Source organism: Rosa chinensis, chromosome 1 (genome assembly GCF_002994745.2).
Source record: "Rosa chinensis cultivar Old Blush chromosome 1, RchiOBHm-V2, whole genome shotgun sequence".
NCBI classification, from domain to species: Eukaryota; Viridiplantae; Streptophyta; class Magnoliopsida; order Rosales; family Rosaceae; genus Rosa; species Rosa chinensis.
Window position 1 is genome coordinate 64,289,878 of NC_037088.1, and position 55,562 is coordinate 64,345,439.

The window sequence follows — 55,562 nt, forward strand, 5'->3', positions numbered from 1 at the left end:
GTGTGGTTTTGGACTTGCAAATTTGTAGAAGGCTCAAAGTTGAAAATTATGCCTTTGTCCATTCCCATGTTGGTTAGAGTGAAGGTTTGGCCCAAAACAATGATATTTGGTCTACAAAAATGATGACATAAGGTGGTCCTTATATGCTCTGCTAGGTCCTTAGGATTTTTTGTATCCTTAATCTTCATTTCGAAAACCCTAGCTTAGCCCCATTACAACCTGTTTTAAGTGCTGACTTGATCCTTGAGATGGGCAGTTTTTGGTTAGTGGAGTCAGTTACGCAGTCGAGCTTATGGTTTAGGTCCATTTGTGCACTTAGTCATTTCATGAGGTCTTTAAAAATTCTTCACAAAATGTGTTTATTGATGAAATATGCAAGCTGTTTGTTGCCTTACAATTTGTTCTCTTGCATATACTTGAGTGTGAAGCTTTTAAGCCATTTCTGAGAGAAAAATCGAGAGTATGCCCTGTGAGTTTGGATTGGACTTGTTCGAAACATGCTATCATTCACTGTATAACTTAAGTTCTCCATATCTTGCTTAGTCATATGAATGTCACAGGTTTATTAACCATGGAATTATCTTTGTGATTTTGATTAAGTGTTTAACGTGAAAGCCATGAGTTTGGAGTTTCTGAGACAACAGTTAGGAGCAATAGAGTCATTTACTTGCTTTTTGTCAAGTCTTTGTTCTGTTTTGGATTTTTTTTTGTTTTGTTTTGCTAAGGGACTAGCAAAAGCTAAGTGTGGGGGAATTTGATAGGAGCATTTTAATGTGATATTTTAATAGTTAATTCCTCACATTTTGCTTAGTTAATTCCTTAACTGAATCGATTTTTAATTCAATTTCTATTTTTAGGTACATTGGAGTAAATGAAGGTGAAATGAGTGTTAGGTCCATAATTACCTGGAAATGATGGAGAAAAATGGAAATGTACTAAAAGATCAATTTTACACATATTCCTACTCCGGCTAGGAGAAACCAAGCCAAGCAAAGAAGAAGGAGCGGCCGCCTGACCAAATGAACTTCAATTGAGCTGAAACCTTCCAGATCCATTCTAGACACCCAAATTATCATTTCTTATGAAGAGTGCCAGAGAAAAATATGAGTGGAAGGCCTTCAAACAATCAGCCCAATTTTCTACAGAAGCAAAACCGGAAAACTGGACCTGTAAGAGGTCCAGCAGCATTTCCGGCCCAACCACATGGATTGAAGCTCTGAAAATTTGTCAGGATGATCTACACTCATAGTGGAACATTTCATATGAAGAAGTCGAAGGCATATAATGAAGTCTTGTTGGAGAAATAATTGAAGGAATAAAGGGGAAGAAACTGACCTGAAAACAGCTCAACACCACATATTCATGTTTCCCACCCACATGAAGAAAGCTAGATGCTTTTCTCTTTTTCCTTGGATATATTTTTCTACAATCTCTTTAATAGATCATCATCACTTCCATGTTGCTGCACCTTCATGCTTTGCTTTCATTTCATCATTTCTCTTTCTTTTCCATATTTTACAAATCACTTTCATACTCCACTTTCATTATTTTTCTTCCACTCATCATTTCACTCTTCTTTTTCTTCCCTATATAAACACCTTCTCCTCTCATTCTAAAACACATTCCTTCATCCATTTCATCTTCTTGTCTCACCATTTCCTCTCCATTTTCCTTAGTCACCATTTCCTATACCAATTCCTTCATCCATTCCATCTTCTTTGTCTCTCCATTTCCTTTCCATTTTCTCTCCATCCTCTAGTGCATTCAACATTTCAAGCAAGGCCAAGGCAGAAGAAGAATTACCGTGAGCATCATCCTCCATCACCATCCTTGAAGCTTGCTTTCGAGATTCAAGAGACCACATCCTCAATTCGTTCATCTCATCTCCATCTCACGGTGTAATCCGATTCTCCTTTGTAACCTTTGCTTTGATTTCGTTGGTTTTGTTCTAGTTGACATATGTGTTTGAATGAATATTAATTTCTGGAATTTTATGATTAATTGAGAATTTTCAGATTCATATTATTGTGATTCGAAGGTTGCTTATGTGGGTTTGTTTAATTAAATTTGCGTTATAGATAACTTTTGTATTTTAATCTTATGTGGTTGCAAACACTTAGGGTTTTGATATGAATGGTGCTAGGTTTAAGAACATGAAATCGACTTTTCGTTTTGTGTAAACTTGAACCAAAGTAGTAAAGGTTTTGGATAAAGATCGAATTTAATTAAAGAGGATTGCAATTAGGTGGACTTTTCCATACTAAGTTGTACACTTGAGTTGATAGCCTTTCTCTTTGTGTAATGCGTTAAACATGACATGATTGACTAGCTTTCTAGGGTTTGATTGCATGTTTAATAGGATTAATCTAGGTGCTTTCGCTTAGGTTAATTAGCATTGAAAAGTAAAAAAATGGGAATTCATTTGCTTTCGAATGATTCACATGATCAACTCCTCTCTCATGACTTAGATGAATAATATTAGGGTTTGAATCAATTTTAATCATATGTTTCGGTTTTTGATCTTTGTTCTCTCACTCCATTTGTATTTTTATGTTTTTGCATTTTAATTATTTTGTTAACTTAGTTTTATTTTCGAAAATCCAAAAACAAAATCCCCCTTTTTTTCGTAAATAATGTTTATAGTTGTGAATATATTTGTGAATACTATACTTTGTTTTAATTTTAATTGTTTAATTGTTTAACAATGACAGGTGTACCCTCAATCCCCGGAATAGAACGATCCCTATTTGCTTATACTACTAACGATATTTCAGGGTTAAATTATGCGCTTGCTTTTAGCGCATCACTACTCGATGACTCTCTATCTCTTTACAAATCACATTTCAGCTAATTATTGTACATACCTCCAATAATATGGAGTATTTACTACATCACCAAGCATAAGTAACACCTACTTTGGGACATCCACAAGACATGGCAAGGCCCAACCGAGACATGCATCGTGTAGCCCTATGTTCAAGCTACGCCACGGTATCCGGAAGTCGCAAATCCGACGTCGGGAAGCCACCTTTCCGCCCTTGCCAAGATGCCACCACAACATAGCTTTCTACATGCTTCTAGGCTTAATAGACTAGAATAGTAACTTTGCTTGTCCCACATCGAAGAACAAGTAAATGAGAAGCATTCCTTCATCTATAAAAGGAATGCCTCCTCCCACAACTCAACACATTCATTACATCTCTTGTAATCTTGTTAGGCCGCAAGGCTCGACACACTAGTATAGCTTTCAAGTGGACGTAGTCTCCCGCTCATGCGGAGGCGAACCACTATACATCTTGTGTCACTCTCTCTTTCACTCTCTTTACTTATCGTTAATAAGATCCCACGGATCCAAGCATTAACAATTATATATGGAGAAATTTAATTAAGGATATTTATGAAATTTTACTATGCCCGAGGGATTGGTGAGGATTGGCGACTCACATCTAGTTGTTTTTGGAATTTGCTAAATAAAGATGGCTTGTGACACTGATTGGAATTATTAAGATAAAAAATGAGAATTGTGTCATGCTCTGGACCTAGTGTTGACGGTAGATTTTAAGCACGTAAATTGAATCTGAAGTGTTAGTGTTACAAAACAAAATGTAAACACAAGCTCCTCATTCTAGGCTTATCCAACCCATTTCTGACTCGATCAAATCTTGGTGCTTCACTGCAAAAGATATTAGAGATTGATGTGTGAGCAAAACCACGCGCTTTGTGAGTAGATTATGTAGTATGTGCCAGTAAAACCATATCATTTTACATATGCTAGAAAATAGTATATCAGATACACAATAATTTTCATGAACTCATCACATCACATCATCCCTTTTTATTGGTTATCATTAAATTTAGTGACCACCACTGGTACCCTAACGGCCTTCTCCATCCCTATATCACTGTGTGAGACATCTTTACCTCGGCATAACCAATCAAGAAGTTCACCATGTTCCATGACTAGTCAAATAATGGATTTAGCACATAACATATATAAACCCCGTTTTGCAAATAAACATGCTTCACTTGAAAATTAAGAGACATTTCATAAATAGCCAAAATCATGCTTTTCCATAATTTTTGTAACAAATAAGAATATTTGAATCATATTTCACAACCCACTCACCTCAACAATACGAATCGTCTTTTAGTATACTGATCATAATCCAAGCCTCCTAAAACGAGTATTTTAGAAATAACCGCTTGATCTAAATCAAACCTCTATGGATAAAAAGAGGGTAACAAGACGAATCTGTAGCTTTTCACAAAACCTAAATTGAAGTTATATATCAAAAATTACGATCCGCCAAAATTTACAGAGAGAAAGCTAAATAGAGAAAATGGAACGGAAGAGATGGGTGGGCTGAATCATGGAGAAAGAGGGCCAATAAGAAGAGACCACGTGTCACATATAAAGTTTCCTCCAAAGGTGGTTGCACCACTTGTCAACTAATTACAAAACCTTGCCTAATCAATTGACTAGTGTCCGATGCCAAGAACAACTCCTTGCTGCACTCTTACGCACCAAATGGCTCAGCGCCACGTCATAAAAAAATTAACTTTGCATCTAAATTTTAAAAATTTCTTAAAAATAATTTGAGAATCCAAAAAAATTCACTAAAAAATACTGCAAACTCGTGGCTACCTCCACTTTCTATTTCCGTCATTGAAAATAAAATTTGAGATCTCATAAAATAACTCAAACATGATATAATTAATGATTAAATAACTTAATAACTACTTTAACATAAATAGTCATCTCTATGTAAGGACATAGTTATCAATAATCTATAATTCGTTGCGGTGATGATATATTATCGCAATGAAAGAACACATTTTTGTTGGGGCGTTTTATGGATTGAAATCATAAAACTTGGAATAGCTCGTGAGAAATAATGATTACATAGAAAATCTGAAAATATCACAAGCAATATGTAATTTATTGTAATCCAATCAAATTTAAGTTTTCAATACTTCAAAAGTATCGTATAATTAATAGGTGTATGTGTATGATAAGTAAGTTGCATTTGTCATTTGTGTCAATGTGTCCAACCAATCCATGGCTTGCTTTCTCTGACTAGCAGCTACTGGACGGCTGCTGCTAGCCTGCTAACAGAAAGTAATGTCACTGCAATTATTTTCATTTCTGCAGCAATCCCATCATGTACAATACCACGTCGGCACGTCTTCATGTCCGACCTATCCACAACTCCAAGTCTCCAACTCACCCCGAATACGACGTCGCTTAAGACCTGGGAGTAACGGCAAGTCGGCAACTTACTGTGTGATTATCCTTTGTAGGAGAAACGATTCCACGTTGCCTTTAAGCCACGTGGCGGAAAATGGGACGTGGTTGGTTTATTTCGTTACTCGTGTCGTTCATATAGAGCCCGACACATGCAGAGGAGGCACAACCTTTTGCTCCCGCCATTCCTTTAAAGCTTCCCCTTCCCCTCCTCTGTTTCTCACACTCTTGTTTCTTTCAACACAAAAAAAGTTCTTTGTTTTAATCAATCAGAAATATCGCAAAGTTTGGATCATGGATACTCATGTAGTACATTCTCGTGTTGGTAAAGATCAAACTCTTTTTTAACTAGCAATTTCTATGTTGGTGTATGTTTTTGTGTTGATGTGTGTGTGTTTATATTGCAGAAGGTGAGGAGGAGGAGCACCATGAGAAGACGTCGGTTTTGAAGAAGGTGAAGGCGAGAGCGAGGAAGTTGAGGGATACTATCACAGGGCAGGGCAATCACGGCCATGAACCCGAAGGCCATCAGACTCCTGATAATGATCAAGATCTGGATGAGGAGGATGACGAAGATGTAGACGACCCAGATGTCCATGGTGCACCAAGTAAGTTTCTTTGACTTTGTTATTCTTCGTTTGACTTCATTTTGTGATTTTGTATAATGTGTTATTTGATGGACTATGTAGAATATGACTCGGCAGTTAAGAAAACTGATGCTCCTGTGCAAGGCGACATTTTGAAGGTGCCTGTGGGGAATTTCGGAGACACTAGAGCGGGGCATGATGAGCATGAACCTGTAGTTCCAAGGGAGAATTCTAATGTCAATGTCAGTGATCCATTGAGATCTAATGTGCCTGAGCTACATGGAACTACAGACCACGGTGCAAGTAAGTTGCTTCAACTCCCTCCGATCTGTTTCTTTTTGGGATATAAATGAAATGTGTGACCATACATATCGAATTTGTTTAAGTGTTTAAGGCTTATTAAGCATACAGACTTATAAAGTGATCTGAACATTTCACCACCAAGTTTAGTACATTTTTAGTTGGTTTAAGATTTTTCTGTCATTGTTGTGTAGTGCACAACTCTACCGCGACTAGGAAGACTGATGCTCCTGTGCAAGGAGGCATTCATTTTGGAGAGACGCACCATGAATATGATCCTGTAGTGCCAAAAGAGAGGTCTAATGTCGGAATAAGTGATCCGATGAGGGACTCTGTGCCTGGGCAAAATCGAACTACTACAGGGCATGAGGATCTTTTGGGAGGAGCAAGGACCAAACTGGCTGCTCCAACAACTGGACCTGTTCTTAAGCATGAAGAGCCAAAGGGATTGGTTGATGTAATTGGAGGAGGTCCTCAGGCGTCGCATAACACCCCTGTTTCTTCTCTTCCTCATCATGGAAATTACAACACTAGTACCACTGATGTTGACCCAGGTAAGACTTTTGTCTCCGGGCAAGGAGAGCATTTAGGTCAGACTAGGGTCAAATTGGGGAATACTGATGTGCTAGGGGAAGGGACTCCCAAATTGGGGAAGACTGATGTACTAGGGGAAGGGACTCATGTGCCACAGAGTACCCCTGTTTCTTCTGGAACTCACAGAAGTGCCATGGACGTCGACCCTAGGCAGACATTTGTTTCCGGCCAGGGAGGGCAGTTAGGTCAGTCCAGGGTCAATTTGGACCGACCTAGCGGACTTGAGGAAGATCCTCATTCACCTAAGGCCAATCCTCAAGCTCACACTCCTTCAAATTACGAGACCGAAGTCACTGATCCCACTAAATCTGGTAATGAACTATCTTATCTCTGTTCAAAATGAAATTGATATTGTTATGTGTTCTTATTTTTTGTAATTAATTTCATTGCAGGTGGTGAGGAAATTGGAGTCACACCAATGCTCCATTCCTTCGATAAGATGAACCTTCAGGATGATGATTGCCAATACTTGAAGAACGGTGACAAACAAAACCCGTCTACCGGAAGCCATGACCAACTCTCTCCTGATAAACCATCGAACCAGGGCAGCAGCTACACTGAAAAAATCTCATATGCCACTTCAGCCATTGCCGACAAGGCAATTGCGGCAAAGAATGTAGTTGCTTCCAAGTTGGGATATGGCGGGAATGAGCCTGATCATGATGACTACTCGAGAGGCTATGTTACTGGTGCTGGGAAGTCTGGTTCATCACCTCGGAACAAAGTACTTGATCCCTCTACTAACCAATTCATACCAGCAGAGACTCCACAAGTCCGAGGAACCATCAAACCGGACGATGTCCCCACAACTGATCAGAAGCCAGTTCAGACGGGCGGAAGCTACACTGAGAGGATTTCATTTGCGGGATCTGCCATTGCTGACAAGGCGATGTCCGCAAAGAATGTTGTTGCTTCCAAGCTGGGATATGGGGCAACTGATCAGGTGCATGACAGGGAAAATGTTACTCGCACTAATGTGCAGTCTGGGACATCGGCAGCGGACGGCAATACGATTACCTCTAATCAAGCCGGACAGAACAAAGGGGTGTCTGTGAAGGACTATTTCGTGGAGAAGCTGAGGCCCGGAGAGGAGGACAAAGCGCTTTCGGAGGTTATAAGTGAGACATTACACAAGCCTAAGCCGGGTGTTAAGCAAGAGACAGGGGACTCTGCTACTGCTAGGCCCAAGGGGAAGGTGACGGAGTCGGCTGAGGTGAGGCAGCGTTTGGGGAATACCGAGGGGAATGAGAATTTTGTGGTGGACAAGATTGAGGATAGTATTGGTTCAATGCTTGGTGGTACTGGTAAGAGTGATGAAGAACGTGGGCAAGGTCTCTCTAGCTCTGCTGCTACCGGGGAGGAAGATCAGCACCGGAGGGTACAAGTATCTGGCAAATGAAGGAGGACTATTACTAAGACTATGGTGAATAATTAGTTGCTGGGAGTTTGTTTTGCGTATGATTTGAAACGCTTGTGTGTAGCGAACTAGCGACTTGACTAGACAAGGTTTTACTCCTGGCGATTATTATGTATGTAATCTATGTTTTAATGTAACTGTTTGTGTTGTTTGATATGTGTGCGAAAGTGGAAAAACGTAACGCATGACTTGAGTCGATGTAATGAAATTTGGGTTGTTCGGTGTTTCAATTCGTTCTCTGCTGTGTTGATTAGGCTTTCGTTCTCAGTTAAGCATGAAGTTTGGGTTTAAGAATGCTACTCAGGAATAGTTGTAGCTAAATTTTCAAGTGCAGGCAGCTGCTTAAACAATTAAAGTAATGACTCGTAATTTTTATCTCAGCTTTCTCACTTCTGAAGTAGGGGTTCGCGGGAAAAGACCACCTCCATTTTTTTATTGATCTCTCTCTTTAGTCAAAGGATTGGCGCAGGAATGGTGGTCAGGTGAAAGATGGATAACTTGTTAGTGTCTTGTTTCTTTAGATAAGAAAACCGATTGTCACCGGGTAAAGCTCGACAGCATATTGTACTGTGAAGGAGGTGAGAAAGGGTTAAACGAGAAATGAAATAAATGAAGTTTTCTCAGACATACGATTACATGGAGCTTGTCAAGTGGTTCTTGTAAAGTATCGACAACTCACTATAATTGACTTTGTGGCTTGTTCGGTGCAGCTCAATATAATATCATCTGTCAACTCTGATGAATAGGAGTTGAAGAGCTGCAAATCAATTCCCAGGCTTGCTGCTGCAGCATAAAATCCACTGAGGGCTCCACTACAGTGGACTGGAAGCTGGTGTCTCCTTCAAAGACCTGTAGAAAGAGAAAGCACAAAATATGTGCAGATTTCAATGTATCTATAAGCGACTTGGAATATTACACATGTATGACTATAGTTTCAGGTATCAAATGATAAATTCAATCAGTAATTACGATTATAACCCATTCTCATTGTGTGGATGGTATAAATGAGTAAAGTTTTCATATCTCCGGCTATTAAATATACTAATGAGTACAGAAAGTGTCCACCAATTCAATCATTTGCCTAATGAAAGTAATACTCAGCAATGTCAGTGATGGGGAAATGGTATCGAACAAAGGCCTCAAATAATCACTCAACAGACACCAGAAATAAGGAGTAGCAAACTCGTAGGGTATGGCAAATACATGCCGCAAATAAACTGATATTATTCATAAACTATAAACTGTTTGACAACGATTACAATACCCAAATTTATAAGGTTCACAATTCTTCGATAATAAGTAGATTAAAACTAAATTGGAAAGAGAATTAAAAATAAATCCCAAATTAGATGCAAAAAAGATGCCCTAAAATTGTCTAGACGATAATTATTGACAATTACATATCCATAATTAATTATCAAATGCATCATTTGATATTGCCACATATGCTCCTGCATCAGTCAGAATGCAGGTACTGAAAGTAATTCTCAGCAATGTCAAATCATTTGTGGCGTTGTTCTCAATGCACAAAGGTAAGCATGAAGAAGCTTCATCAAGAGAAGTTGCTTTCTTTCCAATGTTTCTGCAGTCATACCACACTAAACACACTGCAGGACTGAGTATAATGTCCACTGGTAGCTCTGAATCACGTTCTACGGCTTGTGCACCTTTTTTCTCAATTGCAAGAATTTTTTGATAAGTACTTCTGGAGACTATCATTTCCTTATCTAGATTTTGAGTGTTTATAACAATGACCATCTCAAGGAAAGACATGATGCTCTGCTGAATATAGTCAGCTTCCATTGCAAATGGCATAGAGCCATAGAAGGAATAGATGGGGGGATATTGCTAGCTTCAACTTCATCCGAATCCTTTTTAGATCTCATATTATACTCTTCCTGACAAGGAAAACTGTTCAAAAATTTCTTTGACTTCTGGTCATTCCTATGCTCAATTTGAGCACATATAGAATGAGATCGTTCACCCTGGGATACAACTGGTGTTGATATACATGTATGGACTGGTAAGTTGTGAATCAGTTAAGTGACAAATATTTGAAGCAACTATAAACAATGAAACTAAACATAGACAGGTTAATTAATATTATAATTGGGCAAAACTTGGTACATGGAGCAATCTTATCAACTGCCATAACTGCACAATCACTATTTCCAGCCGTAGAGGCCGTCCAAGGATTCAAGAAAAAGTCAATATCATTGAATTGTGACATAGACTTGAAAAGAAATGAAGCCCTCTCAGCACCCTTTTTCTCTCTTTGCTGTTGTTGTAGGAGAATGGAATTGTGTGTTATTATTGATAATAGGAGCCCTTTAAATAGGGAGTTACAAGGTATCCAAAAAGGTAATAGAATCCGATTACAATTGAATACCTAAAACACATTCCTATTACAATTCTAAACCATAGTTTGTAGAGGCACACATTATGTCGACATCCTTCAACACTCCCCCTTGTGCCGCTCAAACTTGGTGATGACGCTTTGATTGTTGCCTCGTTAAAAACCTTACCATGTAACAAAAACCCTGTGGGACAAAAATAATCCTGGTCGAAGGACAAAAAGAGCACAACACGTCATTCACTCTTCGAGATCGAACATGTAGACATCATGCCTCCCCCTGATGTCAATACCTCCCCCTGATTGCTACAATCATGGGAGTTCAGATAACTTTTTCAATCTGATGCTCTTCACATGTTTCTCGAAGGTGGATTTTGGTAACGACTTAGTAAATAAGTCGGCTGCATTATCCTCTGATCAAATTTGGTTCACTTCAATATTTAGAAATGCTTGTTGTCATTTTGATGGAGGGGAGGAGGAGCACGGAAGGTGGCATTTTGCCTTGTGGGGTCCGATCCCACACTTCCGTCATCTCTTTTTTCTGTAGGGATAGAACAAACTCATATCAATCGTATCTCTCAAATATCGAAATATTGTCTTTATACCAATCTAATGGCGTTGCGTTGGCGCGGGGCTATATCTAGCCAACAAGTTCATAATAATTGAGGTGTCCAGTCTTGTATTGAGCTAAGTACAATAATGCGCCTATTGTACATAAGTAAGCACTTCTGCTATTAACACGTCTTCGTCATCATCCCTGGGACGAAACGGATCCCTTTTAGGGCCAAGACTATGGACGACCATGGTGCATCTTTGACTTTATCAAAAATGTTTATTGACACGGTATACAAGTTCTGAATCTAGACAAAACCGTGTTCTCCCCAGGTCCTTCCTCTCAAACTCGGATTTCAGGTGTTCAGCCGTTTCCCTTAACTCTCAAGGGTTCCAATTATATTTTTCAACATAAACTGCGAAAATTACAAATTCGGAACTTGTCATGGAAATGCGTGGGCATAGTTCATCACATCCCTTCCCAATCAAGTAGTCATTTTAGTGAGCATTTCAACCTCGTTGCAAATACGCTCAGTGGTCTAGAGCCACTTGACTTGGGTAAATAAAGTCCACAAGAACCTTCATTATATTATGTATCTAGATCCCCATAGAGATACGTAGTGACCACATTCGTAAACGGCATGTTCAGTTATTTAGAAACTACCAAACTGACAAGGTAGTAGAGTGCAATGACATCCATTACGAGAGAATATGTATTCTCGTAGTCGATTCCAGGGCGTTGTGAGAAACCTTGCTCCATAAGGTGAGATTACCATCTCTTTTTCTCATCACGCTATCTAACGAAGACCTATTAATGTCAATAGGTTTTATGTTAGGAGGTTTGGCATCTCAGACCCGAAATCCTTCCTCTTCGTTAGTGAATCCAATTCAACCTGGATCGCATCTTTCCATTTAGGCCAATCTTCTCTACGTTGCCATTCTTCAACGGAGTAAGGTTCGATGTCATTGGTCTCAATAATTCCACGTCCTCATGTACACTAGTGTAGTTCGTAGGGATCTGGTTCTAACATTGAGGCGTCCCCCAACGATGTCTCTTGGACATAACCACAATCCAAAATATTCTCATGAGACGGATTTTGAGTATCAATGATCAATGGATCAAGTTGTGCCAAACTCGCTCTCTTCTTAGGGAGAGAATCTATCGAACCTATGGGTCTCCTACTCTCTCTAGCGGAACCCATGGCCTATGACTCCATTATCCCACCTTTGTGGCGTTACCATACCACCATCCATGGTAGTGGTGCAGTACCCATCTTCTCTGGGTGGCACCATGGCCTCTTGTGGGGACATCAATCCTTGCAGGCATGTTTGCAGCAGGTATATGTGATCTCGTCACTTTTAGGGATCAAGATGAGACATAGTGGGGACAGACCATGACAATTCCTGTCGTTCCTGTTGAACATTGACGTTCTAATCTCCCCCTAACGATGGGAATACTGTCTCATCAAAGTGACAATTCGCAAATCCAGCGAAATAGAGATCGCCTGTCAAGGGTTCTACATAGCGGACTTATAGTTGGAGACTCATGTCCAACAAATATATATATATATATATACACATTCGTTGCAATGACTCATGTTGATGCGCTGTGGCGGCGCAATTGGCACATGAACCGCACACTCAAATATGCATAAATACGAAAAATTAGACTCGAACCCAGTCACTAGCTGTAACGCAAATAAAAGTTGAGTGGCTGCTATGAGTCGTAGATGAATTAGCATAGTTGCATGCGATATTGCATAACCCAAGCGGAAATATTGGTGCGCATTACCAATGTCTGGGCTACCATCGTAGTGGTTTAAAGGCGGCTTTTCCGCCAGACCAATTGGGTGTGTACATGGGAATATGATACTTGATATCAATACCCAATGATATGCAATAGTCATCGAAAATTTTCGATATAAATTCTCTAGCATTATCAAGTCAAATTGACTGAATGAGATGATCTGGGTAGTGAGCCCGTAACTATATGTTATGTGCTAGGAGTGTAGTATAAGCAGCACTATGAGTGGATAATGGCACAACACGTGACCAGCGTGTTTGCGTATCAACCAACACCATAAAACATCTATACGGTCCGTAAGTTGGTTGATCAAATCCACAGAATTCCCTTTGATTCTTTGTGAGAATGAAATTATTTCCTCAATCTCCTTTGCATAGGATGGTCTCAATCCTAAATAACAGGCTTTACAGAACGAAACATGGGCCTTATAATCAACCAATGAAGGTTTTGGTTAAGTCACAATAGACTTAAGAAGTAGGGAGAGGAGCTGAATAAGGGTTTATGGCGTCAATGCCATATATTTGCCGCAGGGGGTAGGCGGCGCTGGCCATGTGTGGCCGATCTGTGCACAATCATGGCGCCATGAGGCGCATGTGCAGCTCCTCGAACCAATTCTTGGTTCTTACTTTTCTTCGTTCTGAAAATGGATGTTTGTGTAAAGTCTTTAATACACGGATCATCATGCCAAAGCCTATATGTATCAGAATCTCATAAGTCGTCTCTCATGACATGGTTGGATTCAATAACTTGAATAGTGGTTGCATACAACCTACTAGAGCGACACATAAGTTTCTCTAATACTCGTTTATGTTCGTAGTCATTAGAGGTGATGCAAAGGAACTCTGTCCATTCTCATAATGTGTTTCCACATGAAAACCATTGGCTCTTATATAATAAAGTCTCAATTAAGGTATGTCCAAGACATTAAGGAATCGACACTTTATTAATAGCCAATGATTACATCAAAGTTTCTTAACCAAAGTCTGATCCAAAAATAAAAGTCAAACTTAGACAGATTGTAGTCACTCAATCCGTTCGGTGACTCCAATCAAATATGATCAGGGAAGCAGGAAGAGATATCCGTGGAGCGAGGCTCTCTTAAGTACCACTAATCTCAACTATTTTCCTAGACATCATACTTAATTAGGTGAGCCAAGTGAGAAAGAGTTAAAACAAAATGTCATTTATTGATTTAAGGCATAACTGCCATTACATAATTCTTGGAAAAATAAAAGACTATTCGAAATAAAAATTTGCGGCATTTTGTCTTCATCGCCAGATTTAAAGTCTTTTTGAACTCGATGTCTTGATCATTGTAAGGCAGCTACCATCTTAGGTACATTGCAAACTCAGGCCCATTGATCAGACGCTCCATATCAGAAATAGATACCATGAACAGGATTCTCCCTTGATTGAGGCGCATTGACGCAATGTGCATGGTCCCTAGGACCTGAGGCGTTGGAAGATTATGACCATGACCAACGTTGGCTAGCTTTATGGTTTCCAACCCTTAATCCCTCAAAATCACGACTCTTACGGTGGCGTGATTGTCGCCTTTGGCGACTACCTGCATGAGCATTTCGATCATATGGATCATGATGTCTATGGTGACTTTCTCTAGCCATGGGACGATGCTCTGGATAGCTATCTCGAAGCCTATCAATTTCTCTTCTCACAAGCTCGTTGTCTTACCCTTCAACAATTTCCATAGCTTCAATAAACTTTTGAAAGCTTGTGATCCGTCTTGCATTTATATGAGTTCGAAATAAATCACAGGATCTCATAGCATAGACAGGGAAGGTATTGAGGGTTTTCTCAATCAATTGTTCTTCTGTGATCGTCTTGCCACAGAAGCGCATCATTCCTGTGATGCGGATGGCTTCCAAATAAAATTATATGACTGTATCAAAGTCAGAGAAGCGAAGATCATTCCATTCTGCTTCTAAATTCGGAAGGATGGAGTCACGAACATTGCCATGACGTTCACGAAGCACTTGCCAAAGCTTTATGGTGCTATCCTCATTCATGAACTCAAAATGGAGGTTTCTATCCATATGACACATCATTAGGGCAAGTGCCCTGGAATTGTCAATCTCAGTTTGAGGGTCTGGAGCAGTTCCTTCAGAACAAAGCTCTTGGATTGTGTGCAATAGATCACGGGAAATAAGATGGAGCTCAACATCCTGAGCCCACAATAGCTATCTTTTGCATGCATAATCCAATGGAACAAAATCGAGTATGTTCGAGTTTGACATCCCCAAAAAGGGTGAAACAAGAACGAATTAGTTTCGGAGCTAAACTTCCACGAAAACTAATAATAATAAGATTTCCGAGCTATGCTACCAAGAAATTAATTTCCAAGAATAATTGGATTAGACCAAATAATGATGTTTTAATATGGTCACAATTTGATGCTTACGGACACTCTTAGTCCAAGCATTATGAACACTCTTAGTTCATACGAACGCTCTTAGTTCGTGTATTATGAACATTCTTAGTTCATTGGTTACGAACGCTCTTAGTTCGTTAAGCGTGAATCCCCACAATTCCGCTTATTAAATAATCGAACCCATGTTCGTATTATACAAATCCTGCAGCAAATAAGGAATTTAAAAGACAATAAAGCAGAAACTTTAATTACAAAAGCTTACTTGGTAATTTGAAGTTTTTCTTTAGGATTCTTTATACACGCGCGTGTTGATGCAGGCGTGTAGCTAAATTAGAATTGCCGGAATCTGGTCGGAAATTAGCAGTTGGTGGGCTGCCCTTCTCTCTTCCTTTTTTTTCTTTCTTTTTCTCTTTTTTTTTCTTTCGGGCCCAAGCCTGCTCCTCCCCCCTTTTTTTTTTTTCTTTCCGGGCCCAAGCCTGCTCCTCCCCCTTTCCTTTTTTTTCTTTTTTTTTTCTTTTCTGGCCCACTCCTTCCCCTTCTTCTTCTTCCTTTCGTTTTTTTTCTTCGCTGGCAGAAGGTTTGCAGTTCGGACGCAGGCAGGTAGGGCGCGGGCTGCTGGGCTTGCGGTCAGCTGCAGGAAGAAGGGGTGCAGCAGAAGGTAGGCTACAGCAAGTTGGCCGGAAGTAGCGCTGGCTGCAGGTGCGTGGGCTGTAGGATGCACGGGGGCGCAGGACGACTGAGGGAACAGCAGCAGCAGCGCGCAGGCTGCTTGGGCTGCTTGGGCTGCTAGGCAAGACGCAGTAAAACAAAGCAGGCTGCAGGCTGCAGGCTGGTGTGCAGGCAGCGTGGTGGTGTGCAGGGAGGTTGGCTGGAGGCTGGGCCCGTGCGGCAGGCCGGCAGGAAGCAGTGCGGGCAGCAGGGGCTGCAGTGGGCTGCGGCTAGGCTGCTGGGGTGAGGCTAATGCGTGGAGTTGCAGGGCGAGTATCAGGGGGCTGTGCAGGGAGGCCGGCTGGAGGCTGCGGCAGAATCTGTGAGAGAGAGTTTTTAGGTTTTTTTTTTTTTGGGCTAGGGTTAGAGCGTCGTGCTGATAACATGTTGTAGGAGAATGGAATTGTGTGTATATTATTGATAATATGAGCCCTTTAAATAGGGAGTTACAAGGTACCTAAAAATGTAATAGAATCCGATTACAATTGAATACCTAAAACACATTCCTATTACAATTCTAAACCATAGTTTGTAAAGTCACACATTATGTCGACATCCTTCAATAACTGTCTATTTTTTTTGCTGTGGAAAATTGCCACCAAACAATTTTGTTAAAGCATCTCCAATATGACCGGTATGAATATCAATGCCATCAAAGAGCAACTCCTGAAATTCCTTGCTTTCATCTTTGTTTAATCCATCTACAGAATTTTTTTTTATGTATATGTTCTCCTTTCTTTTGTCAGTGGAAAATTGTCGCATGACAATCTGGTTGAAGCAACTCCAAGATGACCAGTAAGCATAGAAATGGCATCAGAAAGAAACACCTATAATTCCATTTCTTCTATGTTCTCTACAGGATCATAAGAGAACACCAAGTCATAGAACTTTCCATCATCAAATGAATACCAATAGAAACCAATGCTGAGTGGATTCATATCCTCCAACATCTTCTGATAGGAATAATCATGGCAGGTGCTATCTTTCTCAAGAAGATAACGATCCAAGTAAATCCGATCTGATGCATATAGCAGTTGTGGCTTTACGTCAGTAAGCTTTTCCTCAATAACAACATATGATGAACTCATCCTTTCATTATCGTCTAGAACAGGTACATGCAATGATTTGAATGTATCATCAACCAGGGCTAGCTCAGGACTAACAATCAAATTGTTGAAGCTCTTGTCTCCATTAAACATCGAGTCACACGTTTCTGGTTCATTTGCTATTTGTGCTTTAAAGAGGAATTCAAAAATTAGGGATGAGTCCAAATCAAGAATCTGAAATTCCTGAAAAACAACCGGGCTTGCAGACTGGAAACAGGAACCTATGCTTGCCTATTGATGTATGATGTTTCACTGAATCTGGGACATCTCCACCATGCTATCTAATCTGATAACAAAATAAGCCTTCTTTTAAATGATAAAATCACCATTGTAATTTAATCACACATTTAAGAAAGACATTCACACAGAAGTTGAAAGTTCTAGTGTTGTTTGTATCAACAACTTTGAAATCCCAAAGTTAAGTGTACAAGGCAAAATGAATAATTGATTATAACAAAATTCAGATCTAAATAGACACTTGTTAGAGTATTTCAATCTCCGGAACTTCAGAAAGAATCGGGGCATCTTTCTCACAAATGTAAGCATTTTCCTACACATAAGAGACACATAATATAATGTAAGCACAGTATTCTCATGTAGGTGTGGAGCCAAATTGTTTATTTACCAACTTTTTATTTATTATTATTATTATTATTTTTTAATGAATAAGGGATTAGGCGATATTAGCTCCTCAGAGGCAAACGATGTAGAGAATAAGTCTCACCCTCTATCCCAAAGGAGAGGGGTTTGCCACACTCTGGAAACCCACCGCCCATCCCCCTATTTTTATTTTATTAATAACATAAAAAGAAAATACAACCTAAAGAAGGGGGAGACATAAACCTTACCCAAAAAGCTTAGAAAGAAAGACAAAAGGAAGTGAAAAATTGAAGCAGAACCTCAAATTTTCCAAACTTCCAGATAATTAAACAACTTGCAAAACAATGGAAGAAAAAACAAAAATTGCACTATCTGCCAAGAGAAACCATGCATCAGCACCCAGCTTCGTAATGAAACCAATGTCCAAGTAATAGCAACTAGCGTTTGCATTATAAGGACTGTAGAAAATATAGTAGCCAATGTTAAAACAAGCCCAACACCAACCCATGCCAGAAGTTAAACATGGCGAAGGTAAGGTAATCCCAGATCATCCATACGAAGATAAGGAGATATATTAGGCAGAGGAGAAACCTGCCAGATCAGGGATGGAGAAAGTAAGCCCATGTTTGCCATTCTATCAGCCACCGTATTTCCTTCCCGAAGAATATGGGAACAATGAAAGGTCATTGCTCAAATACTTGCTAAGCAAGTAAGCCATGCAATTCGAAGCGGACAAGGTGGAACAAAAGATGAGGATTTGATGCATGCAATTACACTAGTCGAATCACATTCAAGCCAAAGGCATCGCCAACCATACTAGAAGGCATATTCAATCCCAATGATCACACCCATAAGCTCTGAGTAGAAGGCAGATTTGTGTCCCAATCCTTGACAATAACCGCCAATGTAATGACCATGGGTGTCACGAAACACACCACCACAAGCTGCAGGTCCTGGATTACCCTTTGCAAGACCATCAGTATTCAATTTAATCCAAGAAAAAATTGGAGGGTGCCAGAGAACTAACTGAGGCGCTACTCAATTTTTAGGAATAGGCTACCCAACCCAACCAACAACTGAGTGTCAACCATACCATTCGAATAACCTGGCATGTAAGGAGCAGCAAAGCCAAGCCAAGCCTTGAGAGAGCTGAAAATTCGCATGAGAGATGGGCGCTTGTCTTCAAATCTAAGCTTATTGCGAGCTTTCCATATGGCCATAAGAGAATAGAGACAACTAGCAAGCCAAATATTTTTTAGTTGGGGAGAGAAAGACTTGCCAATAATGGAGCTAAATAACCCACCAATCACTACTAGAATTTACCCAATGAGTGACAAACCACTTTTGTCACCCATTCTTAAAATTTCGTCACCCAAAATTATGAGTGACGAAAAAAGTTCGTCACCAATTTCGTCACCTATAGTGCGAGACCTATTCTTTTGAGTGACGAAATGCTAAGTTCGTCACCAAAATAAGTTTAGGTGACGAAATAAGCTTGTCACCCAATCATTCATATTCTGTCACCCATTCCTTTTCAAATCTTATCATTTTTTTTATTTTTGCGCCAAATTTTGTTTTTACCGCCAATTTGAACTTATTGGTGACGAAAATAGTTCGTCACTATTTAAATCATTTTAAAAATTTAGCGCCAAAATTCATTTTAACCTCCAAATGCAATATTCTTAGTGACAAATTAATTTCGTGTCTATTTATAATTTATTAATTTTTAGTTTTGGGATTGGGTGACCAACAGACGTTTTGTGACTAATTTATAGTATAAAGATTAATTTTAAATCAATAGCTATAATTAGCAATACTTTACTATAACAAGCTAGTAATACTTAGCAATGCTAGCATAAATATATTGATATGCTTATATCAGCCAGTACTTTACAAAGAAGTAACTTGAAAAGTTATAGATCAAGTGCTGGATGCATTTGACATCTCCAGGCATAATTTTTACATTGAAAATGTATCCTGCCAATAGCTAATTAATAAGGATATCAAAGACCCAAAAACCTGCCAAAGCCCTAAACAAAGATATCTATATGCATCTGGAAGTATCATGGCTTCATTTGTACATCCAAAATATAAGTTGCAAAAAACTACCTGAGGATATCAAGACCTAAAGCACATCCAAATCCTCATCCTCATCATTCTCCACATCCTCATCATTTTCCTCATCCATATTACCCTCCTTGACACCCTCTTCATCAACATCATGTGTACAAGGTTGTCTCTCACCCTCAAGAGAAACAAGTCGCTCTTCCAATAAAACAATATACCTCATAAGTTGAGCATTTGTTGGGTTAGAAGTGGATCCAGTGACTGAAGGACAAAATGTGTCCTTTTTAAGACCATAACCCACACCTCGAATCGTCTTACCCTTCATAGTCCCAAGCTCTTTAGCCAAGATATCTAATTGCACAGGGATAGGCACTATAACATCCTCAAATGGGGCACCCTCAGAATCAGCCAACTGTTGCTTGGTTTTGATGAACTCTCCAGTCAGCTTTTTCTGCACATAATGAAAAATTTATTAGACATTTAATCTATGATGTTAGTTTTGTTTCAATATACTAAAATTATAACATATAACTCTTACCCCCGTCTTCTCTGCTTCTTCATTGATCCAAACACCACCATTGTTGCCTCTATGTTGATGCATGAGACTCCAGTTCTCAATAAAGGTCACGTTTTTACCCTTCTACATTTGGCCATAATAAAGCAATTCAAAGCCAATATAATGGTATATGAGAAAAAGTGTAGTATGTATATACTCTATAAGAACTGCACAAAAATAGTTCGCCATTTGTACTAAAGCTCCTCATCCTATTTCTATATTGTTTTATATGTCAACAAGATTGAACAAACTAATGGATAAGCTTTCGAAGCAAATGAAACAAATTACTTCGACAAATATATCTGATAATGGAGTTCAGCAACTAAATTTAAACAATACCAGATACTTACCTGTTCTTCAGCTTCCATATGTTTTGTGAAAGGGCGTGAACCACCACAGTGATTATATATTTTCTTGTTCCTATTAATAGTATTGATCCTACAACGGTTCTGCATGTGTGTGTAAAGTACCAATCATTAGAATATCATTTCATTCTTGAAATTCACCTGACATTAGTCTTCTTGACCTTTTAAACCTTTGGTCCTAGCAGAAAATACATTTGAATAACATACACTATGCAATCAACTTCAACAATACAAACCAGCATACATATTAATACCTGATAAGCTTGATCCGTGTACAAATTATCACACAGCCACTCCCAATCACTTATGTCCCTATCACCAAACACTTTCTCAGTGGGGGGGTGAGCCCTTGCATAATCAATGTCATCAGCATATTTTTTGAAGTGCTTGTGCAATTTGCCCTTCTATGATCTGAATGTGTTATTCATCTTGTTTTCAACAAATTTTGTAATGCCAGGTTCTTCCAGATTAACATCAAATTTATGCTAAAATTACAAAAAATCAAGAACAGCTTAGTTTAATAAAATAATTGTAAATGTAACAGTATAATCAATTCCAAATTAAGTAAATTATATCACTCACCAACAACCCCTTTGTGATTTCATCTTTATCTTCCAGTGTAACCTCCTTCCATTTTTTGACATGAAGTGGGGCTAAAGAACGTGTTCGAGACCCAATTTCTGAAACAAACCTGGAATTAGCTTGGACACCATTTGGGAGCTTTTGATCCTCGTTCATCTGAATCAGAATCCTCTCATTAGCAGCAGTGACAATATCATGAGTTCCTATCCCTTTTGTAACGCCACGTGTCTTTTTCCCTTTAGAGGACATGTCATGATCAGCACCTAATGGTATTGTTAAGAAAATAAAGTTTATTCAGAAGATCATACAATGAATCAGACCTATATTCGAATTCATATATCCAAAATATGAATCATGGCTCATAGACAAGCTATGTAGATTTATTTATATTATAAATGTGTTGTTAGTGTTATCACAATCCAAGTAACTTACTTTCACTAGAACGTAATGGTGCACTACTAGCAAAATAACAACACACACGGATTTACTGTAGTTAAAAGCCACGGAAATCCGTGTGTAATAGAAATACTGACAGAAATCCGTGTGAAATGAGCATAATGGGGCCCACAATAATTTATACAATAACAATATCAACGGATATCCGTGTGAATAAACAACAGTCACAGATATCTGTGTAAAAACTAAAACATTTTCACACGGATATCTGTGTGAAAAACAATTCACACGGATTTCTGTATGTATTATAAATTAGTTTATTTTGAAATCATTAATTTTTTATGTTATGTGAATTATGGAGGGACGGATTTCCGTTACAATAAGTATTTGATACAGATTTCTGTGTGAAATGAGTAATACACACGGATTTCCGTGTGAAAATGTTGAAACAGTAATCCGTGTGAAAAAGCCAAAAATGAGACTACACACAGAAATCCGTGTGCATAAACAACAGTCACAGATATCTGTGTAAAAACAAAAACATTTTCACACGGATATCTGTGTGAAAACCAATTCACACGGATTTCTGTATGTATTATAAATTAGTTTATTTTGAAATCATTAATTTTTTATGTTATGTGAATTATGGAGGGACGGATTTCCGTTACAATAAGTATTTGATACAGATTTCTGTGTGAAATGAGTAATACACACAGATTTCCGTGTGCAAATGTTGAAACAGTAATCCGTGTGAAAAAGCCAAAAAGGAGACTACACACAGAAATCCGTGTGCATAAACAATAGTAACTGATGTCTGTGTAAAAACTAAAACATTTTCACACGGATATCTGTGTGAAAATAACAATTAGCTACAAAATTCCGTGTGAAAAAATATAGGTGTATATAAGGTTGACCATTTATTTGATATCGAAATAACGGCTGATTGAGTTAATTTTTTTTACACAATATCTATTAATACACTATAAATAGATGGGTAATGTCAAATTTATTGATTTTCAATTTTGATTTATTGGTTCGCATCAAATTCTTATATGTCTACTAATGTGGTATAACTAGTTTATTAGTTGTCAAGAAAAGTATACATTTAATGAGTAACAATGTGGAGCAAATAGATTTTATCAAAATCGACCGTTGGATGTTGTCATGATTAGAATAAATAGTTATGGTCAAAATATCAGCTATTTTTGTTATCGTTTAGGTCTCGATCTACTATATCAACCCTTAACCCTAAATACCACATAAAACTAATATGCTCATAACCGCTCATTCGCAACTTATTTTTTCGATCTGTCAGCTCTCATACTCTCATGAATATGAGGTATACCAAATAATGTAAAAATTTTGTAAAATTTATGTCCTTGTGGTTTAACTCCCCTTAGGGAAGTATCGATGTATATAAGGTTAACCACTTTATTTGATATTGAAATAATGGCTTTAATTTGAGTTAATTTTTTTACACCATACCTATTAATACGCTATAAATACCCATCTCAAATTTATTAATTTTCAATTTTTATTTTTTGGATTGCACAAAATTCTTATATGTCTACTAATGTGATATAACTAGTTTATTAGTTATAATGAAAAGTATACCTTCCATAAGCAACAATGCGTAGGAAATAGACTTTATCAAAATCGACCGTAGGATGTTATCATGATAAGAATAAATGGTTGTGTTCAAAATTTCAGCTATTTTCGTCGTCGTTTGGGTTTCGATCTAGTAGGTCAACCCTAAACTTTAAATACTACATAAAACTAATATGCTCATAACCGCACACTCCTAACTTTTTTTTTTGATCTGTAAACTCTTATGCTCTCATGGGTAGAAGCTATATCAAGTAATGTAAAAATTTCTGAAATTTTATCTCCTCAAGGGTCGGCTCCCCTTAGGGAAGTAGAAGCCTTTAAAGGGTTGACCAGTTTTTGGTACAGACATCTGTGTGTAATGAGTAATACACACAGATATCTGTGTGAAATGTTAACACAGAAATCCGTGTGAAAAGAACAATGAGCTACAAAATTCCGTGTGAAAAAGGAGACTACACACAGAAATCCGTGTGAATAAACAACAGTAACTGATGTCTGTGTAAAAACTAAAACCTATTCACACGGATATCCGTGTGAAAAGAAAAATTAGCTACAGAATTCCGTGTGAAAAAGTATATGTGTATATAAAGTTCACCACTTATTTGATATTGAAAGAACGGCAGATTGAGTTAATTTTTTTACACCGTACCTATTAATACGCTATAAATAGATGAGTAATGTCAAATTTATCAATTTTTTATTTTTATTTTTTGGATTGCACAAAATTCTTATATGTCTACTAATGTGGTATAACTAGTTTATTAGTTATAATGAAAAATATACCTTCCATAAGCAACAATGCGTAGGAAATAGACTTTATCAAAATCGACCGTAGGATGTTATCATGATAAGAATAAATGGTTGTGTTCAAAATTTCAGCTATTTTCGTCGTCGTTTGGGTTTCGATCTAGTAGGTCAACCCTAAAATTTAAAGACTACATAAAACTAATATGCTCATAACCGCTCACTCGTAACTTATTTTTTTGATCTGTAAACTCTCATGCTCTCATGGCTAGAAGCTATATCAAGTAATGTAAAAATTTCTGAAATTTTATCTCCTCAAGGGTCGGCTCCCCTTAGGGAAGTAGTAGCGTTTAAAGGGTTGACCGGTTTTTGGTACAGACATCTGTGTGAAATAAGTAACACACACAGAAATCCGTGTGAAAAGAACCATTCGCTACAGAATTCTGTGTGAAAAACTCTATTAGCTACAGAATTCCGTTACAACAAGTGTTTATTACAGAATTATCTGTGAAATGAGCAACACACGAATATCTGTGTGAAATGAAAAATTAGCTACTAAATTCTGTGTGAAAAAAATAGAATAGAGACAGAATTCAGTGTAAACAATAATTAACATGACAGTTATATATTACCAAGATAAATACACACGAAAATCAGTGGTAAATATATATGTATTTCACACGGATTTTCGTGGTAAATTTTTTCCCGCTCACTTTTTTGGAACAAATTCAATTTCCCTCCCGTAGTAGTATTACACACGGATTTCCGTGGATTTCTTAAGTACATACACACGGATATCCGTAGCAAATTTAAATGTATTTCACACGGATTTCCGTGTGAAATACTATAAACACACAGATATCTGTGTATAATGCTACTTAAAACCTGAAAATTTTCCACAAAATAACAACACACAGGGATTTACTGTATTTAAAAGCCACAGAAATCCGTGTGAAATAGAAATACTAACAGAAATCCGTGTGAAATACTAACAGATATGTAGCTCACACGGATTTTCGTTGTAAATTTTTTCCCGCTCACTTTTTTGGAATAAATTCAATTTCCCTCCCGTAGTAGTATTACACACGGATTTCCGTGGATTTCTTAAGTACATACACACGGATATCCGTAGCAAAGGTAAATGTATTTCACACGGATTTCCGTGTGCAATACTATAAACACACAGATATCTGTGTATAATGCTACTTAAAACCAGAAAATTTTCCACAAAATAACAACACACATGGATTTACTGTACTTAAAAGCCACAGAAATCCGTGTGAAATAGAAATACCAACAGAAATCCGTGTGAAATACTAACAGATATGTAGCTCACACGGATTTTCGTGGTAAATTTTTTTCCCGCTCACTTTTTTGGAATAAATTCAATTTCCCTCCCGTAGTACTACACACGGATTTCTGTGGATTACTGAGCCATACCCACGGATATCAGTAGCAAGGGTAAATGTATTTCACACGGATATCCGTGGCAATTCCGCTTATAACGAGCATATTGATCCAAATCTGAAGCATATCGATCCCTATTTCTCTCTCTCCTCTCCCCGAGCTGAAAACAGAGCATGGAGTCTCCGGCTCCGTTCTCCCTCCTCCGGCCACCGTTTGACGCCAAACCACATCCTACAGCTTCGTATCTTCCTTGTGCAGCTGCCTGTGGTAGCCTTGAGCGGCGGCACGGCCTGTATCGGCGGCGGTAACCACGTTTCCATTTTCGGCCGTTTTGGTTCAAACCGAGATTTCTCCTATCTCCGGCCACCAAAACTCGAGTTCTTTAGTTTGTTGAACTAGTATCAAGGAGTAGAACATGCAGAAAGAAGGACCGGACCCGAAGCAACCGTTTTTACGTTGAACGGAGCATCTATTGGAAACTGCAGTTTTTCCGGCCAAACCCGACTGTTTTGGTAATTTTCGATCACTTTTACTCATTTTCTGACTTCGTGCTAGTTATAAATGTTTCTCAAAATGATGAAACGAAGCGGAGAAGCCCGGCCCCAACACCATTGGAGGTGGTCGGCGGCGGCTCTGCCCGTAACTCCGGCGACCTTTTTCGGCCAGTTCTGGGGGTCCCAAGAGAAGTTTCTGCTCATTTTTAGATTCTACATGTCGATACGATCATTTTGATATATAGCATGTGAATTTTGGATATCGTATGATTTAGTTGTGAATTTTACAATTTCGATCGATTTTGATAGTTCGATTTGTGATATGTGAAGATCGGACCATCCGTTAGACTTGTAATTTTGATATGATGATCGTAGGACTGTCACAAATGTGGGTCTTGCAGAAACTACCTACCTATATTGATTTTCAATTTGCTTGAGACGTGTTACTCTATGACATTGTCTTGGTTGCCATACAGACGAATACCGGTAATCGAAGACAAAGTTCGGTTATGTCAAGCTCTCATCCAAACTTTTCACATTTCACTTGGAATGTTGCAGCTTGGGCAGACAATGAAATTAGTAGTACTTGCATTGTTGATGATCATGTACTAATTTTTATTCTAATTAGCATTGGTATGAAATGTAAAAAAATATCTTGCTATGAATGTAAAGTTTGAATATTTTCGATTGAGTTGTGGATTTGTTCATTTTATTGTAAATATTTGTAATATATTTAAATTGTAGAAAAATAAAAGTATTTTTTTTGAATAAAAATAAAAGTATTATTATGTTTAGGTTGCAAATTAATTAGCAGAAATTTTTTTTTAACATGCTGTTACTTTTACACACAGAAATCAGTGAGAGTTAGGGTAAAAGGATTTGACACAGAAATCCGTGTGAGATAGGTATGTATTTGACACAGAAATCCGTGTGAGATTGGTACGTATTTGGTACAGAAATCCGTGTGAAATAGAGTTGTTCACACGGATGCATTCCATTACGGTGATCTATATTTACGGAAAGATAGTGGGGCCCACTTCTAATATTCACACGGAAAAAATAATCCGTGTGAGATAGGTATGTATTTGACACAGAAATCCGTGTGAGATAAGTACGTATTTGGCACAGAAATCCGTGTGAAATAGAGTTGTTCACACGGATTGCAGCTAATTCCGGTAATTTATATTTGTGGAATTATAGTGGGGCCCACGTAAGTATTTCACACGGACAACATAATCCGTGGCTGATGAGCATTACCCCCCCCTCCAAACCACACGGTAATACCAATCTGTGCGTGCACCGTGGGTAAAAGCTATCACACACTGAAATCCGTGTGAGATAGTCTTATTACCCACAGATTAAAATCCGTGGGTAATTGTTGTTTTGCTAGTAGTGGTGGTTGTGGTTGCCGCTGCTGTGATGCCTCAAGTTGCTGCAACTGTGGTGGTTGTGGCTGCCTCTTTGCTGGTTGTTGTGGCTGTCTCTTTGCTGGGTCTTGTGGCTGTCTATTTCCTGGCTGTTGTGGCTGCCTCTTCTGTTGTTGCGAGGGATGCTCTAGTTGCAACTCTGTTGTAACATTTTTGGCAGATGGCTTATTCCCAGTCTTCTTCATCAATAATGATTTTGCTTTCAACATCCTGCGACAAATTAATAAATTATCAGATCCTTGCTGTAATAATTCATAATGCAAAACTGAACTGTCATAATAAAGAATGAAGATAATATGTACAAGACAAAAATAGAACAAAAACATAAATTTGACTGAAACTCATAAATAACCTGAAAGTAGAATTTGGCATACAACAATATTCAAAAAGTTTAAACCTTCCCTAAAATCTTAGTCTAAGTCACTATCAACATCACTCTGAACACTGTTTTCCTCATCCTCATAGTGCAATTCCTCTATCAGACCAAAGAAAGGGAAAACAAAAGGAAAGTGTAATTTTGACTTTTGAGAGCTTGAGCTTACAACAACAACAAGAATAGAGACAACACATATCACTAACAAGTTGCCACTCTTAATGCTAAAATGCCACCACAGTACATAACTTGTACTAATTATTGTAACATGAAAGTATATAATGTTCTAAATCAAAAGGAGACTTTTACAATTAATTGCTTAAAAGGCCTATATCTCTTCACCATTAACACCTAATACTTATTAATTGCTTAATTTATGTGGATAGAAATAGAATAGAAGTTATAGAGCACACTCACCTTTTATTCCATCCCTGCAAAAAAAATAAACAAACAACAATTAATATCTTCATCATAAGCTATTTTGGTTACCTACATGTTGTCACTATAACATGCACCATCGGTTCAGTATTCATTAATACATGCATGGAGAGAGAAGTTGATCAACTTACAAGGTAGTGAACAAAGTATCTCCACTCGCTTTTCCTGATCTCTGCCTTCTAAACCTAAAATATGAAAGCTTAAAGTTGTTTGGATTAACAAACTAATAACATTAACAACTGCCCTGAAAAATTAAATCGTTCCATATGTCTTTCTTTTCTTTCTTTCTTTAAAAAAGAAAAAAAAAAGGTCTAGCAAATCAAGACAAGAACAAGAAGCGAATCAGACTAAAAATCTCAAACCCATAAACATAGACTTCTATGAAAGGCACGTTGTGTTGAAAATATATTGAAAACCAGTAAACAAAAACATATAAACAATTGTAATAAAAAAAAAACATATAAACAATGACATTGACCAAATGGATTTGATCACACATAACATACATTGAAATGCAGTTTCCAGCCTTTGATTATATCATGAAAGGTAGACACGCTCCCATGTTTGGCTTTTAAAGTTATTAGTTATTACTTGATGCTTTCAATTAATAATTAATCTGCTTTTTGTCAAATAGGTTATAGACTAAGTTCTAAATACACTGCCATATAAAAACGCTAAAAGAAGAGCTACTACACACAAGAACTACAAATCTATGTACCTGTGGTCCCCGAGCTTTAGACACGATGTAGCCAAAGAACCGGTGAAACCCACACGAAGAACTGGGGAACCTATTTCAAAGACAAATAGAAGCCACATCAAATCCCAAATTGCATTCAAATGTAACCATTTTTGGTTACAGATAGCACCTAGTGAGCCCCAATTCCGCAATAGAGTGTATAGAAAGTCGAACTTCTCCAATAAGCAACATAATTTTAATACCAATAACAACAACCTCACAATAACCTCATCAATCTCAGAACATTCTCTTCAGCATTATTTCAGAACAATGAACAAGTCAAATGTCGAGTTTTACAGCTAATGCTAACTGATTAATCTCTACTCTCTTTCGACCAATTCAGAATATATCATAAACTATGATTTAGCTGAAACAGATTAAACATAACAAACTGAAGGAAAAAAAATGTCTGTAGTTTTGTTAGAAATAATTAACAATCCGAATTGGGTCCAAGAAAAAGAAAGTAAGGGAGAAGAAATGGAGCATACCCAGATGGAATTTGGCCTCCTGTGGAAGTTGAGAGATGATGTAGAGCATGTGTAAAGCCGAAATGAGTTGGAGTTGTGAGTGCATTGTGAGATAGAGGAAATGGATTGGGATTTGGAAGTAGTAGTAACAATTGAAGAAGGGAAAGAAGAGGGTTTGGTGGTGGTGCAATGAGAGACTCGAATCCAAAGCGAAGAGGAGGCCAATCCCCGTCGCTATCCTCGTCTTCGACCACAAACCTCCGTCCACGCGTCACCGGCCGGCGGACCTCCTCGTCGACGTCGTCGTCCTCCAAATCGTTCTTGATCTCCACGCAATCGTCGTCCGAATCGTCCTTAATCTCGACGCAATCAGATTCGTTGTCAGAGACTCGGTGCTTCCGGTAGGCGAATGACTCGATTGCCGCCGGCGTCGGGGTGCTCGACTTCTTGAGGACGCGGGAGGGCTTGAAGGAGGAGGAGTGCTCCTCCCACTCGTCGTCGGAGATTTCGAAATGGTTGAGGCTGCGCTTCATGTCATCAAATTGGGGCTGACAATCAGAATCAGAGAAGCAGTGGATTTGAGTGGAGAGTGAGAGAGAGAGAGAGAGAGAGAAGGAATGAGAGCTCCATTCTAATGCTAATACGACTGAGAGCGAACAAGATTGATTTCTCAATGCCATTAATGAAAACTGAAGACCCAATAACAAATATAAAGAAAATTTCACATTTCACACATAGGAGAGAAATTGAGATTTAGAGTTTATGGGTTGAAAGTCACTAACCTGGAATTCAAGATTTATGACTGAGAGCGTGAGATTGATTTCTGGGTCTCGGTGGCGTGATTGTTCTGGCTGGTTCGAGAGCGTGAGTTTATGCCATTTTACTTTTTTTTTTTCCTTTCATAAGCGAGGAGATTCCAAGGCAATTTATTCTTTTTTTATTGAAACGTCACGTTTCGGCCGGTCCGAATGGCGGTAAACTTCCCTCCCAGGCCCAAAAGTTTTATTCAAGAGGCTTTGGCTCTTTTTCTTTCCCGCGCTTTGGCTTTAGGAGAATGGGACAGTCTCCAAATAAAAAAAACTGATTAGTGTCGAAAACTTTCGTCACTAACTGTAGGCCCTCTGTCACAATAATTGGGGAGCATTGTTGGATTGAAGGACAAAAGTATGGGTGACGGAATTAGAAATTTTGTGACCCATTCTTAAAATAGGTCACAAATTTATGGTTTGTCACCTATAATTTTGTGACTCATTGGGTAAATTCTAGTAGTGAATAGTGCCACTAGTTGGTAAGAAAGTCCCAAAACAGCATGCTAGCCATTGCCAAACACGTTGCGCAAACTAGCAAGTGACAAATAAGTGAGTAGAATCCTCAATATAGCCAAAAGTACAAAGCTGGCAAACAGACACTGTTGGGATACCCCGTTTTTGAAGCTGCACATCAGTAGGTAGTTTATCATAGGAAAAGCGCCATGCTAGTAAAGATAACCGTGGTGGAATGAAAGAATGCCAAACCTTAGAAACTCACTCATCTTTTGAAAATGATTGTCGGACTAGATGGTATCCATCAGAAAAAGAGAAAGAACCTAAGCTTGAAGGCTCCCAAATTAATACATCACTTTCAGGTTCAATTGGTAGTAGAATCTGAAGAATTTCAGCAGCCAAAACCGGAAACGAAATTGAAAATTCACTGGGCAAGGTCCATTGCTGATTGGTAATAAAATTTTCCACCTTACTCATCAAACTTTTGGGAAACTTCAGAGCCTGTAATTTTACAATTAAGGGGGCATTCAACCACTTGTCCATCCATAAATTCACCAACTTTCCATCACCAATAAGCCACTTGGAGTTCTGAAAAATGAAAGGAAGAGCTGCCATTAAACCATGCCAAACTGAGGACCTGAAATACCGATATTTCATATTGCAGCAAATAGAAAACCATTGAGATGCATAGCGACTCCATATTGAACCCGATGTGAGAGTAGACTAACTAAGAGATATCAGAGCTGCAAAGTTAAGAGACTTGAGATCACATAGCCCAAGGCCCCCTTCCTTCTTTGGCACACAAACCTGCTGCCAAGAAACGATGACAAGTTTTCTTTTTGATAAATCTCCAGACCAAATAAAGTTTCGAGCACATGTAGACAAATGTTTCAATAGTGAAGAAGGCCACAAGTACACAGAGAAACTATGAATAAGAAAACTCTGAAATACATCATGAACCAACTGAACACGGCCCGCCATGGACAACAACTTGCCTTGCCAACTAACAGGACGAGATTTAGCCTTATCAGCAATTGCTTGAAGGTGTATTTACCAACTTCATCAGTAGAAATTTAGTTTACCAAGAATACATCCAGCTCTTGTGTTTCAAATTGGAGTACTTCACATTGGAGTGCATCATTATCCCCATCTCTTCTGCCACTATCCTCCTTCAACAGTAGTATAACTTAGACTCATCAGACCAAAACAAAAATGATATAAGGCTATTAAAATCTGGGAATATCACTCTCATACTTTCTGAAATTCAGTCTCTAGAGACTCTGAACCGGCAGTTATCTGATTCTCCAGTCCCTTCTCTTTTTTGAGAGCATCGGCTTTCTCCTGCAAGTCACCACATACCAAAATAAGATCTGAACTAGTCAACACACTACATTCCACAACTAAATAACAAGTACTTTTATAGTACTTAGAGAGGTAATTAACAAAAGTACTTAGCATATGAATTCAGTTTCATAATTCATAAACTCCTATCAGATTCATCATCAAAATTCCTGACAGTTCTGGATCGAAATTACGAGTTTGATAATTGCTAGTACAAACCTATAGCTTATACTGAATTATCAAATCCTTTAAGAAATAGAAGAAGAAGAAAAAAGCATAAACAGTCCTATAATCGTTTTATCCAAAACTCAATTCTGTGGGGAGGACTTCGGAGAAGAACTTGAAGACTTGGAAGAATTACATTTGGCGGTTTAAATTTGTGCCGTTAAATGGTGCCGGTTCTGCTAACATGCACTGGTGTGCGTATTGTTACTAGGGTACACACTGGACTATGGGTCGAACACTCGAACTTACTGTACTGGAATATTCTCTGGTATAAACATTGAAAATACTCAAAAGTTGTACAGGGCACTAAAGATATGAGTTGTTGAATTAATTATTGTTAACCGTGTCTGTCTTTATGTATTGAAGAATTTCAATAGATTTTTAAAAGAGAGTCTCTTTATTTTTAGAATTATATACTTTGATATCTTCTTATTGGCATATCATGTAACTATACCTCAGTGGAAGGTAATAGGGAGTCTTCTTAGTGGTTGGTGTCACAATTTTTGTTGTCCGACCGCCTAATACAAGAGCTCCATGATGAGGGTGATTTTAGTACCAATCGGGTAACATTATTTATTCTGATGATTTGCACCGATTATTAGATCTTGAAAATTAACAAGTGACTACTATATGACTATCTATCTCTATACCAATCACAATTTAGCCTATTATGGAGAATTTAAGGATCTTTAAACAAAGATAGCTTGCACACCGGTTGAAATTATTCAGATTTAACTCGAATATGACATAATTAAAAATCAAATAACTTAATAACTCCTTTAGCATAAATAACCATCTCTATGAAAGGGTGTCATGCAAACATGGTTCTCATAGATTAATTGGTCGTGGTGATGATATATTATTGCAAGGAAAGAACATATTTTTGTTGGGGTGTTTTACGGATGGAAATTGTAAAACTTGGAATAATTGGAATAGCTCATCAGGTGATCATAAAGGATCATTACATGAAAAATATCATAAACAATATGTTATCCAACACTAGTGTCAATACTTCATAGTATCATAAATTTTTGATTATCAAACTACTGTATGGAAGATTTGTCGACAATTTAGTATCATACTAAGAGAATCGTAGAAGTCGTTAGTCTAATGGTGGCGGCAAGGGATCCGACCAAAAGTCCTAATGGGAATGGAAGAAGGGTTACTAATTATCAACAGAAGACAGCCCAATGGTTTGTTTCCTTAAAATATCTGATCACCAGACCAAAGGCAAGATATCATTATAGACCCTTTCTTTAATTTAGGTCTAATTTTTCATTAGATTCGGTATTGTGAATGCGTAATGGAAAAGAGAACCAATATTGATCAGACCAAAAGCAACAGATTATATGATCAAGATCAACTAAAGACCAAATTATCATTAAAAAAATAACTTTATATTTCATCAATCACAAGTTAATTTACATATAGAAAGAGATGAACAAGATTAACGAAGATAAACAAGAACAAACGTTGATTCTTTTTTTTTTCTTTCTTGAAATCAACAACAAATGTTAATCTTTGGATTCTTTACTAGCTATAGGGAAGATTAAAAGCCACCACCAAGATTGATCAATGCTTCAAAAGACGTTCATAGCTTGATTAGTTGTTCTTGGCTTTTTGATCAAACCGGAACACTTGGCAGCAGTTCTCTTCATCTTCATAGCTTCAATATTTCTGACCTCCAGACTATTTCGATAGTTTTTCCTCACTCTGTTCAGCATGCAGTTTGTGTAGAATAGCTGTAAATCTTATGTAATTATGATTCTTATTTATTTAGGTTATCATGTAATTATAGGAATGATTGTTTCCTATTAGGGTTAGACTACTCCTCTTGTCCTTGTATATATACCCCTTTGTGGGATGAATAGAATTATTATTGAAACCCTAAAATCAAAGTATTATTTTCTACTTGGTATCAGAGCAGGTTCAATCCTTTGAACTTGCCTGCATCCTTTGAATCCTGAATCCTGAATCCTGAATCCCAAAGCACACCACAAACCGCTGCGTACCACCACCATTAAAATCAAGCCATCCCTGAATTTTTTGAAATCCTAGAAAAACCAAACCTGAAAAAAAAAAAACAAACAAACCCCAAATTCCTCAATGGCTGGACCTGCAATTGAAGGCGAACATTCAAATCCCGAGAAGACAATGGTGTCATCCTCACCGATCATCCATCACCACTACACCACCCAACAAGACAACTCTGCTTTCCCCACAAGTGTTGTCTTGAATGAATCCAACTACACCATATGGGCTCCTCTTATGAGAATGCGCATTGGAGCACGAGGGAAGGTTGGTTATCTGACCGGAGTAAAGGCTGAACCCGCCATGAATTCTACAGAGTATGAAGCTTGGGCCACGGACAATGAAAAGGTGAAAAGTTGGCTAATTGACTCCATGGAATCCTCTCTCATGAACCGGTATATTCGTCTCCCTACTGCGAAAGATATTTGGGAAGCTGTAGAGAAAACCTTTTATGATGATTCTGATGAAACCCGAATCTTTGAGTTGAACAAAAAGTGTTTTGAAGCAAAGCAGAATGGAAAGCCCATTCCGACCTACTACAATGAGTTAGTGGCAATGTTCCAGGAGATTGATCAAAGGGTGGCCTCTCAACATGATAATGTTGCAGCTGTTGTTCAAGAAACTTCAGCAATGTCCCGGATGCGTGTTCACTTGTTTTTGAGTGGACTTGACCCAGAGTATGATCAGGTGCGTGGAGAAATCCTACGCAAGGAGCCTAAATTCTCCTTGGAGCAGAGCTATGCTTACATTCGCAAGGTGCAATCAGAGAAACAAGCTATGGGGAGTTCGGTACCTACAGAATCTTCTGTTATGGCCGTTCAACGCCGACCAGGTCCTCCTCCAGGCTTCTCAAGTCCTTCTCCACGCCGTCCCCATGACAACGCAAACCCATACGCAAACAAAAAATGTGTTGTCTGTGGGGAAGTAGGTCATACCAAGGAGCGGTGCTATGAAGTGATTGGCTACCCTGATTGGTGGGACTTCACCAGGAAACCGCGAAAGAATCCGGGCAAGGCGGCTATTGCTACTATAGAGGAAGAGCATCTCGACAATGCCTCCGCTAATGTAGCGCAGTCAGGTATGAAGGGTAAGGCTACTTTGAATAATACATGGATAATTGATACAGGTGCATCTGATCATATGACCAATGACCCTAGTCTTGTGAAAAACCTTAGACGTTCCTCTCAAAATATTGTCTCTACTGCTGATGGTACTCCAACTTCGGTCACCGGAGAAGGTTCTATTGTTGTATCTGATACCTTAACCCTTGAATCTGTCCTAGTTGTTCCCTCACTAGCTTATAATCTCCTATCTGTTGGTCAGATTATTTTAGCACTTGCATGTATTGTGACCTTCTATCCATCTTTCTGTGTGTTTCAGGACATTCTGACTCGGCGGATTCTTGGTTATGGTGTTAGAAGGGGAAAATTATACTACCTGGATCTGACAGAGACTGGAGAAAACCAGAAGCATCTTTTGGGGCAAGCTAATCAGATTAATGGGGTAGAGAATGCAAAGGAAGCAGTATGGTTATGGCATCGCCGTTTAGGTCATCTATCTTTTAGTTATCTTAAGAAGCTGCAACCTCATTTGTTTTCGGTTGTCAGTGATTTGGATTTCCATTGTGACATTTGTGAACTGGCCAAGAGCCACCGTATTTCATATTCACCAAGTCTTCATAAAAGTCCTGTTCCTTTTATGAAAATTCACTCTGATGTCTGGGGTCCTGCAAAGATTCCTTCTCTTTCTGGAGCTCGGTATTTTGTAACGTTTATTGATGATTGCACTCGCATGACATGGGTGTCATTACTGAAGAATAAGAGAGATGTATTTGGAATGTTTATCGAATTTCACAAAATGGTGGCAACTCAGTATCAACAATCCATCCGAGTGTTTCAGTCTGACAATGGTGGAGAGTTTGTGAATGGCCCTATGATTGAGTTTTGCCGGTCACATGGAATTCGTCATCAAACCTCCAATTCTTATACTCCTCAACAGAATGGGTTAGCAGAACGGAAGAACAGGCAGTTGATGGAAGTTGTTCGTGCTTCCTTATTTGGCATGAATGTTCCTCGGTCCTATTGGGGAGAAGCAGTAAAATCTGCAGCATATCTTATCAACCGTACTCCTTCACGGGTGATTGAGTTTCAGAATCCTCATCAGAAGCTTCATACATTTTTGACCATTCCTTCTATGCCTAATTTGGAGCCCCGGGTGTTTGGGTGCACAGCCTATGTTCATATTCCCAAGCCTCAACGCAACAAGCTTGATCCCCGTGCCCGTAAGTGTATATTTGTTGGTTATGCTGACTTCCAGAAGGGTTATCGATGTTATGATCCCCTTACTGGCACTTTACATGTCTCTCTTGATGTTGCTTTTCGTGAATCCGAGCCTTATTACTCAGGGGGAGCTTCTCAGTCTTCCCTTCAGGGGGAGAGAGGTTGTGAAGGGAATTCTCGTTCTATTATTGATTTTGATGTCTTTGAAGACTTGGAAAATTTGGAGGATACATTTGAGGGTAGAAAAAATTTGGAAACAGAAAATGCAGTTGCCGAACAGAGCATTGTAAATTCCGAACCAGAAAATGCGACTGCCGAACAGAGTGCTGTGAATTCCGAAACAGAAAATGTAACTGCCGAACAGAGTGTTGTGAATTCCGAAACAGAAAATGTAACTGCCGAACAGAGTGTTGTGAATTCCGAGACAGAAGAGACGACTTTTCTGGATAGTTTGAATCAAAATCAAGAAGTATCTGAAGCTCACACACAAGATATTCCCCCTTCTACATCACCAACTGAAGATCCCGGTCAGAATGATCCTCCTCAGGTACCCCTAAACTTTAATGAATCTTCTGAGTTTAGGAAATCACAAAGGGTTACCAAAGGAATTCCTAAGAAACAATATGAACCAGATATCAAAGCCAAAGCTAAATACCCTATAGCTAATTTTATGTCTAACCATAGGATTTCTGGGTCACATGCACTTGTTATTGATCAATTATCTACTGTATCTATTCCTAGTAACGTGCAGGATGCATTGACGGATCCAAAATGGACAAAGGCGATGAATGAAGAATTGGAAGCTCTTCAAAAGAATGCAACATGGGAACTAGTACCTATGCCGGTTGGAAAGAAGACTGTAGGGTGTCGTTGGGTATTTACTGTGAAGCTTAATGCAGATGGAACTATTAATAGATACAAGGCGAGGTTGGTTGCCAAAGGATACACACAACGTTATGGGATTGATTATGAGGAAACTTTTGCACCTGTGGCAAAGATCAATACTGTTCGGATTCTAATCTCACTTGCAGCAAACAAAGATTGGCCCTTACACCAGTTTGATGTGAAGAATGCGTTTCTTAATGGGATTTTGGAAGAAGAAGTGTACATGGATGTGCCCCCAGGTGTTAAGAATTACCCAAGTGAAGTTGGCAAGGTGTGTAAATTGAAGAAGTCTTTGTATGGCCTGAAGCAATCTCCAAGAGCCTGGTTTGGGAGATTTTCAAAGTCCATGAGAGCCTTTGGGTACAGACAGAGCAATTCTGACCATACCTTGTTTATCAAGCGCAAGAATGGTAAGATTACAGCTCTTATTGTGTATGTTGATGACATGATTGTTACAGGGGATGATCCGAAAGAGATGAATGAGTTACAAAAGTATCTGTCAAAGGAGTTTGAAATGAAGGATCTGGGGCAACTGAAGTATTTTCTGGGTATTGAAGTTGCGAGGTCTAAGAAGGGAATTTCACTGTCACAAAGGAAGTATGTTCTTGACTTACTTACTGAAACGGGGATGCTGGACTGCAGTCCAATTGAGACACCCATTGAGATGAATCACAGACTTGCCATTTATCCTGATCAAATTCCAACTGATAAAGGAAGGTATCAACGTCTTGTAGGAAGGTTGATTTATCTTTCACATACTAGACCTGATATTGCTTATGCTGTGAGTGTTGTCAGTCAGTTTATGCATTGTCCTAGTGAAGAACATATGGATGCAGTTTTTCGGATTTTGAGGTATTTGAAGATGGCGCCAGGTAAAGGATTACTGTTTGAGAAAAAGGATGAATTGGAAGTTGGGGGATACACAGATGCAGATTGGGCTGGTGATAAAACTGACCGGCGTTCTACATCTGGGTACTTCACTTTTGTAGGAGGAAACCTTGTCACTTGGCGTAGCAAGAAACAGAAAGTTGTGGCCAGATCAAGTGCAGAAGCTGAATTTCGAGGTATGGCACATGGAGTCTGTGAAATGTTATGGATTCGTAATGTCCTGAAAGATCTAGGTTACAAGCTTAGACAACCTATGGATTTGCATTGTGATAATAAAGCTGCAATTGAGATTGCACATAATCCAGTTCAGCATGATAGGACAAAGCATGTGGAGGTTGACCGTCATTTTATTAAAGAAAATCTTGACAGAAAGGTTATTCGTTTTCCATTTGTAAACTCAGAAGAGCAGTTAGCTGATGTTCTTACTAAAGGAGTGTCCAGGAAGATATTCGACAGCTCAGTTGACAAGTTGGGCATGATAGATATCTATGCACCAACTTGAGGGGGAGTGTAGAATAGCTGTAAATCTTATGTAATTATGATTCTTATTTATTTAGGTTATCATGTAATTATAGGAATGATTGTTTCCTATTAGGGTTAGACTACTCCTCTTGTCCTTGTATATATACCCCTTTGTGGGATGAATAGAATTATTATTGAAACCCTAAAATCAAAGTATTATTTTCTACTGTTTGCTCCCTTTGTTGGAGCCAATTCTTTTATTGCTTGACAAAGAAGGTGGAACCTTGTCCAAAACCCTAACTCGCCGGCTTTGTTTCTGGGCGACTTCTTTCTCATACAACTTCTTCAATCTTTCACCGACTTCTTTCTCGGCCTTTTCCACTCTCTTGGACTTGGCCTGGTACAACTCCGACCACTTGTAATTCACTTTCTTGATCTTCATCTTTTCGATCACCTTATCAGTGGCTTTGCCACCGAACTCTCTCTCGAAGGACTTCTTCCACATCTTATGGGTGATCGGAGTCAGATCTGTATTTTTTGTGCTCTTCTTGATGTGAACCAACTGGTCTGTGGAGCAATGGGGTAAAACCTGATCTAGAAACTTGAAGTCCAGGTACCCAACATGCCCGAAAGAATCAAGATTGTCTATAGCAATCGAGACCCAATGATCATTGAGACGGATGAGCCTTCCCTTCTCCATTGTGATGGTTGTTTTGGGAGTGAAGTGAGTGAGCTCTGGTTTCCATTTCTGCCTTATTTATAGGAAAATGAGGTCAACTTGAATTCCTTTTCCTTGAGGGTTAGGGTTAATCAAAGAGTAGTGAACAAGTAACTATCATTTTCCTTATAGGAATGGGATCCTTAATCCTTTTCCTTGTACGAGAAGTCTTCTATGCCAGGTAATTAAGTTAGGGTTTCTAAAAGAAAGAGTTAATTAAAGATAAGTGAAAAACAATCGCTTTGAAGTTTGGCCGTTAAAAGGCTAGGTGTGGGTCGTGCTAACATGTACCGGTGTGCGTATTGTACACATTGAAATGTGATCAAGAATGTATTCACATCTAACAGACCATAGTCACAACTTACTCTACTAGATTATTGTATAGACTTTGAAAATATTCAAAAGTTCTATAGGGCTCCAAATACATGAGTTGTTAAATTAGTTAATGTTAATGGCGTCTCTATATATTGAATTGAAATGAGAGTTTCAATTTTCAGAGTTTCAATACTCCGAAGCACTATAGATTTTAAAATATTCACTTTATTTTTAGAATTATATACTTGGTATGTTCTTATTGGCCTATCATACAACTGTACCTCAATGGAAGGTCACATTGTGTCTTCTTATTGGTAGGTGTCATAATTTTTGTTGTCCGACCACCTAATTCAAAACTATCTCCATGTTGAGGGTGATTTTAGTATCGATTGTGTAATATTATTTATTTTCATAAATTTACACTGATTATTAGATCTTGACGATTAACAAGTCATTACCAATCATATTTCTGCCAATTATATATGGAGAGTTTCAATTATAAGGATCTTTATGACATCTTAAGGATTGGCGACTCGTGATGTTGCTATCTTTTTGGAATTTGCTAAATAAAGACAGCTTGTGACACTGGTCGGAATTATTTAGATAAACAATATTGAGAACTCAAACATGTTACAACTAAAAATCAAATAACTCAATAACTCCATTAACACGGTTCTCATAGATTAATTGGTTGTGGTGATGATACAATCAAATTATCACCTGGAGGAAAGAAACACATTTTTGTTGGGGCCGGGTGTTTCATGGATTGAAATCAAACTTGAAATAGCTCGAGAGAAAGAACTATTACATGGAAAATATCACAAGGCAATATGTAATCCAATAATTAATATCCAAGTTTAACTTTCAATACTTTATAAGTTAAAAAAAAAAAAAAAAACTTTCAATACTTCATAGTATCGTATAATTAGTAGGTGTGTATATGTGTATGACAAGTTAGTTGCATATGTGTCAATGTGTCCGTACCAACCATGCCATTTTTCTCCGACTAGCTACTGGACAGCTGCTGCTAACAGAAAGTAATGTCACTGCAATTATACTAACAGTACGTCGCTTAACACTGTGCAATCGGTAACGGCAACTGTGTGATTATCCATTGCGGGAGAAACCATTCCGCGTCGCCTTTAGGCCACGTGCATGGCAGTCCCACTACGTGGCTGCAGAAAATGAGACGTGGTTGGTTTATTTCTTACTCGTGTCGTTCATACAGAGCCCGACTCATGCAGAGGTGGCACAGCCACCGGCCATCCCTTTTAAAGCTTCCACTTCCCCTCCTTGGTTTCTCACAGTTGTTAAACACAGTTCTTTCTAGCTTGTTAAAAAAGAGAGTTCCAGAAATCTTACAAAGTTTGAATCATGGATACTCATGTAGTACATTCTCCTGTCGGTAAAGATCAAACTCTTAGCAATTTCTATGTTGGTGTATATTTCTGTGTTTATGTGTGTTATTATTGCAGAAGGTGAAGATGAAGACCACCATGAGAAGAAGTCGGTTTTGAAGAAGGTGAAGGCGAAAGCGAGGAAGTTAAAGGAGACTATCACAGGGCATAGCCATCACGGCCATGAACACGAAGGCCATCATACTCCTGATGATCATGATCTGGATGAGGAAGATGACGAAGAGGTAGACGACCCAGAAGTTCATGGTGCACCGAGTAAGTTTCTTTGAATCTGGTATAGTTTGTAGACTCCATTAATGTGTGATTAAGGGTTTTGAGTGTTGATGAACTATGTAGTATATGACTCGGCAGTTGGGAGGACTGATGCTCCTATGCAAGGAGACATTTTGAAAGTGCCTATGGTGAATTTCGGAGACACTAGAGCGGGGCATGATGAATATGATCCTGTAGTTCCAAGGGAGACATCTAATGTGCCTGGGCTACATGAAAATACAGGCCATGGTGCAAGTAAGTTGCTTCAACTCCCTCCGATAGATTTCTTTTTGCGATATAAATGAAATGCGTGACCAAACATATCGAATTTGTTGAAGTCTTTAAGGCTTATTAAGCATACAAACTTATAAAGTGAACTTAACATTTCACGACCAAGTTTAGTACGTTTTTAGTTAATTCAAGATTTTTTGGTCATTGTTGTGTGGTGCGCAACTCTGAAGCGACTAGGAGGACTGATGCTCCTGTGCAAGGAGGCATTCATTTTGGAGACACACACCATGAATATGATCCTGTAGTGCCAAGAGAGAGGACTAATGTGGGATTTAGTGGACCGGTGAGGGATTTTGTGCCTGGGCAAAATCGAACTACAACAGAGCATGAGGATCTTTTGGGAGGAGCAAGGACAAAACTGGCTGGTCCAACAACTGGACCTGCCCTTAAGCATGAAGAGCCAAAGGGATTGGTTGATGTAATTGGGGGAGATCCTCATGCGCCGCACAACACCCCTGTTTCTCCTCTTCCTCATCATGGAAATTACAATACTCTTACCATGGATGTTGACCCAGGTAAGACTTTTGGCTCCGGGCAAAGAGGGCTTTTAGGTCAGACCAGGGTCAAATTGGAGAAGACTGATGTATTAGGGGAAGGAACTCCTGTGCTACAGAGTACCCCGGTTTCTTCTCTTGCTCATGGAACTCACAGAAGTACAATGGACGTCTACCCAAGGCAGAAATCCAGGCAGGGAGGGCATTTAGGTCAGTCCAGGGTCAATTTGGACAGACCCAGAGGACTTGAGGAAGACCCTCATGCGCCTAAAGCCAATCCTCAAGCTTACACTCCTTCAAATTACGAGACCAAAGTCACTGATCCCACCAAATCTGGTAATTAATGAACTATCTTATCTTATGTATAAAGTATAAACTCGATCAAGTTGATTTTGTAATGTGTTCTTACTTTTTGTTCATATTCCTTGTCAGGTGGTCAGGAAATTGGAGTCACACCAATACTTCATTCCTTCGATAAGATGAACCTCCACGGTGATGATCACCCATACTTGAAAAATGGTGCCAAACACAACCCGTCTACCGGAAGCCATGACCAATTCTCTCCTGATAAACCATCGAACCAGGGCAGCAGCTACACTGAAAAAATCTCATATGCCACTTCAGCCATTTCCGACAAAGCAATTTCGGCAAAGAATGTAGTTGCTTCCAAGTTGGGGTATGGCGGAAACGAGCCTGATCATGATGACTACTCGAGAGGCTATGTTACTGGTGCTGGGAAGTCTGGTTCATCACCTCGGAACAAAGTACTTGATCCCTCTACTAACCAATTCAGATCAGCAGAGACTCCACAAGTCCGAGGAACCATCAAACCGGACCATGACACCACAACTGATCAAAAGCCAGTCCACAAAGGCGGAAGCTACACTGAGAAGATTTCATCTGCCGGATCTGCCATTGCTGACAAGGCGATATCCGCAAAGAATGTTGTTGCGTCCAAGCTGGGATATGGGGCAAGAGATCAGGTGCATGACAGGGAAGATGTAACTCGCACTAACGTGCAGTCTGGGACAACAGCAGCGGATCAACATGGCAAGACGATTTCCTCTACAGTTGCGGAGAAGCTAACACCTGTGTATGAGAAGGTTGCCGGGGCAGGGACTTCTGTGATGTCCAAGGTTCAAGGTGGGAGTACTGTTAGTGCCGGGGTTGTTAATCAAGCCGGACAGGACAAAGGGGTGTCTGTGAAGGACTATTTTTCAGAGAAGCTGAGGCCCGGAGAGGAGGACAAAGCGCTTTCGGAGGTTATAAGTGAGACATTACACAAGCATAAGCCGGGTGTTAAGCAAGAGAAGACAGTGTACTTTGCTAGTTCTAGGCCCAAGGGGAAGGTGACGGAATCGGCGGAGGTGAGGCATACCGAGGGGAATGATCGAGATCAATTTTGTGGTGGACAAGATTAAGGATACTGTTGGTTCGATGCTTGGTGGTACTAATGAGAGTGATGGAGAACGACGTAGGCAAGGTCTCTCTAGCTCTGCTGCTACCGGGGAGGAAGATCAGCACCGGAGGGTACAGGTATCCGGCAACTGAAGGAGGACTACTACTAAGACTATGGTGAATAAATATTATAGTTGCTGGGAGTTTGTTTTGTGTAAGATTTGAAACGCTTGTGTGTTGTGATTTGACTAGACAAGGTTTTACTCCTGGCGAGGATTGTGTGTGTAATTTTAATGTTTGTAGTGTAACTTTTTGTGTTGTTTGATATGTGCGGAAGTGGAAGAACGTAACGTATGACTCGAGTTGATGTAATGAAATTTGGGTTGTTCGGTGTTTCAATTCGTTCTCTGCTGTGTATGATTAGGGTTTCGTTCTCAGTTGAGAATGAAGTTTGGATTTAAGTAAGCTACTTGGCAATAGTTGGACTTAGATTTTCAAGTGCAGGCAGCTGCTTGGACAAATAAAGTAATAAATTTATCTCAGATTACTCACATTTTGAAGTAAGGGTACGCGTGAACATTTTTTTTTTTTTTTTAAGAAAGCGAAGCGGTGTAAGAGCTAACTCAGCGCCCTTAGTCGAATTTATTAAAAATCAAGTAAAAAAAGATACATAGCAAGGGGGCTAGACCAAATCTTGCCAAAAGAGAAAAATACAAAAACGTAAAGTACAGATCGAAGATGCAAAAATCATTGAGAAGCGGAGGATTAGGCCAAAACCGCTTCAAAACAAACAGAATACTAAAAGACAAAAGAAAGAGACACTTCTTATCTTTCATGTTATTTCCATCCATAAAATAAGGCAACACTTCCACTATGAAAAACATAATTTGGAAAACCCAAATAATCAGCTTGTAGAAACCTGTGGAGCTCACTAGGAGGATTATCATACCAAGTAAAAGTTGCATTTGAGATTCCCAAGTTTGCCATCTTGCCAGCTACAACATTACCTTCTCTAAAAATATGACTACATCGAAAATTCATTTGGTGTTCTTTAGAGAGACAATTGCCCCAACGAACTCTTAAGTTCCATGGAGGAGAAAAGGACCTAGAAGAGAAGCAAGCTACCACACTAACAAAATCACTTTCCAACCATATATGGAACCACCCTCTAGCAAAGGCAATTTTGATAGCCAAGATAACAACATAAAGTTCATAATAGAAGGAAGAATTCCAACCAAGTGACTGACAAAAACTCCCTAAAAAAACTCCTGAGGCATCTCGAAACACTCCCCCACAAGCTGCCTGGCCTGGATTGCCTTTGGTACGCGTGAACACTACCTCCATTTTTGATTGATATCTCTCTAGTCAAACGATTGGCGCAGGAATAGTGGTCAGGTTTCGAAAGATGGATAACTTGTTAGTGTCTTGTTTTTTGAGGTAAGACAACCGATTGTCACCGAGTAAAGCTCGACAGAATATTGTACTGTGGAGGAGGAGATTGAAAGACAAAAAAAAAGGGTTAAATGAGAAATGAAATAGCTAGAGGAAGTTTTCTAAAACATACGGTTACATGAAGCTTGTTAAGTACGTGGTTCTTATAAAGCATTGACAAATACATTGATATAGGAATAATGCTAAGCAGCTAGGCCAGACCATAAAACAAAATAATAATGTTAGGTGAACAGGTTAATGTGCAATTATTTAATGAAATTATCTGAAAGATCAGGTGTTATATTATATCAGCTATCGTATAAAATAAGATGCATGTGATAAATCATGTTTACTTAGGCTGCTCAGAAATTTTTTTGTTCAGTTATTCTCAACTGTCGTTAGATGTTAATATATATGTGGAAAATTGACCGAAATATAAATGAGTTTCAACTAGCTTATAATATTCACTATGTAATTTATATCTAATGAAGACCAAACACATATGAGCATATAATTTAATTATCGCGTATTACCATGTTAGTTCACGTAACATTACTCTTAATAGGGCTGATATAGACTTTATTTTCTGAGTCGTAGTCTCGTAGAAGACCCACTTCCCTTATATAGGTTGTTTGGATTTTTTATTTTATTTTATTTATTTTTTAATTTTTTTAGTTTTGGTACTACAACTTATTAATAAATTCAAAGTACCAAAATTTTGCATCAGTATATGAGGATTAATTTTACTCCTAGTTGAAACTTACCGATTCATTCAACCTCTTCTCCTTTTTCAAGTTCTGATTCCTAACTGTTTTCCATTTTAGAATGGAAATACATAAGTTTATAATTAGAAGCTGTATAAATTCTGCATATTGAGAATAGTTTCGTTACACTTCTTACACAATAATACATTTTCGCACGCATAAATTGGGGTTTGGGGTAATTAACTTTCTCCTCAAACCATCTCTGCAATTGAAAAAGAAGTACAATTGAAATACAGGAGAGAAAACCATGAAGTCAACTGGACTCATCTTCTTTCTCCTTCTCATCCTGGCTTCCAGTAAGTCTCCCCCTCTTAACAACGAACTCTTTCATACATTATCTTATTAGTTTATTTCATTTTGAAATTTTTTGAATAAAATTAGTCGTATATATCATGTTCATGGCTTCAAGCAGATGCATCGTTGTCATGGCTTCAAGCAGATGCATCGTTGTCAGACATGGGAGCATTTGCCGTTACTGCAACACTCACTACGACATGTGACGACACAGTTGAATCAAAGTTTTTACACGCATCAATCCACTAAAAAGATCGTCTCTGACTTTCGACTGCAACATCATTTTTAAGAACGTGATAAGTTGTATTTGTTTTTAAAAAACTCAATAAAATTTTAAATAGCGTAAAACATCAATTTTCGCAACAATCGCTCTTCAAGCATCTAAATTTCATAGCAACAAGTTCTTTACGATACTTCTCGTTGAAACTTCAAAACGGAATATTGTAGATTCAAATGTGACCTTTAAAACAGTGTTCTTTATGCATATCAAATCCACTAACACCTGGCCCGCTGTCATTGGCCAATTTCTGTAGTCGTGGCGAAAAACTACTGGCTCCCCCACCCCATGAACCTACAATTGCAAACACTCGATCCCAGGGGTCACTCCACGGCTCCAAAAGTCCCAAGGGCTCGCCTCTCTCCCTTCACCTTCATTTTCACTAAAACCTCCGGTGGGATTCAAAAACCCTAATCCAAGCTTCAACACACCAATACGCCCATCACTCTCAGATTCCACAAAAACCCAGGTAAGTCCTCCTCCGCTTTCTCTAACCCACTTGGGAAAATAGGTCACTCAATGAGCTCTTTGGTTCCCCCAATTTAATGGGCCTCCCTCAATCCCAAAGCACAAAGCTTTCAGAGCTAAATTTGATTTCAATTCGAATTTCGTTTCTGGGTTTATTGGGTTTTTCAAGTAGTGTTAAGTTTCAGAGATAATGGGTACCAGCCATGAACTATATATCTCTGTTTGGTCCGAGGGTTTATCACAGGTTTTCTTGTCGTGTAGTGGTAGCAAGAAAATTAAGCGATGGGTGTTTTGGTGGGAATAGAGGGGAGAATGGGGATGGGTCTATTGAGGAACCCATATCGGAAAGTTCAGATTTTGATCCAATTTTGAAGGAGTATGGTTTGTTAGAGAATGAGAGCCATCCCCAGGAGCAATTCTCGGCGAGACGGAGCTTTTTCGAGAATGTGAGGAGTTGTACTATTAGGATTCTTGAGATTTTACAGCAGGATGAACCCGGGTTTGATGCGAAAGCAGCTCTGGATGAGCTGGACATAAAGGTTTCGGGGATTATTGTGAGGGAAGTGTTGTTTGAGATATTGAAGATAGTGAGTTATGGGAATAAAATGCAGTGTGCGAAGCTGGGGTTTAAGTTTTTCGTGTGGTCTGGTCAGCAGGAGAATTACAAGCACACCGCGGACGCGTACCATTTGATGATGAAGATATTTGCAAACTGTGAGGAGTTTAAGGCAATGTGGAGGCTACTTGATGAGATGATTGAGAAAGGGTATCCAACTACAGCGCGGACGTTTAATATTTTGATATGTACTTGTGGTCAGGCAGGCTTGGCTAGGAAAGTGGTGGAGAGGTTCATAAAGTCGAAGACGTTTAATTTTAGGCCATTTAAACACTCGTATAATGCAATTCTACTTTCCCTTCTTGTAGTGAAGCAGTACAAGTTGATCGAGTGGCTCTATCAACAGATGTTGGCAGAGGGTTACTTGCAGGATATTCTGACATATAATATTATGATGTGTGCAAAGTATAGATTGGGGAAGTTGGATCAATTTCACAGATTACTTGATGAAATGGGTAGGAGTGGATTCTCACCGGATTTTCATACTTACAACCTTCTTCTTCATGTACTTGGTAAGGGAGACAAACCACTTGCAGCTCTTAATCTTTTGAATCACATGAAGGAAGAAGGTTTCGAGCCAAGGGTTCTTCACTTCACAACATTGATAGATGGACTGAGCAGGGCTGGAAACATGGAGGCCTGCAAGTATTTTTTTGATGAGATGATAAAGTACGACTGCTTGCCTGATGTTGTATGTTATACTGTAATGATCACTGGATATATTGTGGCTGGGGAACTTGAGAAGGCTCTAGAGTTGTTCGATGTGATGGTCACTGATGGTCAGCTTCCAAATGTATTCACATACAATTCTGTTATTCGTGGGCTTTGTATGGCAGGAAAATTTGAGGAAGCATGCTCCATGCTTAAAGAGATGGAATCCAGAGGTGTTAATCCAAATTTCACTGTATACAGCACACTAGTAAGTTACTTGCGAAATGCTGGAAAGCTTTCTGAAGCACATGAAGTAATAAGACAGATGGTAGAGAAGGGACAGTATGCCCACTTGCTTTCCAATCTCAAGAGGCATAGAAGATGTTGAAGTGGCAGATTCTTTGATTTGTGTAGTATTTACTGGCAATCTCATAAGATGAAATTAATTTGATCCAGCGTAGTTTACATAATGTAGCTCCTGGCTGTCTCCAGTGACACCATGTACAACAGCTTGTTTCAGTAATCATGGAAGGAAAAAAGTGAAGTACGCACAACTTATCTTTGGCTTCCATTTTCCTGCGAACTGATTGACATATATAAAATGCAGTTTTTCCTGCGAACTGATTGACATATATAAAATGCAGTTTGTCCATGTTTTCCTCATTAGATTGTGCATTAAAGCTGTGATTGTCTTGTTTTTGTTTGCCAAAAGTAGCAACAACCTCACGAGTCATGACTCACTCTTTCTCCCTCCCCCTTACCTTTTTCTTTTTTACTCTCTCTTTCTACATCCCACCACCACACTTACCTCTCTTTCTGCTTTGAATCTATTTTTTATCACACTTGAAGTATAATCACTCCAACATACATGAATACATACATATGTATGCAAAGAGACGTATTTATCGGTGCACATATGCATAAGTGGAAAGTATTGAAGAGATGCAAATAGAGTATAGTGCTGTCTTTCTTGCATTTCTGTTTCCTGGGGCTCCAGTGGCTTTCAATTTTGAGACATTGCAAAAGTTATCTTGCTTCATTGTCTTTTTGATGTATTGTTTTGGAATTTGGAACGATGCAGTGGTAACCTTTCATCATTTTCATTATTTGTACATAATCTATTGCTTGTAGCCTTGAAATTTCAGCTCTAGTTATGAGCAGTTTGTAGATTGGCATTACTTCCTCCACCTGATCTTATTTTCACTTTACATGCATGGTGAAATAGATGGGTGTGTTATGGGAGATGAAAAATATACAGATTGGGGACAAAAAGAGGTAGGCTTAACCATAGTTTTGTAATTTCCTTGTATGGTACTTGTTAGTTGCATAGCAATTTCTGGTATGAAGTCTTTATGCCTTTATCAAACAGGTGACCCAAAATGCAAAAGGGATGTATGTTACTGTCGTTTTTGTATAATATGGAAATGCGAATGTGGGCTGCAATGTTATAGTATGTGAGTTATTTTATGGTATGTGAGTTATTTTATGATGAATTGATTCACATTTTGGGATCATAACGCAGAGAGTTTAGTTGGAGGTAAAATTTAGAACCCACTGCTTTACTTCGATTTTTTCTATATTGGGTAGTTATGTCCATTTGAAGATGGTCAAATTCACCCCCTCACCAACCTCCCACCTTCTCATTTCATTCAGGCTTCTGAAGATGAAGGGTTTCTTCTTGCTTGGGTTATATAGAGTTTGGTAAACGTAACCTCATGTCTTGTGTTATTGCTTATAAATGAGCAAAAAGAGTCTGAAATGCCAGTAATGTTGTGCTTTTGCTCACATTTTACAAAGTTTCAGGTGCACAAACGATCACATTTTATATTGATAATGCCCTCTATGGCTCTATCTGCTTGTTTTGGTTCTATATTGTTAATTGCCATCATCATTCTTTAAGTTGTAGATGAAAGTGTTTTCATTGTCACTTTGCATCACACACCAAGAGTAAATTGGTTTATGTTGCTTTCTCAGACATAAAACATATTCTTATTCTCGGCACTTATCATCACCATTATGTAGAAACAACACTTTTTGGTCACCATTGTAGTCGTGTAGTTGATATTTAAGTGCAAAGCAAGAATCTCTTGCATTGGCCATGACTGGCCTGTTTTTGTAGTTATTACAGGTTAATAAGCATAAAGCATCATAGCCTAACAGGACAATTCAATTCAATTCAAGCTAAATATTTATTGATCAATTCTGTTTGTACACTCTCCTTAAAATCTAGTTCAATAGAAATGCTGCAGGCCGTTAAGGGCTAGTAGAAACAAGATTACATGTCCTTTGTCAACTACTTGAATGTAACAACACCTAGTATTTAGCTTAACATCGTGGATCCTCGGCTAGAATTTAATTATTTTTTGGGAATTGTTCATTCGCGGTGACAATTATGGATTCATAATCTATAAATTTGTAATACCCGACTTTATTTTTTTAAACCGAGGATCCAATGGATCTCAAGTTAGTGGAGTAATCAAACTTGGGTTGCGTTTTACGGTTTGATTATCAGCCAGTCATACTCTTCGAGACGGCAATCAGCATCAAATTTCAAACACAAGTAGCCCAGATCAAAGAGGCATGGGAAATGACTCAGCAGAGTCGTCATTTCCAGCAGAATCTAATAATTCCACGCTTAATTCCAACCAACCTTTCTCAGCCTCCATAAATCTAAAATAAAATAGAATAAATCGTCTCAAATTCTCAAATCTAAATTCGATTTTCATGTGAATGCATGCAATGCTCGTCTGTTTTATCTCAGTAGGCGACACAAACGTGATGCCGACATATTCCTTGCCAATTTTCTTATATTACAAATAAAGCCAAAATATCGTCAATCAGCAATTTAATTTTGCATAATAATCTCATCTCATAGTCTCATACCATTTCTGAATCTGGAAAGCTTCTTATTTACATTCTACATCGCCAAGAAAACAAAATTATCAAACCCTTACATTCCCGAAAAGTAAATTTTACATTGCATTAACGCATGTAAATTACAACAGCTTCACCCGGAAGCAGACTAGTTTCACATGAACGAGTCTATCACTACAGGAAGTTGGTGTACCATTACAGGATGTTGATCGACGAACAGGTGTTTATTTTTTGTCTTCCTTCTTTTCTTCTTTTTTCTCGCCCTCTTTCTTTTCGTCTTTTTTCTCATCTTTCTTTTCTTCTTTCTTCTCTTCCTTGGCTGGACCAACAGATATTATGTCGACTTTACCCACCTTCTTCAGCTTCTTCACCACTGCAACTGTGTCCATCATTCCCACCACTGTGAGCTTCTGGTCCTTCAGATCTGCCGCGATCGAATCAATCCCTGTTCACCAAAAAAGTTCCAGAATTAAAATTAACAATGAGAATCACTCAGATATTACTATGAAACCGATTGATGATGATTCATGGCTCATACCAAAGATATCTGCGGCAGCTTCAATGGCTTTCTGCTTTGTTTTATCATCAGTCATGGTCAAGACCTTCAACACCACCTTCTGCTATGCCAAAAATCAAAGAAGGGTTACAGATAGACTTGATGATACTGTGAAAACGAAACTAAACTGATTGAATCAAAGAGAACATATGTATATAAACATGTTGTGTTAAACTTGGCTTGAAAAGAAGAACAGCACCTGAGCCATGGTGACTTGTTGAGAGGAGAAATGTGAGAACACAAATGAAAACTGGAGAAGACAAAGAGAATTATAACTAGAAAGACAATGAAACCAAGAAAAAATTGTGGTTTGGTGGTGTTTATAAAGAGGGTGGAGGAAATGTGAGGCTCATCTGGGGCTCTGGGCTTGGGTTTTTGGGTTTGGCATGCCAAAAGAAAAAGAAAAGGCTAAAACTTGATGTACAGGACAATTGTTTGGTATGGTCATCATAGAACCATTTGTCCTCGTGGTAACCAAAACCATGTGTGCTCTTAAGAGAGTGACCTGAGGAACATGTCGAATAGAAAAATAAACCAACTGTTTCAGAGAAACTGAAGAGTGAATTGGTGAGTCTTCTTCTCATATTGAGGGGGTTTATATAGGGTTACAAAGTAGTGTAAATTTGCCCTACATACATTAGTATATTTGCTACACAATTTCTCTACCTCTCAATGTGCATTCCATACAAACCACACATTCTCCACTTCTTAAGTGCATACTCCATGATATAGACATTTTACCTATTTACTACAACACTCCCCCTTGGATATATCATGTCAGTAGTATTGTCTTGGAGGTGCGCTTCTAATTTGCCTCGTTAAAAACCTTGCCAAGTAATAAAACCCTGTGGGAAAAACAACCTTGGTCGAAGGAGAAAAAGAGCACAACGCGCGTTGAGTGTGGAGTTTGTTTCTGGATAACATGGTGCTTCTCTTGTTGCCTCATTAAAAACCTTGCCGAGTAACAAAAACCCAGTGGGATAAAAATAACCTCGGTCGAAAGGGAAAAAGAGCACAACACACCCTTCACGCTTTTGAGACGAACATGTAGACATCTCCCCTGATGTCTGTGCCTCCCCCTGATGACAACGATCATGGGAGTTCAGATAATTTCCGCAAGCCAATTCTTGCCACATGTTTCTCGAACGTGGATTTGGGCAATGACTTAGTGAACAAGTCTGCCACATTGTCCTCAGATCGAACCTGGTTCACCTTGATCTTGAGGAGCTTCTGTTGTTGCTGATTGTAGAAGAATTTGGGCGATATGTGTTTGGTGTTGTCGCCTTTGATGTAACCTTGCTTCATTTGTTCAATGCAAGCAGCATTATCTTCATAAATGCTCGTAGGCTCATCTGTGGTAGACTTCAAACCACAATTGCTTCGAACATGCGTAACTATGGATCGAAGCCATATACATTCACGAACTGCTTCGTGAAGAGCAATAATCTCTGCATGATTTGAAGAGGTAGCGACTAGGGTCTGCTTTGTAGACCTCCAAGATATCGCGGTTTTTCCCATGGTGAAAACATAACCAGTTTGGGAGCGACCTTTGTGTGGGTCAGAGAGGTACCCAGCATCAGCAAAACCTTCCAAAACACTTATATCGTTTTGGGATGGGGAGAGGGAACGCAATCCACCATGTGTGGCGTTCCTGACACTTGATGGGTCCGAATCCATCTTCTTTCTGTAGGGATAGAACAAGCCCATATCGATCGTACTACTTAGGTATCGAAAGATATCTTTAACACCAGTCCAATGGCGTCGTGTTGGCGCAGAGCTATATCTAGCTAGCAAGTTCACAGCGAATGAGATGTCTGGTCTCGTGCATTGTGCTAAGTACAATAATGCACCTATTGCACTTAGGTAGGGCACTTCTGCCTCTAGCACTTCTTCATCGTCATCTTTTGGACGAAATGGATCCTTCTTTGGATCAAGACTACGGACGACCATTGGGGTGCTTGAAGGCTTGATTTTGTCAGTGTTGAAACGCCTAAGCATCTTTTGGGTATAAGCTGATTGATGAATCAGGATACCATCTCTACGGTGCTCAAGTTCTAAACCGAGACAAAACCGTGTTTTCCCAAGATCTTTCATCTCAAACTCGGATTTCAAGTGTTCAGCGGTTTCCCTTAACTCTTTAAGGGTGCCAATTATGTTCATGTCATCGACATAAACCGCTACTATTGAAAATCCGGAACTTGTCCTTTTTATGAACACACATGGGCATAGTTCGTTATTGACATATCCCTTACCAATCAAGTAGTCACTTAGACGGTTATACCACATCCGTCCGGATTGTTTTAATCCATATAGTGAGCGTTTCAATCTAATTGCAAACGCGCTCCGTGGATTAGAGCCACTTGATTTGGGTAGTTGAATTCCATCTGGAATATTCATGTATATCTCTGTATCTAGATCCCCATATAGATATGCAGTAACCACATCCATAAGCTGCATGTTCAGTTTTTCGGAAACTACCAAACTGACAAGGTAGCGGAACGTAATAACGTCCATTACGGGAGAGTATGTCTCCTCGTAGTCGATTCCAGGGCGTTGTGAGAAGCCTTGCGCCACAAGACGAGCTTTGTATCTTACAATCTCGTTTTTCTCATTACGCTTTCTAACGAATACCCATTTGTGACCAACTGGTTTGGTGTTGGGTGGTATTGGTACAATTTTGCCAAATACCTTTCTTTTCGTTAGAGAATCAAGTTCTGCCTGGATCGCATCTTTCCATTTTGGCCAATCAGCTCTACGTTGACATTCATCAACGGAGCGTGGTTCGATGTCATCGGTCTCAATAATCTCACGCGCCACTGAATACGCGAATACATCATCAATGATGATGGAGTTTCTTTCCCACGTCCCATGTACACTAGTGTAATTTACAGAGATCTCTATGTTCTCATGGATAGGTTCTGACACTGAGGCGTCCCCCAATGATGTCTCTTGGACATAACCATAATCCTGAACATTCTCATGGGACGGATTTTGAGTATCGATGATCAAAGGATTTATTTGTGCCTCATTCGCTCTTTTTCTAGGGCGAGTATCCTTCGAACCAATCGGTCTACCGCGCTTCCTTGCGGGACCTACAGCCATAGATGCCACATTATTGCCATGTTGAGCAATGGTGCCATCTCCTAGCGTTAAAGGAGTGGCGTTATGTCCATTATTCGGGACATCAATCCTTGCAGGCACGTTTGCAGCAGGTATGTGTGATCTCGTCACTTTAGCAATATCAGAAAACGCATCAGGCAGAGTGTCTGCTACGTTCTGGAGCTCGATTATTCTTCGCACTTCAAGTTCGGACTGTGCGGTATGGGGATCAAGATGAGACATAGTGGGGACAGACCACGACAATTCCTGTCGTTCCTGTTGAACATTTGTGTTCTTATCTCCCCCTAATGATGGGAAGACTGTCTCATCAAAGTGACAATCCGCAAATCTAGCGGTAAAGAGATCGCCTGTCAAGGGTTCAAGATAGCGGACGATAGTTGGAGATTCATATCCAACATAAATGCTTATTCGTCGTTGTGGACCCATCTTAGTACGCTGTGGCGGCGTAATAGGCACATAAATAGTACACCCAAAAATGCGTAAGTGCGAGATATTAGGCTCGTACCCAGTCACTAGCTGTAACGCAGAGTAAGATTGGGTTGCAGTGGGTCGTAGACGAATTAGCGTCGCTGCATGTAATATTGCATATCCCCAAGCAGAAACAGGGAGATTAGTGTGCATTACCAATGTCCGTGCTATCATTTGTAGTCGTTTGATAGCAGCTTCTGCGAGACCATTTTGGGTATGAACATGGGGAACTGGATGTTCTACATCAATCCCCAGTGACATGCAATAGTCATCGAATGTTTTCGATGTAAACTCCCCAGCATTATCAAGTCGAATTGACTTAATTGGATGGTCAGGGTAGTGAGCCCGTAGACGGATAATCTGGGCGAGGAGTTTAGCATAAGCAGCATTTCGAGTGGACAACAGCGCGACATGTGACCAGCGTGTCGACGCATCAACCAATACCATAAAGTATTTGAAAGGTCCGCAT

General features: G+C 39.0%; 5 protein-coding genes and 1 long non-coding RNA gene across 7 annotated transcripts; 3 read left to right on the forward strand and 3 right to left on the reverse strand.

The window, feature by feature from the left end:
• Positions 1–5,420: 5,420 nt before the first annotated feature.
• LOC112177387 (low-temperature-induced 65 kDa protein) lies at positions 5,421–8,373 on the forward strand. Of its 2 annotated transcripts, none has more exons than XM_024315705.2 (5): positions 5,421–5,570; positions 5,653–5,853; positions 5,935–6,135; positions 6,327–7,037; positions 7,119–8,373. In XM_024315705.2, the coding sequence occupies exons 1-5, from the start codon at positions 5,540–5,542 to the stop codon at positions 8,123–8,125; spliced, it is 2,151 nt and encodes a 716-aa protein (XP_024171473.1). In that variant the 5' UTR covers positions 5,421–5,539; the 3' UTR covers positions 8,126–8,373. The 2 variants fall into 2 exon arrangements, with proteins under 2 accessions (XP_024171473.1, XP_024171521.1); XM_024315753.2 differs by having other exon boundaries at positions 5,950–6,135.
• An 11,407-nt stretch (positions 8,374–19,780) lies between these two features.
• LOC112172134 lies at positions 19,781–21,678 on the reverse strand. The gene is made up of 6 exons (XM_040508254.1): positions 21,658–21,678; positions 21,226–21,488; positions 20,898–20,955; positions 20,629–20,727; positions 20,261–20,362; positions 19,781–20,173 (listed from the first exon to the last, which is right to left on the reverse strand). Exons 2-6 carry the CDS (start codon positions 21,285–21,287, stop codon positions 19,781–19,783), a joined length of 714 nt encoding a protein of 237 aa, XP_040364188.1. The 5' UTR covers positions 21,288–21,488; positions 21,658–21,678.
• A 5,592-nt stretch (positions 21,679–27,270) lies between these two features.
• LOC112188095 lies at positions 27,271–29,338 on the reverse strand. The gene is made up of 4 exons (XR_002931307.2): positions 28,831–29,338; positions 28,244–28,297; positions 28,092–28,105; positions 27,271–27,511 (listed from the first exon to the last, which is right to left on the reverse strand). It is a non-coding gene; the product is annotated as an uncharacterized LOC112188095 (long non-coding RNA).
• An 11,702-nt stretch (positions 29,339–41,040) lies between these two features.
• On the forward strand, positions 41,041–43,935 carry LOC112172139 (low-temperature-induced 65 kDa protein). The gene is made up of 5 exons (XM_024309348.2): positions 41,041–41,126; positions 41,197–41,394; positions 41,476–41,646; positions 41,853–42,512; positions 42,609–43,935. The coding sequence occupies exons 1-5, from the start codon at positions 41,096–41,098 to the stop codon at positions 43,595–43,597; spliced, it is 2,049 nt and encodes a 682-aa protein (XP_024165116.1). The 5' UTR covers positions 41,041–41,095; the 3' UTR covers positions 43,598–43,935.
• Positions 43,936–46,665: 2,730 nt separating this feature from the next.
• LOC112177668 (pentatricopeptide repeat-containing protein At3g60050) lies at positions 46,666–48,738 on the forward strand. Its single transcript, XM_024315959.2, has one exon. The coding sequence runs from the start codon at positions 47,012–47,014 to the stop codon at positions 48,461–48,463; it is 1,452 nt and encodes a 483-aa protein (XP_024171727.1). The 5' UTR covers positions 46,666–47,011; the 3' UTR covers positions 48,464–48,738.
• Positions 48,739–50,960: 2,222 nt separating this feature from the next.
• Positions 50,961–51,937, reverse strand: LOC112198062 (heavy metal-associated isoprenylated plant protein 39). Its single transcript, XM_024339082.2, has 3 exons — positions 51,705–51,937; positions 51,488–51,566; positions 50,961–51,394 (listed from the first exon to the last, which is right to left on the reverse strand). Exons 1-3 carry the CDS (start codon positions 51,711–51,713, stop codon positions 51,174–51,176), a joined length of 309 nt encoding a protein of 102 aa, XP_024194850.1. The 5' UTR covers positions 51,714–51,937; the 3' UTR covers positions 50,961–51,173.
• Positions 51,938–55,562: the final 3,625 nt, after the last annotated feature.

Bases quoted from the DNA above. Each gene is read 5' to 3' on its own strand.
- LOC112177387 (XM_024315705.2), top strand. From the start codon at position 5,540: ATGGATACTCATGTAGTACATTCTCGTGTTG. The intron at 5,854-5,934 runs GTAAGTTTCTTT...TGGACTATGTAG, and splicing joins AGATGTCCATGGTGCACCAA to AATATGACTCGGCAGTTAAG. The intron at 6,136-6,326 runs GTAAGTTGCTTC...ATTGTTGTGTAG, and splicing joins AACTACAGACCACGGTGCAA to TGCACAACTCTACCGCGACT.
- LOC112198062 (XM_024339082.2), bottom strand. The intron at 51,395-51,487 runs GTATGAGCCATG...TTTGGTGAACAG, and splicing joins AGCTGCCGCAGATATCTTTG to GGATTGATTCGATCGCGGCA.
- LOC112177668 (XM_024315959.2), top strand. From the start codon at position 47,012: ATGAACTATATATCTCTGTTTGGTCCGAGGGTTTATCACAGGTTTTCT.
- LOC112172139 (XM_024309348.2), top strand. From the start codon at position 41,096: ATGGATACTCATGTAGTACATTCTCCTGTCG. The intron at 41,647-41,852 runs GTAAGTTGCTTC...GCAACTCTGAAG, and splicing joins AAATACAGGCCATGGTGCAA to CGACTAGGAGGACTGATGCT. The intron at 42,513-42,608 runs GTAATTAATGAA...ATTCCTTGTCAG, and splicing joins CACTGATCCCACCAAATCTG to GTGGTCAGGAAATTGGAGTC.
- LOC112172134 (XM_040508254.1), bottom strand. From the start codon at position 21,287: ATGTCAAAAAATGGAAGGAGGTTACACTGGAAGATAAAGATGAAATCA. The intron at 20,728-20,897 runs GTATTAATATGT...ACACACATGCAG, and splicing joins ACACGGATCAAGCTTATCAG to AACCGTTGTAGGATCAATAC. The intron at 20,174-20,260 runs GTAAGAGTTATA...CATTATGTGCAG, and splicing joins AAGAAGCAGAGAAGACGGGG to AAAAAGCTGACTGGAGAGTT.